General features: G+C 34.2%; 1 protein-coding gene across 4 annotated transcripts; it reads left to right on the forward strand.

Annotated features, from left to right (window-relative positions):
* The first annotated feature begins 3,995 nt into the window (after positions 1-3,995).
* Positions 3,996-36,233, forward strand: Rassf9 (Ras association domain family member 9). 4 transcript variants are annotated; one of them, XM_048358643.1, is made up of 3 exons: positions 3,997-4,287; positions 4,385-4,443; positions 34,017-36,233. In XM_048358643.1, exons 2-3 carry the CDS (start codon positions 4,397-4,399, stop codon positions 35,275-35,277), a joined length of 1,308 nt encoding a protein of 435 aa, XP_048214600.1. In that variant the 5' UTR covers positions 3,997-4,287; positions 4,385-4,396; the 3' UTR covers positions 35,278-36,233. The 4 variants fall into 4 exon arrangements, with proteins under 4 accessions (XP_048214603.1, XP_048214600.1, XP_048214597.1 ...); XM_048358646.1 differs by lacking the exon at positions 4,385-4,443 and having other exon boundaries at positions 3,996-4,287; XM_048358640.1 differs by having other exon boundaries at positions 3,997-4,443.
* The last annotated feature ends 35,856 nt before the right edge of the window (positions 36,234-72,089 follow it).

Genomic DNA, 72,089 nt, shown 5'->3' on the forward strand with positions numbered 1-72,089 from the left:
TAAGATTCTCATTTTTAGCTCTGTTCTTTTTTTTTTTTTTTTTTTTTTTCTTTTTGGCCAGTCCTGGGGCTTGGACTCAGGGCCTGAGCACTGTTCCTGGCTTCTTTTTGCTCAAAGCTAGCACTCTGCCACTTGAGCCACAGCACCACTTCTGGCCATTTTCTGTATATGTGGTGCTGGGGAATTGAACCCAGGGCCTCATTTATATGAGGCAAGCACTCTTGCCACTAGGACATGTCCCCAGCCCCTTAGCTCTGTTATTCTTTTCTCAAAATCTCAGAAGAAAATTTTGGGCCTATTAACACAGATACCAAAGATAAAATTTCCAATTCCATCACTAAGCTAATTCAATCTTTAAAGTTTGAAGAAGATATTACTAGATCCCAAACTGCAATATTCACATATAAAGATGTTTATTAAAAAAAAAACCCGACTCTCTCTGAACTTGTATTTAATGACAAATCCTTATTGCATTTTGTTTTTAAATTAGAAAACAGGTTCAAACCTGTTACCCAGCCCAAGGTCTCTTATAGGACCTTGGTGGGGCTGGGACATGATTTCTAACTCATAACTCTATGTCATATCTGCATTTACTCTTTGGTGATATTCTCCATGTTGCAATAAAAAATAAAAATAAAACCACAAGAACTTCTATAAGTAGGAGCCAAGGAGGAGCCCAGAATAGTAAGTTACAGAGTTAATTCGTCAGGTCTGACTTAAAGTATAAAATATAACTCCACCTGAGAATGTATTTGTTTTGTATTTTAAATAAATCTCATATTTAAGGTGCACAATATGATATTCATATATTATAAAATAAATATGCCAGTGGAAATTAGCAATCTATAAATCTGCCATAGATTCAAATGTGACTCTCTAAATAATAATAATAATCATGAAAACATTAAAACACAAGTGAATTCTTGAAAACACTAATATCTTCTGTATCAAAAGCATCTGGAATCTCCTCATTTAGCAAAAGTCCTGAATGCATGGAGTGCACTATTACTAACTGTAGCTCTTTCTAGGTTTTACATTGTTGCTTCGTATCACTTAAAAAGAAAATGCACAGATGTAATACAAATTGTGTAGTAGAAAATGTCTAAGGCTAAATTCATTAATGAGTAGTCCAAGACAACTGTTATTCTGAGTCAAATGCTATTGTGGAGAGATAATGAGTTGAAGACAGAATATTGAGAGAAAAATAAGTTCCAAGATGTGAGCTAGTGGCTCATGCCTGTCATTCAAGCTACTTTGAAAACTGAGATCCGAGGACTGCTATTCAAAGACAACCTGGGTGGGAAAGTCTGTGAGATCTCCAATTACCCACTGAAAATCTGCAAGTAGTGCTGTGGTTCAAGTGGTAGAATGCTAACCTTGAGCAAAATAAAACAAAACTCCACAACAATGACTAGGCTTTGAGTTCCAGCCCAAGACTGGTAAATAATAATAACAGTAATAATTTTATATAGATCAGTTGATGTTCTTCATGGCAATGAAACTAAAACTTTTTGAATTATCTTTTTTTTTTACTGGAAAATAGAATTTGTATTACTCCTTAGCAAAAATCATGGACACATTTATACATTGCTTCTTTTAAAAAGAAATTAACACTACTCTTCACAGCTTCAGCCTAATCAATAAGGAGTATAGATATATATTCTTCTGTTGAATTGTGGAAGACTATAAGACCACAAGCATTCATTTGTCTTTTGTTTCAAATTTGAAACCACTTTCTGATTTTGTGTGCCTTGTAAAAAAAATCTAGCACTTACTACAAAATCTCAAGACTTTGTATATATTATTTCGTTTATGCTTATACTACTGAAAATACATTGTTTTATAAAGCTGATCTTTGGGAAATCTTTTTTCTAAGAAAAATCTTAAAATAAAGTTCAAATAATTTGAACATAACTGCTGTAGATAGTCAAATTCATTGCTAAATAATAACATGCCACATATAATACTCATGTGAAATATTATAAATATTATAATATAAAATCCACATGAATATTATATGCAGTCTACAAGATACATTACATGGAAGGAAGTATTCTTTTTAAATTCAGATAATTTTGTTGGTTCAAAACATAATTTCTTTTAAATTAACTATTTAGAATCTGGTTAAGAGAAAATATAACTTTTTATGTGTGCATGTGTCAGTCTTGGGGCTTGAATTCAGGCTTGGACTCTGTTCCTGAGCTTTTTTTGCTCAAAGCTGGTGCTCTACCACTTAAGCCACAGCTTGATTTCTGGCTTTTTGATGGTTAATTGGAGATAAGGAACTCTAAGACTCACCTGGCCTGCCTAGCTTCTAACTGTGACCCTCAGATTTCAGCTATCTGCGTACCTAGGATTACAAGTATGAACCACTGGAGCTAGGCCCAAAAACTGACTTTTTAAAACATAGTGTTATTTTAAATTTCATTTTGCAGGTATCACTTCCTTTTTTTCTATTTAGGTATTGTTTGTGCTCATGTTTTATACTTCTTTCAGCTTTTAACTATAAGACTTTGTGCTTCCCCAAGATTTATTGATGTGTAATTGACAAATAAAAACGTGTATGCTTAATATATACAAACCTCTCTGTACTTAATTCGTGTACATCAAAGAACCTGTGATGAAAAGTATTCATAGGGTATTTTATGTGAGGAATAACAACATCCTAAACGAAACTCATTTGTGATAACTTGAAAGTCGGCATATGATTATGCTAGTAAATTTGTAATGTTTCCTCTTCTGTATTAAAAGTCTTATACTTAAAACTGTAGTACATGTACTGCGTTTGTTAAAAAGGGTGGAAGAAACAACAGGATTCACAGCGATACTTGTGAGGCTAAATTTAGTTGAACTTGACTGAAAATGCTACATTAATAAGTAAGTAGAGTTTTAGTAGACTATATTTCAAGAAACAGAATGGGTGGAGTTCAGTGATGGTATAGAAATGCATTCCCATGAGGAATTGCTGTTTTCAGCAGGTCCCAGACTGCCCCAGCCTGCAGTGAGATTTGGAGCTACAGCCTACTGACCTCCTTTCCTTCCCTCCCAGCCTTCCCCTGGGAAGCCCGGGATTGGGGATAGAGGTAGAGGAGGAGTCATATGAAAGAGTTATGACTGGTAGAAGGGCATAATATGTTGGGGCATGGCATGACGAAGGTGGGGCCAATGGCTATGCTGTTAGATTCTGGGCAAAATATTGGAAGTCAAGTCCTGGGAAATTGTCTGAGTGTTCTTGAGACTGCATTTCCCATGGAATGGTGGTCTGTGCTGTAGGTCTTCCATGTTGGGCCTCTCTCAGTTGTGTACACCAGTAGTCAGATCGATCTTAGAGGTCATGGGTTAGAACTCATCTATATCTAGGAGAAGCCAGTCCAACCCTTGGCCTCCACTGCACCTACAAAGCTCCATACAGCATTAACTTTTAGGAGTGGGAGGCAATACTTGAATTTTCCTCTGAAATGCTTAAGGCTTCCAGATACTCAGCAAATGCCAGGCAGGATTCAGGGGTGGGTGTAAACACTGACGTGGTAAGAATGAATCTTCCAGCTGAGTCCCACCAGAGGCTGCAATCTAGAGCCCTGGGGTACCTGATAATCAACTTCTGGAAGACGCACTTGAGTGTGGAGGAGTGCAGTTGAGGGAATCCTGTGATCATGAACTCAGGGCCTTTATATCCCCAGGAGATTGTGCAACCTGGCTTGAGCTAGTCTCCAGTTTCTCTCCCCATTAAATTAGTTTAAAGCACTGGCACTTGGGAGAGGGGAATTCTGTAGATAGTCAAATAGGTTTATTTATTTTCTGGCCCTCATTCCTGCCTGCCATGATCAGATTACTTTTCACAGACTAGAGCTGGCTGGGAGGTAGAAGACGGGAGGGCAGGGGCGGGGGGGAGCAGAGGGGGTGTTGTGATTTACTTTTAAACTTTTTATATGTGTTCACCTCCCATAGTTGGGTGTGGAAAGCCAGGAAAAAAAAAAAAAAAGACGGGGGAGGAGGGGGTTCCCAATGGAGTGAAATTCTCATTCCATGGGTATTACTATGCCTGTAGGGCTGGCAGCTTTAAAAGTTTAGCTAGTCTGCAAATAACTACAGAACACAATAGAGTCCCCCCCCACCCCTTCCTCTCCTCTCTCGTTTTTCTTTTCCTGCTTCCAAGCGCCTTCTTAGAGGCTGAAGCTGGGCAGATCTCCAAAGGTGCAGCAGCCACAACAATCCCGCAGTTACACAACTTGCAGCAACTCTCTCAGCCGGCTACTAATGAGCTGAAGGCCAGGAACATTGGAGGAGGTGAAGAGGAAGCTTCCAGACCTCCTCCCTTCACCCTAGAAACCCACATACCCCTTGCCCCAGATCCCTTCGGGATCCAGTCCTTGTTCTCTCACAGGATAAACACCAAATGGCTCCTTTTGGAAGAAACCTTCTAAAGACTCGGCATAAAAACAGGTAAAGCGCGAATGTGTGTGTGTGTGTGTGTGTGTGTGTGTGTGTGTGTGTGTGTGTGTGCTAAATGTGGACATTTGTGGTTTGTTTCACGAAGCGTCTGATGAAAAGCTGCTTAGCTTAGGGGGCATAAAGTCTTGGGGTGTTCAGCGTTTGGTCTAGTCTGAACACCCACCTGAAAAGGACCAGTTCCAGTACTGAAGCTGACAGGAGCCAACACAAGGATGGCAGAAAATAATGAATGATTAACTTTGATTCTCATTTTCCCTTTCGGTTAGTCTGATTCCACAACTAGTATCAACATCTCCCTCTCTGTTGCCCTGAGCGTTTAAAAAACGTGGTGGCATGTCAAGCTTCATTTAGTACCAACAGAAACGACAGAACGCTAACATATTTACAGTTTGATGAACTATGTATGGCTAGAATTCAGAGCCACCTATTGGAATGAAAAATACACAGCTACTGAAAGAATCAAGGAAACAAGGTTCTCCTGAAAGTGTAACCATTACTGTAAACTGGAACATTGGGGAAGTAGCCATTGGCAACTGGAGAGATTCTAAGGTGGGGGGGCACTTTGCAAAGAAACTTTTTATGAAATGGTTGGAACATCTTAGAGAATTTTAGGTGGCTTAGGTACTTAAAAATGGATTCAAGTAGCTGCTCTCTTTATATATTATTTACTTGTCTACTTTGATTTGATGTGCCAAGCCTGCAATGTTTAAATACATGTACTTAAAATTGCACACCACACACACACACACACACACAGATTTTCTTAGGCCCATACATGTGTTTCACTTTCATTAAATATCTTATTTACAGCTCGAGTGTTATATTTTCATGCCAAAAATGAGGATAATTTTAGAGATGGACTTTATATTTTTAATGTATTTGTTTTGGCACAGGGGCTTTTCAACTTATGTCTCTCAATTATGCCTGTTTGTGCTTGTCATAATTTGCTTAGCATAAATTTAAACAGATACAATTACATAGTAGGAAATGATATAATTATTTCCAGGTTTCTGCATGACAATATAGTGAAATAACTTAAGTAAATCTCCATACTTTATTTTATGCACAAATATCTACTTGAAATTTTCTACTTTTAGTCCATTCTAAACATAGTAATGATGTTGTGACTGTTTCTTTAAGAAACGAAAGAAGTCATACTAATAAAAGTATGATAGTCACTTGAAAATGAAAAATGATATTTATGAAAGAAGTATGTTTTTCTATGTATATTTCAATGGTTTGGATATTTTTCAAAGATGGTTGATGGTTGTCAAAAGTTGGTTTGTGTTTTAAAAGTGGCTCTGTATAATAAAATCCAGAAAAGCACCTCCACCTCTTCCTAACCTCTTTTTTTAAGAGTACTTTTATAGTACCATTATTATAACATTGGCAATTGTTAAAAGCCATGAAAATATCTAAAATTTTACCCTGGAAAAGTTTATTGTGTTGTTAAACTAAACAACTTGTGTTTTTGCTAACACAATGTAGATTTAAAGGATTATCGCTTTGTTTCTTGTATGAGTGTTATAAGCAAAGTTCCATCATTAGCAAGCCAAACAGAAGCCCCATAAAACTTTCCTTGCACCCCTGGGAGTTTTCCCAGGAAAAGTACAAATTCACTTTCATGACATCAGTTTTGCCAACACCCTCATCTTTTCTATCCATTAAAACTAGCCATCATTCAAAGTAAGAAGATATACATTTTAATAGGACATTCTCAGTGCAAGATTTGAAGAAATGGAGGAAATGGAAGTACAGAGAATTTGGTAATGTTTCAAGTTTCTTTGGGAAAATGGAATGTGTTTCTGAAGATTATGCTTTATTATGAAAATAAGATTCTTGGCCACAGTGGAAAAAAAATAAGGAAATGTGTAGGCCGCTCTCTAATAACTGATTGCTTCCCCCTGCAGATTTTTATTTTATTAATCCAAAAGAAAAAAAGCTAAATCACAGCAGTGATGAAAAACATTGAAATATCACTATTCCAAAATAATTAGTGAATGAATCATGATGTATTGAAAAGGACTTTTGGGGGTGGCATTTATTCTTCTTTATGTGAGGCTTTTATATTTTTTGTTGTTTTTCATCTTATAAAGGAAAAAAGTGAAAAGTAATCATACGATTAAATTTGTCCATTTAGCTTTTTAGGTCCCATAGTAGTTTGAATACTTCTACTTCAATTTACAAAGATGTGATGGATAAAACATTAGATAAGGAGTAGGGGGTTATATGAATATATTCATATACATTATATAAGTTAAATGTATATGACCATGCGCCATGGAACATATGCATACACTATATATAATATATATGAACATATGTACATTTTGAATATTATTTATTATAGACCACAAAAATAAGAACTTGAGTAAGGACTTTCTGTGTCTTATGACAAGTAACTTAATGAAAAGAACTATTTGAACATAATTACATCTTCATCAGCACAAAAAGGAATGTGAGGATTTGAGAAGTTTTCTGCATGCATTCACCTTTGTTCTCCCTGGAGTAAACCTGATTAGGGCGCTGTGAAATTGTCCTTATAGTAATGGACTGTGAAGAGTTCTAGAGGTAAACAGGATGCAAACAAAACTTCAAAGGGTGAAACAGAAGAGCTTTCAGAAAACATTGCTGTAAAGCTTGAAAAGGGTGGGGTAACATCTGTCTAGACAACATCATGTTTTCATGCCTTAGACAGGGCCTGCCTGGCATGTTGTGGGCCTGTAATTCAGCAGTTCATTACATTTTGTAAACTAAATTATAATTTCCATCTAAATGAGAAACACAGTAATTATTTTATTCCTTATTCATTATGTGACGTCAGCTGGTTTGTTATAAAACTCAGTATCTTTTAAGGGATTGAATGATGATATCATCCAAAACATAAGGAGATAGTCACATGATTGTATGAATTTTGCCATAAAGCTAATTCTTTTCTACCAGATAATCTATGAAACATCTGAAATAAGAGTTTAGAGAATATTCTTCAGTAATTCCCAAGTAATAAATACCTTGTGTGTCACAAAATAATTAAATTTCAGCATACCAACTTGTAGGCATTTATCTCACACTTTCTTTTAAATAAAAATATATAGAAGCAGTTCAAAGATTTTAATGTTTATACTAAGGCTAAATCCTTTTAAAGGTTCTGACTATAGTAATGTTTAACTAGAAGTATACAGTTTTCAAAGACTTTTGGTCTTAGGTAATATATTGTTTATTTTAGTTCCAAAACAATGGAATGTTCTGATTGAAACCTGAAGATTGATGCATATTGTGTTAATAAGAGTTTTAGTCAACATGAAGAATAAAAACAGTGGATGGAACAGCTGGTTTGTTCAAGAAATTATTCAAATTTCCAAGCATATGCTCCATTAGTCACTAAGCAGCTATTGCTTCTTATATAAAACTCAAGTGAATAGTAACAAAACTCTGATATGTTTTATATTCTTTTTTTGGGGGGGTGGGTGGGCTTGAACTCAGAACCTGGGCATTGTCCCTGAGCTTTTTTGTTCAAGGCTAGTGCTCTATCACTTTGAGCCACTGAATCACTTCCAGTTTTCTGATGGTTAATTGGAGATAAATGTCTCACAAGTTTCCTTGCCTGCTCTGCCTTTGAATAACGTCGCCAGATCTCAGCCTCCTGAGTAGCTAGGAACATGGATGTCAGCCACCAGTACCCAGCTGGGTTTGATAGTCTTGTGAATATTCAACAATGGAATTGACATTATTAACTTACTTAGCTATTCATACAGGTTCCATTTTTGAGTGTTATTATAAGATTTTATTTATTGCTAATAATCAGACTACAGTTCAGTGTTTCTAAATAATAATTAGAAACATGTCTCAAAGCATGGATACAGAATATTCCTATGCAGTGTTTTGGAACTCCTGGTTTTCAGACATGAGTAATATACACTTTTATGTTTTTATTTTTTTCTTATCTTTCTTCTTTCCTTCCTTCCTTCCTTCCTTCCTTCCTTCCTTCCTTCCTTCCTTCCTTCCTTCCTTCCTTCCTTCCTTCCTTCCTTCCTTCCTTCCTTCCTTCCTTCCTTCCTTCCTTCAAACTGTCTTTATGTAGGTCAAGCCAACCATGATTTCAATATCCTCCTTCCTCAGCCTGTTGAGTGGTCAGAATATAGATGAGTGCTATTTGGTTCTGATAAAACATTTAATGATTTTGATTAATGGATTTGGAAGGCAGAAAATTGTTGGAACTTTTGCCAAACTTTCCCAGAAAGCAAACTATACCATAATTAAGCCATATTCCTTGGATTTGTCAGAAAATGAATTAGAATATGTCCTTTGAAATAATTTGTAAACTAGAAACCTGATTATAAAAATATCAAATCCAGAAAAAAATCCTTTTATAACTATTTTAAGCACTATTTTAACTTCTCATAGCTTTTGTACACATTATGTCTACTCTTTCCCTCTTCTCCTAAATATATGGAAATATGTCTGTCTGTCTATATAAATAGACATATATAGCTCATATGAAGATGAGAACAATCTGTAGCAGTCATCCACAAAATATCCATCTTAAATTAAATTTTCCCCTACAATGTACTTATAATGGAATACATTTTAGTATAATGCTGTTATTTTATAATTGTTCCCACCACTTGCACTCAAATTTGCTTTTGATCAAATAGAGAATACGTATGCACTTATAAAAACAGAAGTACAGTATATTACCACCAAAAATAAGTCATGCAATGAGATTTTCCTGGATGATACCAGGAAACTTAAGTAGACAACTGACAGCCCATTAGGAACAATGATTGGAATGCCTTAGCCCTGGCAAAAAGATCTCAACAGTACTGGCAGGGGTGAAATTAAGCTCCAAGTTGAAACTTGAATTGCTACTCAAAACCACCTGAGCCAACTTAACATCTTCTGTAGAAGATGATTTGCACACATCAGTGAATTCATAATGCTTGTCAGTGTGCATAGGTAGTAAATGGATGTATTGGAAAGATGTTTCAAAAGCTTCAAAGTTAGTTAACAATTTAATGTAGAGAATGTCTTGATTAGGTGGATTGTATAACTTGGAAAGTTTTGAAGTTATTTCATTAAATTTATGTCAATTGAATGCTTGCTCTAAGTACTTCAAGGGGAAAGAAGCATGTTGCTCTTTTAAAAATAAGTTTTGTTCTAGAAGTGAAAAGAGGTTGCAGTGCAGTGTGTTTGGGTAACAGTTCTTGGCAAAAAAAAAGAAGGAAGAAAAGAAAAAGAAACATGTTTCTAGAATATTAGCATTTTGAGATGTGTGCTCATGACTAAATTATGTGTGTTTAAAAGGGAAAAGTTCAGCATACTTTGTGTATTCATGCTCTATAAATATATTTGCTTAAAGAGTTCCAAGCACAATATCAGCAAAGCACAACTGATTTCTTAAACGTTAATGATTCACTAGTTTTCATTCCTTTCCAGTGTTACCTGTGGTAACCAAATGCCTTAAAAAGAAAGTTTCTGTACTTTCTGGATACATTGCAAGCCATCATTAATTTTTAAAAAAACAACCATTTTATAATACTAATCACTGCAGTAATAGGAAAGAGTAAGATTGTCCAAAGGATTTTAAATATGGTAACTAAATTATCCTCAAAATGTATGTCTGCAGGCTGGAATGTACTTTGTTTCTGAAAGTAAAGTGACAATATTTCTATAAAAAGCTCTCCTTACATATAGGCGCTGTGAGTGTGAAGACAGGAACTTTTGTGTTGCTTGCTAAGTAACCAGTGATTACATGCTCAATAAATATTTGTTCGTGGATACAGGAATTAAACATATACTCTCAAAATACAACTGATCCTCATGCAGTACTTGACTCTGAGTACTAGACCAGTACATTTGGGTTGGATGAATGAAGCAGGAATTAAAAATGTAATGCAAAGGTACAAGGCCAACCTCATCCCCATGCATGTGACCAACTTCACCTTGCCTTCAATTAGTGACAGCCATAGCTGGCACATAGATACTGTAGTAGTCTTTGCTAGCTTTCTGATCAATCTAAGAAAAAGAAACAAAACAAAGCAAAGAAGACTTGTATTATTTCCTCTCAAGTAAAACTGATAACTTTTGAGGTATGGTAGTGGATCGCCACTATAGAGTTTATTGCTAATGGGGAAATTTTTTTTTTCCTTTTAACAAAAATGAGGGTTTGATGCTCTTTGTGTTAAGATTATTACTGTTTAGGCAACAATGGTAAGCTCCTAGAAATAGGAGGTTAGCTAAGGATTTGAGCTCTATAGTCCCAATGTTTAGGACATATCACAGCCATGTCACTGTTGGTTGTGTGCTTCAGGGCAAATATTTAAATCTTTCTAATATGATCACAGTGACAATAATATGCAATGACAAACCCAAACTTTCACTACATTGTGCATTTGGAGGAATCCCTGTGTGTGAAAGAAAATATGTATAAAATATTTTAAAACCAGTTAGTTCATTCTGGTTCTTACAAAGTGATAAAAAAATGAAGGAAGATTTCAAAGTAAATTTACCTCCATTAATAATTCTTGTAACATTCTTTGTAAGCCATGCATTGTTGCAAGTGGATTGTAAAATCAACCTATTTAAAATGCTGCAAAATAAAATGCTATGAGGAAGGTATTATTACTTTCCTTAGTCTACACATGAGGCAATAGAGAAAGAGTGCCCTAATCAATATATAGAGATAAACTCATAATTCAACCATAGATGAGGAATCTTTTTACACCAAGGGTCATTTGATATTAACAGCATCATTCACAGACCATAGGAAATCTTTACAGCAGATGGTCATGAACAGCCTACAAGAAACATAGAATAGTATGAGTCTATCCCTTCACTTCTATCCCAGATGGTACAGCCTGCATCCTGGAGATTCCCCACCTCTAGCATGGTCTATTTAGGACTTAGTTTTCTCATCTAAAAAATAATCCTAAACCATTAATCCTGAACCATTAAGTGTTTGGATTCAATCCTATTATATGTCAAAGATGTAGCATATAGTAGTTCTAGAACTTAATAAAATCTTACTAATTATTCTGTTATTGTTCATATCTGTAAGATGGAAAATGCTATAAAATATACTTATGAAAGTATTTTTATGTTGTTGTTTTTAAATTGTATCTCTTTTCTTTTTTTCTTTCTTTCTCTTTTCTTTCTTTCTTTCTTTTTTTTTGGTATATTTGCTATGTAAGTAAGCACTTTGCCAGTGAGGTATATCCTAGCCCAGGAAGTTTTCAACATTTCAGTATCAGGTGAGGTTTTGGGCCCTGTTTTTCATTCACTAGAATTTCTGCAGAACAACTGATCTCTTTTTCCAAATAACATAAAGAGATCATCAAACATTGAACACAATTAGAAAAGAGTCTACAAAAATCTTAGAATATTGATAAAACTTTTGAATTCCAACAGCTTTTCAAAAACTTACTGTTACAGCTCTTTTGAGCTAAATTACATGATTAAAATTTTTGCAAAACGTAGCACAAATTGAAACACAGGACTTTTTAAGGAATATTTCCATATGTTTTTCATAGTTCTTATATAAAGAAAGAATCAGTGAATATCAGTGAATATGTTTCTTCAGGACTTTTGAACTCTGTCTGTATTTGGTTCTATACTTGACATGCAAAGACACAACTTCATTCCTAAGTGATTAAGTTCTTAATTGGAGTAAATAGCACATTAGTTAACTAACTCATGCATGAAATTTTGTTTTAAAAAATTACTCTTTCATGGCAAAGTATCTTTGCCAGGATAGATAAAATCATAGTCTTAGCACTACAATTTAAAAAGTGAGAGTATAGTTTTTTGGAATTGCAGAAAGTTACTCCATAGAGTAGGTTCCTGGTAACTATTGATGACTGACTTAAGTAGTACATGAGAGAGGAGTAAATGGAAGTAAAGGTAAATAAAAGGAGCACCATCATAATTAAGAAGCATTTATTATACTCCCACTATGACAGGCTTGGACAAGACAAAGGAACGCAATAAGATGCACAATAGATGTAGGATGGGGCTGAATCACAGACAACTATGACTTACTCAGATATAGTAATCAAGAGGAGGATCCAGGAAACAAATAGCAACATGGTCACTTGGACAAGAATCCATTATCATAGTTGAGCTGGTAGTGGACAATTTTTCATAAAGTTATAATAAAAGAGTTTAGAAAAAAATGTGTTTATATAACAGTGAGATTTAGAGCCAACCACATTGAACTACCATTTAATCTAATAACTATATTAAATTGTACATTTTTATTATGCCATTATACTATCCTATCATTGTATGACTGTTAGTTTTATTTCTATTAATATGGATAGTTACCCAACTTTAGCAAATTCTCATATCTATTCATTATGGTGCATCATTAATAGATGCCTTGTATCTAAAGGTTATTGATATACTCTATGGCCTAAGTTAGTTTGTCTCAACCTATGACAGTATTATTTTTATGCACCTCAGGAACATTCATATACTCTAGTACTCCTGACTTACACTCATCTCTGAAGTTATAGTTCACTAAGAAAATTCAACATCCAGTAAGAGAACATTAAAGAGCATAGTCTCATAACAGAATGCAAATACACTGTTAGATCCAAAATAAATATTTCACATTTGCATGTAATCTGTGAGAGATGTCATTGAAAATCCATGGTTGTCTAAACGAAGTAGAAATATAATAAGTGCATTCACATGGAAAGGAAAGAATTGGGTATGCACAATTAGAAACACTGAAGAAGCTATAGCAGACCTTTGAGATGCATCATTATTCACAGAACAGGAAGACAAACACATTCCAGCAGTAAGCAAGAAAACATTTGTCCTCATTTTTTTCCTGTTTGTTCTCTATTATAATAGTAAACATTCAAGAAATTATATATGAATGTATTTATTTTGCTGATATCAGTGTTTGAATTGAAGGCCTCTTAATTGTGTAGCTTACTTTCTCAGCTGACCCAATCCTTAACCAGCATCTTTTTGCTATTTTGGAGAATTTTATGCTCTGATTGGCCTCAAACCATATTGCTCTGGATATCATCTCCTGAGTAGCTAGAATAACAGACATAAGCCATTTAGCATTCAGTTGTAATAAGTTACTTCTTATAAAATGTGACCATCTTTAGTATTTCTATTGCTTTTTTTTTTTTTTTTTTGGTCAATTGTAGGGCTTGAACTCAGGGCCTGAGAGTTGTCCCTGAGCTTTTCTGCTCAAGATTTAGCACTCTACAGCTGCTTTCCTGGAGGTTAATTGGAGATAAGAGTCCCACAGACTTTCCTGTCTGGGCTGACTTTGAGCCATGATCCTCAGATCTCAGCTCTGGAATACCTCAGATTATAGGAACAAGCCACCCATATCCAGCAGGTTCTGCTTTGAATTAAGAGAACTTACTCTAATCACAATTTAAAAGATTAAGTAATAAGGTCGGATATTACAAGAAATCATTCACGAGCTCTCCTAAAATTTGTGGTCTACATATATGCCTGTGTGTTTATATGCATTTGTGTGTGCATGTGTCTATTTCCCATTGTTTGTGATTCAAGATGCTGATTTGCCGGGCTAAATCTATCCTCTCCTTTGTGGAAAGACCAAGCCTTTCATCCCCTTATGTGTTCCCCTATAGCTCTCAACGCATATCCTCTGGTCAGTAGGAAGTAATGCGGGAGCGAGGGCCATGAACAGCCTTGGTCGGTGTCTGTTTGCGTGAATGCCCTTCCCCCTCCCTATACTCGCCTAGGAGGCCGGGTAAGCATGGACACCTCGGAGTCAGCTTCAAGAGCTTTCCTGTTTATTTAAGGGAGGGGCAATCAGACTTACAGCAGTAATGACGAGGTAAGGGGAGGGACTGACCAGGAGCTAGGGACAGGCTGGTGAGCATGTCCATCCAAGAGCAGCGTCCTAGGACCTCCCCCATGGGCTAATGTCACTTCACACAGAACTGCCTTCTGGGTGCCCAGCTGCGCCATTATGACACAAGTACTCTCAGAGAAGAGGTGGGGACCCAGAAGGAGGCGGGACTAGCTGGCAGCCAGCAGTGTCAGGTCTTAAAGGTATAGCCATTCCCTACACTGATTAGTGATGTTTAACAGAACTTGATGATTAGTAGATATATAACATGCATTAATAAATATCCAAAATTAAATCAGGCAATATAAAATGTCTTATTAAAATCCAACAACAAATATTTATTAACCTTGTAATATGTGCCAGAATACGTTAGATTTTAGGGGTAAACTAGGTGGAATAAATTTCTGCTCCTATTGAGCATGCAGAAGTGTTATATTGGCAGACAATACAAGAATAAAGACTGGATAAGAAATCCCAGGTGGTAATTGATGAGAGAATGAAGGCAAACAGAATGCTGAAATGAAGCATGGGAAGTGTTTTGAGAAGAGGTGACTTTTGATTTGAGACTTGAATGAGCAAATAAAATCTACATGAAAAGATCTGGAAGGAAATTTAATTTTGGCAGCTGGAACAGAAAATGTGAAGTTCCTAAGATGGAATAGAACTTGCAATTGTAGAAAAAAGAAAGAGGACTAAAGAATAAAGGGTCTTATAGCAAGAGAAGATTGTGTGGGAAATCCATAGCTGTGTTTGGGCCTTACTAATTTCAGATACCTGGTAAGTATCCAAGTGGAGATGTTTACCATGATACTAGAACCTGAAGCTAAGAAATAGAGGCACAAGTTTGGAAATAAAATGGATGGCAATGAAAATGCAGCATTTCTCTGCCAATCCCTAAAGGTAGCAGTAGAGTTGGACCCTAACTGAAATTCAAGATTTGAATGCTAACAGATGAGGAAAAGAGCATGATAGGTAAAGAAGAATAAGAGGAAATACAAAGGCTTTGACTTTGTAACACCAGGGGAGTTTGTTGAAGACATGCTAAGGACAATTGCAAATCTATGAGCAAGGAAGAAACATAAAGATTAACCATAGTGGAAGTACTGGAGAAAGAACATAGGTGCATTTATTAGAAGAGGTCAACAGATTTTTTTTGAGTTGTCTTGGGGATAGGGGCGGGAGGGCATTCTGGGCCTCACCTCTGTCCCTAGTTTCTTTTGTTCAAAGCTAGTGCTCTACCCACTTGAGCCACAATACCACTTCTGGCTTTTTTGAGTAGTTTATTGGAGATCTTACATTTTTTTTAATTCTTTTTTTTTCTTTTTTTTTAATATATTTTTTTGATTATCAAACTGAATTACAGAGAGGTTACAGTTTCATACATTAGGCATTGGATACATTTCTTGTACTGTTTGTTACCTCGTCCCTCATTCCCCCCTCCCCCCTCTTCCTTTCCCTTCCCCCCACTCCCCGCCATGAGTTTTTCAGTCATTTTCACCAAACAGTTTGTAAGTATTGTTTTTGTAGTTGTTTGTCTTTTTTTACCCTGTGTCTCTCAATTTTGGTATTCCCTTCCAATTTCCTGGTTCTAATACCAGTATATCCGGTTTCCAATATACTCAGATAAGATACAGCAATAGTGTAGGTACAAACACAGGAAGGTGATACAGGAATATCATCAATAATAGAGGCTACAGTTACATATGGCACGTTGAAAGTAGTGACAACTGTGCTATAACAATCGTATAACATGGAGTTCATTTCACTTAGCATTATCTTATGTGTTCATATTGGGCTCCTTTGATCCTCTGCTGTCACTTGCCTAAACCTGTGCTAATTATTCCCTATGTGGGAGACCATAGAGTCCGTGTTTCTTTGGGTCTGTTTCACTTCACTTAGTATAACTTTTTCCAAGTCCTTCCATTTCCTTACAAATGGGGCCATGTCATTCCTTCTGATAGAGGCATAAAATTCCATTGTGTATATGTACTACATTTTCGTGATCCATTCATCTACTGAGGGGCATCTGGGTTGGTTCCAGAGTCTAGCTATGACAAATTGTGCTGCTGTGAACATTGTTGTGCTGGTGGCTTTAGTGTGATTATGTTTGTGGTCTTTTGGATAGATACCCAAAAGTGGGGCTGCTGGGTCATAGGGGAGTTCTATTTTTAGCCTTCTGAGGAATCTCCATAGTGCTTGCCAGAGTGGCTGAACCATTTTACATTCCCACCAGCAATGAAGTAGGGTTCCCTTTTGGCTACATCCCCTCCAACAGTTGTTATTGTTAGTTTTCTTGATATATGACATTCTTACTGGGGTGAGATGGAATCTCAATGTTGTTTTGGTTTGCATTTCTTTTATGGCCAGTGATGTAGAACAATTTTTCATATGTCTCTTGGCCATTCTCATTCCCTCATCAAAGAAGTCTCTTTTTAAGTCTCTAGCCCACTTGATTAGGGGGCTATTGGTTCTTTGAGGTTTTGTTTTGGAGGAAGGTAATTTTTTTAGTTCTGCATATATTTTAGATATGAGGCCTTTGTCTGTTAAATGGCCGGTAAAGGAGGTCTTACATTTTACATCTTTCCATTTCCTTATGGATTGGGTGATGTCATTCTTTCTGATAGAATCATAGAATTCCACTGTGTATATATATACCACATTTTCTTGATCCTTTCATCTACTGAGGGGAATCTGGGTTATTTTCATATCTTAGCTCTAGTAAATAATGTTGCAATAAACATGGTTGTGATGGTTGCTTTAGTGTGGCCTTATTTGTGATCATTTAGGTAAATATCCAGAAGTGGGATTGCTGGGTCATAGGGGAGCTCTATGTTTAGCCTTCTGAGGAATCTCCATACTGCTCTGCAGAGAGAATAAATATGTTTACATTCACATTCGCAATGTAGTAGTATTCTGTTTGGGCTACTTCCACATAAACATGTGTTGTTATTAGATTCCTTGGTAATGGCCATTCTAACTGGAGTGAAGTAGACTCTCAACGTTGTTTTCACTTGTGTTTCTTTTATGGCCAGGGACGTTGAGCATTTTTTTTTTCATGTGTCTATTGGCCATTTTTTTTCCTCTTCAGAGAAGTCTCTCTTTAAGTATTTAGACTACTTACTAATGAGCAGTTATTTCTTTTGAAAATTTGTTTCAAATGGTTGTTTGAGTTCTAAGTATATTTTAGCTATGTGGCCCTTGTCTGTTGTATGGTAGTTAAGATCTTCTCCTATTCTGTAGGCTTCCAATTTATCTTTTTAGCTGCTCTGCAGAAGCTCTGCACTTGAAGTTTCATGCAATCCCATTTGTCCAACATTTTTTTGATTTTTTTTGTGTTTCTGGGCCCCGATTAAGAAAGTTTTGACCTGTGCCAAGGAGCCCTAGTGATTCTCGAATTCCTTCCTGTAGTGTTTTGGGGTGGCTTGCTTTTTACTTTGAAATCTTTGATCCATTTGGAATTGATTTGGAATTGATTCTGGTGCAGGGTGGTATCTATTTATCTAACTTTAGTTTTCTACAAGTGTTTAAAAGCCAAAGAAACATAGAGTCCATTGCTTTTATCATTGGTAATAACTAGTATAAGTCTAGGGTAGTGCTAGCAGAGCATCACAATAGCTCAAAAGTTATGTACATGTAATCATTTAAGATGATGCTAATTGAAATGAACTTCAAGATACAGAAACAGGAGGTTTTTTTATTGATGTTGTGATTTTTAATGTACTATGTGAACTCATTTATTTTTTCTTTTGTTTTTCTTTCCTATGGTTTATCCACTGTTGTCATTGTATTTGGTTTTGGTACCCTCGCTATTGTATATATGTTTATCTGAATTAGGGAAGAAAAGAGGAATACCAAAATGGTGAGACAAAGAACAAAGGGTGAAACAACGCAACAGTAATGTTCACAAGACAATATGTTGGAAATTTGCTGTTCATCTTGAGAGGATTGGAGTGAGGGAAAAATGGGAGAAAAATGAGGGAAGGGATAACAAGTTTGACCAGAAATGTACTGACTAGCTTTATGTATGTTACTGTAACCCCTCTGTATATCACCTTGAAAATTTTTTTTTTAAGACTGGGGAAGAAAAATAGTCTCATGGACTTTCCTGCCCAAGTTGTCTCCAAACCACAATCCTCAGATCTCAGCCTGTTGAGTAGCTAGGAATAAAGATGTGAGCTACCAGCTCATAGCTCAAGAGATGTTTTACATAAAAAGTGAAAAAGGGGACACATATCACTTGGAGACAGAATTTCTAAGAATTCAATGGACAGGAGCAATCATTAGGATGGGATGAAAGGAAAAGGAATCAGTGGCCCTCAGTCACTGAGGATATAGATATGTCATAAGGGGCAGAAAGACAATTTTAAGGAGGGAATAATTTCAGAGTGAACAGTAAAATACTCAAGGTGACACATATTACCAAATATTCCACCTCTGAAACACCTGGTGTTTGGACATGCTGCACCTGAGAAGGGGGCTGTGAACGCTGCCATTCATCCAGCCTACTCATCCCTGCTCAGCCATGTGAGGCCGATTGATTTGGAGCACACTGCACCTGGAGTGCAGCTTTCAAAGCAAAGCTCACTGGTTCCAGTCAGGCCCTTCAGGCTGACTAATCCTATGTTAATCCTACATGAAGTAGCTCCCTTTATAATGATGCTTTAATTATTACCTTTGGCTGAAATTGCTTTCAAATTCTACCATGACTTCCAGTAGATTGTAGGTTTCCTTTTTGTGTTTTTTTTTAACCTACTTATCTCCTAGGAAACCTTATGCAGATTGCATGTGAAAATATTGAAGTTTAAGAAATATTTATCATTAAAAATGACAGTAAATGTAGGTATAGGAACACACACTCTCCCTATAATCAGCTATTGGGAGGTGGATATAGAAAAGATGGCAGCACAAGAAAGCATGGACAAAAATTTAGTGAGACAACCATCTCAATCAATACATTGGTAGTACATGCCTTCAATCCTAGCTATGCAGGAGCCTTAGCTATGATAATTTCAGTTCCTGATATCCCAGGCAAAAACAACAGATTCTATCGGATCAAAAACTAAAGTAAAAAGGACTTATAAGTATAACTTAAGTACAATATTCGCGTAGCAATCACAAAGCCCTGAGTTCAAACCTCAGCACTGTAGACACTAAAACATCACAAATAATATTTAGCTTTTTGGTGCAATTACATTACTGAGGTTAGGAGTTGGCAAATTGTTTATGGGAAAGGTTATGCATGAAAAATATTTTATGTCTTTCTTGCCACAATGCCAGCATTTCAATGAATCTATCACTGTAATGTGAAAATAGACATAGACGATATGTAATGAAATGTGCATAGATGTGTTTCAATGAACTTCATTACAAAAAGTAGTGGCCCAGGGAGATTATAATCTCCAATCCAATAGTTATACTTCCTGACCTAGGTTTACCACTGAGAAATGTCCATTATTTTACTCCCAGCCATCCCTTTTTTGGCTTCCTACTTACTTTAAACAAGAAAAACTCAACACCTATTCATTTGGCTTTTAGTTTGCAAAGGTGAAAAATTCAGTCTAAGCCCTGAATGGAAAATTAGCAAAAAAGCAAACACGTCAGGTAAATAGAAAGTGCTGTTAAAGAGTGTACCTTGGGTCCTGTAAACATATCAAGATTGGGCTGGAATGAGGTGTGGCTTAATTGGCAGAAAGTAGCCTGAAGCCCTGGGTTCAAACCTCCAGATTGCCCATAAGGAAACCTAAAGGACATGCTCATTTCCTTCTGATATTGGGTTATTCAAAGACAATCACAATATTTTCCAAGAGAACATAATTGAAGCAGAAAAAGGCTTACATGGAAAAATGGGGAGAGAAGTGTATGAGGACAAGAAAACAGAAAAGCCAGCCAAAATTTAAGCATAGCAGTTGGAGTTCAATCCAGTCTAGGAGTTAGTCAAATTATTCTGGTGTCAGAATACTAGATTTGTCAGATATTAGCAAGAGTTTGGAAATGCATGCCTCAAGGTTCTTGTTAAAAAATGCTTGGCTATGAGTTGGAGGGATCTGCTGATGGAATGAGTCTTAGAAACAGAGAAGAGAGGAAAGGAGGAGAGGAAGATGGAGGGAGGAAGGAGAGGATGGAGGGATGGAAGACAGAAAGGAGAAGAGAAAGAGAGACTTCAAATGAAGGACTTGATAATCATTTCATGATTTTAAACATGAAAAGCACAAAAATAAATTTGAAATTTCAAACAGCAGTCTGCTAACTTTTAAAAAGTTATTTTTATATTACCAGAGTACATAACTCATACAATGGGGTCTTATTTTAATAATTTTATAGATGTGTACAAGGTACTTTGAAGGAGTTCATCTCCTCTTTCATATTTTCTTAATCTACCCCCTTCCTACCTTTCAAAAATCATTCTAGAGTTCCTTTATGATATTATATCAATATGTCATGCACACTAATCCTGTTAACCCTGGAATACTTGCTCCTCCTTGCTTACACATCCCACTGACCCAGATAGTCCTCCTTTTCCACTTATGACATCACCATCATCATCATCATCATCATCATCATCATCATCATCATCATCATCATCACCTTAGGACTACATTTTATATATGAGCAAAAGTGTGATACTTGACTCTTAGAGCTTGGTTTATTTCACTCAACATGATCTCCAGTTGTACCATTTATCTGCAAATGAAAATATTTCATGGTCTTTTGGGCATAGTAAGTCCTCAAACCTATTCAAATGGTTAAGATATAAACCACTTTTATTGATGGGAAAACTATAGAGTGGTTGGCTATGTACATAATCGCCTCTCCTGACACCACATCTAATGAAAATGTGCAAACCTCTGGAAAAATAAAGGAAAACTACACGAAAGTATCATTGTAGAAAAAGAAAGGTGTCAGAAGAGGACACAGCACAGTATACTACAAAGTGCTCAGATCACAGGAGGTATGAAAAAAGCTACTGGGTTTGGTATTTGGAGCTTGCTGACAGTGCTAAGAACAGTGAGAGTGGGTGGCAATCATTGCAGGGGTTTAGAGAGAGTGACTGCAGATGACATTTGCAACTGGTAAAGAAAGAAAGGACCAGTGAGCCATATTGCGTGGTGACATGAAGGTTCTTATGTGTTGGGTAATGAAAGAAATGGAAGAAATGAAGAGTGGAAATCTCAAATAGTTGAAGGTGTATGCATTGAGATTTTAGAATGTTGTGATTCATAAAACTGTTGGGTTCCTCTGATCAGCCATGCCTTCCTATGCCTCTATTTTCTCTGACCAGAAGGATAAGACAGGCATTCAAATACTCTCATTTCTGCAAGCTATTGATATATAATTGCCTTTAAGTAATTTATTGGTGCTTCATGTGTAAATCTGTCTTCTCTGTTTTTGTCAGTTGTGGCACTTGAACTCAGGTCCTGGGTGCTGTTCCTGAATTCTTTCACTCTAAATTTGTGCTTTATCACTTTGAGTCACAGCTCCACTTCCAGTTTTCTGGCGATGAGAGTCTCACATGGACTTGTCTGTCTGGGCTAGCTTTGAACTGTGATTCTCAGATCTCTACTGAGTAGCTAGTGTTACAGGAGTAAGCCACTAGGACCTGGCAACTTGATTATTTTCAATAAAGCTTCAAACTAGAAGCCATGTTTCTTGTTTTTCAGAGTATTTCAGAAAACTAAAGCAAAAATAAAAGAAGTCTCCTTGTGTTATCAGTCACCCTATTTCCAATCTTCCATATTTCTAGTACCACTCAGATATGCCACCAAATTTTAGAATATGTAGACAGGTTGAAAGATAGGTGACTACACCAGATGCAAACATATGGTCACCATCATTGGGAAATATGTTTCACTATGAATACAAAAGAACTTACAGTCTTAGCTATTAAAAAAACTAATTAACATAGACTTGAAAAATATTTCCTACTTCACAAGTGGTATTTGTTTATATATATGTATGTGCATATATACATATACATATGTATATGTATGTGTGTATGTGTATGTATATGTATATATATGTATGTATATGTATATGTATATGCACACACATATCTTCATAAATTTGTAACTTCTTGAATTTCTCTCACTTTAAAAAATGTACTTTTAGGGGCTGGTGATATGGCCTAGTGGCAAGAGTGCCTGCTTCATATACATGTGGCCCTGGGTTCGATTCCCCAGCACCACATATACAGAAAATGGCCAGAAGTGGCGCTGTGGCTCAAGTGGCAGGGTGCTAGCCTTGAGCAAAAAGAAGCCAGGGACAGTGCTCAGGCCCTGAGTCTAAGCCCCAGGACTGGCCAAAAATGTACTTTTATTATAAAGGTGATGTACACAGGGTTATAGTCACATAAATCAGGTAGTAAGTACAATTTTTGTTTTTAGCATTTTCACCCCTCCCTCACTTTCTCCCATTTTTCTCCTCCCTATCCCCCTGGTCCACAAGTTGTATAGTTCATTTTCAACATAGTCCCTGGTGAGTATAACTGCTGCATTTTTTCACCCTTTGTCCTACCATTTCTGTGCTCCCTGTTACCCTCCCCCAAACAGATAAACTTACATACAAGACAAAATGTACAGAAATCAGAAAGAGCTACAAAGGAGAAAAACAATGTCCAACAGCTAAATGTGCCAGCCGTGACATTTCTGAACATTTATATGCCCTGAGAAGGAGAAATCACTTCTTTGTCTCTGTCCTTTGCAAAATTCTCAGTTTATCTCCAGCTTTAGATATGTACAATGGTCAAAGCATTCTTAGTTAACATGACAAGCAATTGATATTTTAAAACTGGAATAATGCATGTAATAAAAAAAAATCTATGCACCTCCACCAAAAGAAAGGAAAAGTAAAAATAGTAAAACCTACAATTATTATTAAATACAATATTGTGGCCAGGCAACTTTCGTTGTAATAGACAGACTTTGTTGCAAAATATTTCTCTGCAAAGTAAAAATCAATAAGGAAACACCAGGCATAGAAACAGGTAAGCCTAGGCAGTAAACACTAGAATTTCCAAGGAGATTAGTGATTTTCTCAGTAGTTGACCTGGGGAAAAAACTACATGTTAAATATTTACATTTTGATTGTAATCAATTTCCGGAATCTGAACTATGAGCCTAGTTTACTTAACCCCAGTAGTCTCTCATACAAATTCTTCACACATTCCCTGTTTATGGGAATTATGTCCACAGCTACCTTGCAGGTGTGGAATGCCCAGGGCTGGCTGGTCTTTTCCTGCCAGGGATGGTTTATAGTGTCACTTCATAAGAAATTAAAGTTGCATTACTAGAGCATAAAACTAGTAAATACTTACCTAGATGCCTATAAAATTTGGGTTTCAGACAAGTTTTTTTTTTCCATTTGTCTTTATTAAATAAGACATATGTCGCTATTATTTGGAGAAGACTGTTTGGTATCACTAACTCCCCATACTTTGTCTACCAAAACAGTTACCCAAGTTTTCTCAGTGGCCTTCAAAAAGATCTAGGTTGTTTATGAGCAAGAGTATTATGTTTATCACTTACTATGACAGGAGTATTTTGACTCAAAATTTGTTACTTTAAGATTCCCCCACCTACACTGGTTTAAGTTAGTTTGTAAGCTAGAGTTTCCTAAGTGATTGCCTGATTTATTCATTTTAGTTTTGCCTAAGTGTTATTTTATGTTTCTGGATATATGTGCTGACACAAATGACATAGTCAAAACGTTTCATCACACTGGAGCTATCACTCAGTGGTACAACACATAGCAAGCATAAGTAAGCTCTTTCCAATTTTCAAAGGCTGGAAATCCTGGGTAACATAATATATTATAGAAATCACTTAAAACAAGGAAGCACTCAACGTAAGTGTCCATTAAAATGTTTATTAATATTGTTATTCTATTTATTGATGATAATATTTTATATACGTGAGAAAAGGCCATAAAGTAAAATATTTTTAGATATGAGAATGAATTCGTTTGAATTTTCTTACGGGAAATATACTATTTTGTTCCTAACTCATGTGAATAATGTGGATTTAAGAGAGAATAAGATTCCAGATATCTCTGAGTGACAAAAAAAAAAGATAATGTTATACCTGTCACAGATTTGCTACTCAAGTGTTTCTAAGGGCTATCAGATGTCCAGTCTTCCATGCCTGTCTCTCACCAGGACAAGAAGTTAACAGTATAGAATGTTTGTCCATCTTTTCCCACAGTTGTCTCCATTCATTCCATAAGTACCACCAGTATTCTTTTGGTCTAATTCTTCCCCAAGTTCTGAGTGCCTACAAGTCTTGGCTTGGCTCATTTATCCAGTGAAAGAGACTGAGGAAGAAGTGCTGACTCCCAGTTACCACCACAATTCTACATTGCAGTTGCCCAGTTCATTTCCAGCACATTACTTTACCCACAATCTTCTTTCTGTCCCACAACCTACATCCTAGGTTTTATGGGTAGATAGTCTTTCTTAATGATGCAAGGAGATTTAAAAGTTGTGAATGTAAATTTTTCTGGAACTAAAATAGTCTCTGTTCTATATGTTTGTATTTTTATAGCACAAAATAGAATTACAACGATTAGCTCTGGAATGGATAGGAAATCCATTTAGGGCAAGATTAATAATATCCAGCATAACCCTTTGGTTATGGGATTACAAAAGCTAAATAAAGTTACTTCTTATTTCATTAAGTAGAATATCATCTTTCATCAACATACATGCTACAGTATTTGACATTGTTACTCTTTTTGTTTTCATTGTAAAACTATGTAAGAAAACTGTGCTAAAGCAATGCTCTGATAATAGAATATTTTGTTTTAAATATGCAAAATTCTTAGCTGTGTCACTATTGACATTACAGTGAGGGGCTATTTTCTGCATCCATATTTATGTTACTGGTCAGTTATAACTTCTGATCTAATTGTAGAAACTAAAATCGTCCCCATAGTACCAAATATCTCTAGGGGAGGAAAAATTCCCCTAGTAGAAAACCAAAAAGAATAGTCAGCTTAAAAAGTCATTATTGTTACTAAAAGCAAATGAGTGCAACAGTAAGTCATCAAATATGCATTCAAAGTTTCACAGTTCTTTGTTCTTGAATGTGATGGAGGCCCCTATCACAGTCTCTAGATGTAGATGTCATCAGTTGCCTAGACATGAAAAATTCTAACATGATTGAAGTTTGGCTCTTTAGAGGCCCAAGTAATAAATACATTGCAATTAGAACTATTACTTTCTGTAATAGCTTGGTACAGTTTGAGTCATATTTTCAGTGTGCTGATGGCATATTTATGATCCTAACTTGAAGTAAGTCTCTTCAATTTGTCTGCCTGAGCTGGCTTCAAACTTTAAGTTCTCAGATCTCAGCTCTACATGGTAAAGTGGCAATCTTGAGCAGAAAAATTGAGTGAGACCAAGAGTTCAAACACCAAACTTACTAATTAGGTTTCAATTTTATTCATTTTTTGTGAATACTAGCTATTTAATTGATGATACAATGAATGTATTCTAAAATAATAATATAAAGATACTCTTAAATTTTAAATATGGGTAAAGAAACTGTTCAAGGATAATCAGGTATATGAACATCTTTTCATGGAGACATGTGGCATTCACATAAAATCAGAGAATCAAGAGATGATTAAGAACATTCTTGGCTCATCTGTGATATAGAATATATACAAATTAAAAATGTTCTTTATGAAGTAGAAAGTTATTTTATATTGGTAGTTGAAACTCAAAACGAGTTGAAATAATATTGTGGGATAAGTAAGAAAATATTTGTAAAATAGTACTTTGAACTATAGTATCTAGCTTAAAAAGAGAGTAAATAAAAATACACAAAAAACTAGTCTCTGTCTGCATTACAAAAATATAGTAGCGTACTTTATTAATGTTATTAATAATATATATTTATACAGCACAGTTTTATAATTGTGAAAGTTCTGTATTTTCTCTTATTTGTTATTAAAAACATTTTGAGTCATGTAATTTGAATATGCAGAATGTATCATTGCATTAAAGGATCCAAATGATTAGACAAAATTATTTATCAGAATCCAAAAATGTCAGTTAACGATAGTCATGATTAAATTTGATATTTTAATTGCTTCCTGCTATATACTTTTGTAAATATTTCTAAAACATGACATTAATATTGCAGAAAGAAAAGCAACTTTTAAAATGTTTTTAATTGTTATTATAAAGCTGATGTACAGAGGAATTACAAATTCATAAGTCAGGGAATAAGGACATTTCTTTGCAACAATGCCCCCTTTTTCATCTCTCCCAGTTTTTCTCTCCAGTCTCTGCCCCCAAGTTTTATTGTTCATTTTCAACATAGTGTCCACTGAGTACCCAAATATTCTTATTTCAATACAAATGCTCATGAACACAATCCTAAGCAATACTGTTTCATTTGAGCAAATGATCCATGTTCCTATTTGAGTTAGGGACTATCCAAACACAATCTATACAGTTCTTAATGCATATAGTATAATGTCTAGTGAGTACTACTGCTTCCTTTGTTTACCCTTAATCCTGTCATTCATGTGTTCCCTTACCCCTCCTAAAGACAAAGAATATCAAAAGAAAATTAAGCAAAAGCAACTAAACCTCCAAAACCTCTTGTTTCCATTTCCTGGAGTAAAAAGACTTTAAAAATCCCATAATGAACCATAACATTATTAATTCAAAAACTTTTCTGGGTGTATATTATTTCCATATATCTTCATCATAATTTATTTAAAATGCATTAAATAAAAGTGAGCTAAAAAACAAAGTAAAATAGTTATATGATAATCTTACATATTTAACATATCAAGTTAATGACACCTGCATAAGAAATATTATAAATATAGAGTACACAATTATAGATGCAGTTATGTTTAACATGTCTAATAAAACCTATTGAATAGTGTTGCAAATTACTTTGGTTTCAGTTTCCTTTTCTAAAATATCGTAAAAGAGTATTGTGTGAAGACTTATGTAGTAGTGAGATTCATACTTTAGAGATGAGTAAGAGTATTTCTCTTTTGTTACTAGTGATTCTGGAAGTAGACAAACTAGTTACAAACAAGTCAATACAACTGTGATTTTAATCTTTCTTTTTGTCAATAAATATAGAAATAAAAGTAAACCTTTATATTCTTTAAAATTAATTTCTTATAAGAATAAAAGAAATCCTTATATTCTGTAAAATTTATTAGTTGTAGTATGCTAATCAGAATTTAAAGGTGTGCTACTCTTTTGAACATGGTAAAAGGCAAATTATATATTTTTACTTTGTCCTTGTTTTAAAGTGCCTGCTTGAGTGGACATGTGGTAAATTACTTTTATTTTTGTGATCATAAAGATAACTGGTCCAGCTCCTTCTATATAATTTAATCAAAACACTTCATACTTATATTAGAAATGCTAAGTACTGTACTTGGAAGTAATTACCTGATTAAATTCTGTTTGGTAGATTCTCCTATCTACATACAGATTTCAGGAGAAAATTGTTACTAAATTAATCTAAAATTTCAACCTTAAAATGACATGAATTAAATATGATTTTGATGCTTTTTCTTTAAATGTATATTATTGAGCAAATGTAATTACTCTTTCATGTAATGCAGAAGGAATTCATTTTAATTTGTTCACTTATCATTATTTTTTTTAGTAGAGGTGAAATTCAGAGCCTTATATTCACTAGGCAAGAATTCCAGCACTTAAGTCACATTTACAGCACTTCAAGTGGAGAGGGGCAGAGTGGGCTGGGCTGAAAAGAAAGAAAAAAATAGCATGACACATATTGTCAGGGAGTTTATGAACAGAAGTAAAACACTAGGTTAAGAAGAGAAAATAAGGAATAGGAATATGGCCTAGTGGCAAGAGTGCTTGCCTCGTATACATGAGGCCCTGGGTTCGATTCCTCAGCACCACATATACACAAAAATGGCCAGAAATGGCACTGTGACTCAAGTGGCAGAGTGCTAGCCTTGAGCAAAAAGGAAGCCAGGGACAGTGCTCAGGCCCTGAGTCCAAGCCCCAGGACTGGCCAAAAAAAAAAAAAAAAAAAAGAGAAAATAAAAGTGAGGTTTTTATGAGTAAAAATAGAATAAAGCTAGGTGGTGTTTCTTTTTTATTTTACTATGCAGTATGGATGGTTTTATGACTAGTAAATTGTTTATCTGCTCACTCCCAGTTTTGGTTTCTGTGTACAGTGTCTCCCAAAAGGCTCTTCTATTGAAGGATTGGCTTGTGGCTGATGGACTCAATAATTGAGAGGTGATTCGATCATGAGGGTGCTAACTTTCTTTTTGGATAAATGAGTTCATAGCTTTATGAGTCACTAGGAGGGAGCTGGATAGAGGAAGGAGTTATTGGAAGGGAGTGTCTTTTAAGGTAATTTCTAGTCCCCAGTTACTTCCTATGATTTTCTACTTCCTGACTACCATGAGATAAACACCCCTGCTCTACTGCATCCTTCCACTCTGACACTTTACATTACATAAAATCAGAAACCATGAACCAACCACTCACAGATCAAAACTTATGAAACCAAGAGAAAACATAAATCATGCCTCATTTTTTCCTCAGGTATTTCATCACTAATCTAAAAAGTCTAACACATTTTTCAAAGAACATACAGAAAAACAAAGCAAAACAAATTATACTTGTAAGTATATTATCTACATTCTCGTACACTCATATACATGGCAATCACCTATTGCATTAGAATCATAAGTTGCATGTTTCAACTAGATTTGATAAGATCAATTAGATAAGATCTGTTTAAAATAGTCTATCACAAATCAGGTTATTGAGTCTTAGTTTGTATATTCAACATTTAGGAATTTATGTGTTTGTTGATGTCATTAATTCTAATAGAAAAAAATTCAAAGGTGGGGAAAGGAACATTTTTTCTTATTGTAGTTTTAATGGTATTTATTCAGATCTAATTTGTAAGTTTGCATGAGGCTGTGATCAAAAGAACTAATTATTTCTGTAAAAATATTGACTGAGATTACTACGTTGGTTTAATTTTGGTGAGTATTTTCTCCTGGTTATTTTTTTTATTTAAAACTTCTTTTAATTTATGAAATTCTGAGTCATTAGTCTACATTTGTCTGGCATCTGGTATCATTAGTACAGTAAGAAGCTAAGTACCATAACTGATGTTAAACGAAGTGTTCCACTCCCACCATATTGCATGGTTTTCTGAAATATGCCAGAGATGTTGCCTTACAAATCATGCATGTCTTTATGGAGTCACATTTCCCATGACAGTTCCAAATATAGAGCAGGTGAGCAACAGTGATTGTCAAGTACTAGAAACTCAGAGTTTTCAAACTCTTACACCTCTTATAAAATAGATTTTAGGCATATTAAGGCATCTGCTGGCTATAGAAAATGTGTTACCTAGCATCAGTAATGAATGGCCATTACTTGTAAATTTACTCAGTCAATTCCCATAAGTTTTGAAAATTACTTGGTTTGAATGATTGATGTAAATAATTCCCTGAGCCTGAGCACTGTACCTGGCTTCTTTTTGCTCAAGGCTAGCACTCTGCCACTTGAGCCACAGCGCCACTTCTGGCCGTTTTCTGTATATGTGGTGCTGGGGAATTGAACCCAGGGCCTCATGCTTATGAGGCAAGCACTCTTGCCACTAGGCCATATCCTCAGCATGTTTTGAAAATACATTTTAAAAAAAGTTTTTGAGTCAGTGTGACTTTAAGGTGCTACTTATCTTATCTACAATGTGGTATTAAAATCTTTCTTGATGAACTTCTGGCATGGCTCAAGTGGTAGATCATCAGCTTTGATAAGCTAGCCAAGCAAGAGGGTCAGACCCTGTGTCTTCAATCCCTGTTACTGGTACAAAATATAAGAAAAAATATTATTTTGATTTTATATAAGAAATAGTATAATGTACCTGTGGAAACTGAGGTTCAGAATATCTCCAGAGAAGGCTAAAAATCAATTCTTCCAAAGCAGGGAACATGTTAATCATCACAGGTTCTGAAAATATTGCAGAACCACCCAGTATGTTGTTATTGTTATTCTAACATTTGCAACCACTTTCTGCTCATTAACTTCCAGTGTCATTCACAGCTCTTACAGCACTCACAGAATGTTTAGGTCATGTGTTATCCTTAGCTTCAGGGACAGAAGATATGGTTCCCAATCAGAAAGGGGAGCAGGGACTACTGTAGGACCTTGAATATGGAAGAGTACTTTTGTTCTTGGTTTTTGTGTTTTTTTTTGGTTTTGTATATGGCTATAGGTGATGTTTAGGTTTTGTCAACTCAGGAAGAAAATTAGGTGTGTGTGTGTGTGTGTGTGTGTGTGTGTGTGTGTGTGTGTGTGTGTGCCACAGAGGAGGAGGGAGGGGGGAGAGAGAGAGCACAAGCAAGAGAGAGAGACAGAGAGAGACAGAGAGAGAGAAAGAGAGAAAGCGAGAGCGAGAAAGCTGGAGCTTGAACTCAGGTCCTGGACACTGTCCCTGAGCATTTTTGATCAAAATTAGCACTGTATCGCTTGAGTCACATCTCCATTTTGAGTTTTGGGGTGGTTAATTGGACACAAGTGTCTCGCAAACTTTCCTACCCAGGCTGGCTTTATACCAAGATCCTCAGATCTCAGCCTCCCAAATAACTAGCATTACAGGCCTGAACCACTAGCACCTGACAGAAAATTGATTTTTTTAACGAAAGGTACAGAAGGTAGTGTATTCTTTCATACTTTTCTGTATGGATATCACTGGAAAATGTTGTTCCTTTATCAGTTGAATGTTTGGATTGGAAAATTTGTGTACATTGCTACCAAAGGTTAATTTATGTAATAAAAGTTCATTTAACAAATAGGGCATTTGATTTCCAATTTGACCCACATACCTAAATTATTAAATGTATAAAATTCCCTTGAAGCATACTGGCTATAACTTCAAACTTTGGAGCCAGCTCTCTAGCTTGAATAAATCGTTAATCCACTAGTAATTAAACTGAGGTCATTCAGTTTGCCACAGTTTGTTTATCTATAGAATGGCATTAAGCCTACCACTGACCTTATGCAATTAAAACAATTAATGATGTAATACATGTCAAAGTTTAGAACAATGTGTGGGATCTATTATACATTTTATGTTTGGTAGTTGCTATCTTTGATATTATAAATTTTCAATTGGATGCAACATCGCAAGTTAATGATGCTATTACTAATGTTATCTAAAGTGAACATGGATCACACCTATTTGTTATTGTATGTAACGTTATTAACTAAAACATAATAGTGATATAAATTGTGTTTGTACATTCTGGAAATGCAAAAAAATATAAATGACTACTTTTCAAATTATCCAAGTTAAACTCTTCAATACATAGTATAAAAATGTTTGTAATAACTTCAATTGTGGTAATCATGTCAGAGTAAGAAAATATTATTGTTGGTGTGTGTGTTTGTGTGTGTATGTACGTGCTTGTTTGTTGGTACTGTGGCTTGAACACAAGGCTGAACACTGTCTTATGGCTTGATGATTTGTTTGTTTTTTTCTCAAGGCTGGAGCTCTACCACTTAAGCCACAGATCCATTTTTTGCTTTTTTTGTTGATTAATCAGTGCCGTTCTGGCACTGAGCCAGAAAGGTGAGTGAGTGTGTGTGTGTGTGTGTATGTGTGTACATTTGTGAAATTATCCATAAATTAGACAATAATTGGTATCAGTGACACCTGTATATTAGTTCTACATCAATCAACATACCAAAAATAATTTTATTGTCCTAAATTTGAACCTATCTTTGCCTCATAGAATTATCAAATTAACAGTTATGACATTGTTAAGATACTATTCACAACTAAGGAGCATTATTCAATATTGAATCATGCCATGCAAAATACTTTATAATAGAAACATCACATGTCTGTAGATTTTGAGTAATCATTTGTAAAATTTTACTTGCTAGAGTTGAATACATAAGTTATACTGTATATTCTTTGTTAGTAAATAAACCTAACATTTTATATCACTTCTTGTCGTTGACTTATTCTTGTACCTTTTCTAATTATCTTTTCATCTTAGTAGGGTCAATAAGAAAAGTGTGAAAAATATTTCACTTAAAATGAAGTCGATAGCATAGGATGAGCACTATAAATTCTGATTGCTAAGGGATTCCAGAAACCAGTGGAGAATTATTTAATGTGTGATTCATGGATTCAATATGCTTTGAAGGTAAAGAATAAGTACGTGATAAATGAGTTTGACCTAACTTACACAACAACCAGTTTCTACTTCAAAAGTCATATGTCATCATAAATCATATTGGAATATAATACATTTTAGATCATTAGTTTCTTTGCACTCTTTTAAAGAAGTTAAGAAAGACATTAAGAAAGACATAGTCAATCTAATTCATACTTACAAGGGAAAATACAATCTTAAAGTTCTTTAACATGCAAACAAGACACCATGAAGCTTTTTCCTTGTTCTTAAGAAAACTACTTTTTTACTCTCTAGATATCTGTTTCTCAGCTTCCCCCAAACCCAAATGCTCTGCTTTAAATATGTCATCTCTCCTAGAATTCACACATGTGTATACATTAATAGTATTCAGAGAGTGCAACTCTAATCTAATATGTCTGACTGTAGTCTTTAGAAATCAAGACTTGGGGAGGAGATAAGAATTGAATAGAGTGATTAGAGTGATGCTCTTGTAATAGGATTTCTTCTTCTCTATGGTATAATCCACAAACACAAGCCCCATAACATAAAAAGCATAAATTAGCTCATATTCACCTAAAATTTTTCAATAGCTTCCCATTAAAATCAGAACAAAATACAAATTCCTTATTATGTTCTGCAAGGTTTTACCTTTCTCCTTGATTTCACTGCTTACTGTGTGACCTTTTTTCCTTATATCAGCAACCCTCAATATTACTATTTTAGCCTCAAAGTACATGTGCATTCTTTTCAGTATACTCCATGATCCATATATTACCATTCTATTTTTTTAGAATCCTCAGTGTAGGTCTCAGATTACTGCATTTTTTTTTCTTGTTCAAAGGTTATCATTGTATGTGTCTCTTAAGCACTAAATAAAAGATACCTTCTCTCTTTCCAAGATACTTTCTACCCCTTTACCCCCTTATCTTCTTCAGTGAATTTATTAAATTTGATACTATATTTATTAATATATCTATGTCTGTACTCTTTTCTGTGTGTTCTCATACTGCCTTAATATATCAGTATATTCAGACATATCTGGCACCTAGTTGGCAGATGAGAAATACTGACTGAACAAAACATTTTAGCTGTTTTCAATCCTCAACAATTTTAGCTCTATGATTCCAGCATCATTTCACCATTCTTATTCTTCCCCAGTCCTTTCTCCGGTGTTAAAGTTAAAAAAAACAAAACAAAAAAAAAACAAGCATTGTTTTCTAGCTCTTCTTACTAATCCTCTCTCTGTTTATTGGAAAAATAAAGTTCTTTCAGTAGTCTTTGATGATAATTTTTCTTCTTTGAGAACCATTTTTTTTTCTGATTTCTAGGTAGGGTATAAAAAGGAAATTAAGATACTATCCACGAGTATGTTTGTATGTTTATTCCAGGAATTATATCTGATTCCTAGTGTGTCACAACCCCAAAGAGTATATCTTACTCAAAAATAGTAAAATCTAGCAAGTGGATTAATGCTAACCCAACTTTCCCAGTTGACACATAAGTGATGACAGAAATTCATTGGGCTTTGTATTTCTTTCAGATCACCAACTAAAGACATGGATTCAGAAGAGAAGGAAATTGTGGTTTGGGTTTGCCAAGAAGAGAAGATTGTCTGTGGGTTAACTAAACGCACCACCTCTGCTGATGTCATCCAGGCTCTGCTTGAGGAGCACGAGACTACTTTGGGAGAAAAACGATTTCTCCTCGGGAAGCCCAGTGATTACTGCATCATAGAGAAGTGGAGAGGCTCTGAACGCGCCCTTCCTCCGCTGACCAGAATCTTGAAGCTGTGGAAAGCGTGGGGAGATGAGCAGCCTAATATGCAATTTGTTCTGGTTAAAGCAGATGCTTTTCTTCCAGTTCCTTTGTGGAGGACTGCTGAAACCAAATTAGTCCAAAATATAGAAAAACCGTGTGAGCTCAGCCCAGCAACTTACATGAAGACATTACCACCTGACAAACAAAAAAGAATTGTTAGAAAAACTTTCCGGAAGCTGGCTAAAATTAAGCAGGACACGATTTCTCACGATCGAGAAAATATGGAGATGTTAGTTCATCTGATTATTTCTCAGGACCACACCATTCATCAGCAAGTGCAGCGGATGAAAGAGCTGGATCTGGAAATCGAAAAGTGTGAAGCAAAATTCCACCTCGATTGGGTAGAAAATGATGGGGAAAATTATGTGCAGGATGCGTATTTAATGCCCAGTTTCAGCGAAGTAGAGCAGAAACTCGACCTGCCGTCGGAGGAAAACCAGATTCTGGAGGAACTGAGTGACAGTGATGGCATTGTACAGTTGGAAGAAAGGCTGAAATATTACAGAATGCTCATTGATAAACTCTCGGTGGAAATAGAAAAAGAGGTCAAGAGTGTCTGCCTAGAAATCAATGATGATTCTGAAGGAGCAGCCTTCAGTGAACTGGAAACTTGTCATCTAGAAAATGTGAAGTGTGATTTGGAGAAAAGCATGGAAGCTGGTTTGAAAATCCACTCTCACTTGAGTGGCATCCAGAAAGAGATTAAATACAATGACTCATTGCTTCTAATGAAAGCCAAGGAATATGAACTACTGGCCCAGGAGCTCAATTCATTTCACATTAGCAACAAAGATGGGTGCCAGTCAAAAGAAAATAGAGGGAAGGAACCTGAGGTTCCCAGTAGCAGTGGAGACGTTCTTCCCTTGACCCAAAGGGTGTTGAACACGTATGTAAATGACACAGATTCAGACACTGGTATCAGCTCTAACCACAGTCAAGACTCTGAAACAACAGTGGGAGATGTGGTATTGCTGTCCACCTAATTCCAGTAGCTCCTCTCTGACCTGCTTTCAAGTTGTTTGCCTTAATGTAATATAAATAGAGAACTATGTTTCACAGCCTTATGAGTAAATGTAACTCATGATAAAGTGTGTATTAAATAAAAGCTAGTAAAATTTGTTGATTTCTTGTGTAAGATTTCCAATATGGCTTTGATTATTACAGGTCTAAGCAGTGAACTGTTTTATAGGAATGCAGCAGAACTTGCTTATCATTACCTAACACAGAACTGATTCAATAGGGATTATTTGCTCATCTTCCATAGATTCTGCTAGTAAGGAGATATATAAACTTAGGAACAATTCCAATATTATCTTCTCAAAAGTATTGAAGCTGCACATAAGAAGAATGAAAATTAAAATATATTTTTTAAAAATCAACATTGTATCATTAGAATTTTTAAGTCTACAAGGCATATGACAGCAATGATGTTGTAACTGCATTAATGCAAATCTCGGTACACTTAGTGCTTAGATTGTAAAACCTATCACATTTATCACTTCCTGACCCCATCAACCTGATTAAGCTTATGTGACAAGTGGCTGTCGGGACTTGTGTAAGCCTCAAAAATGGATCAAAGTAGGTATAGATGGGCAATATCAGTGCTTTATGCAGGCATCTTTATTAATAAAGAAGATTAAAATGACTGAAAGCTGCATATAGGATTTTACTATCTGGCAATGAAGATCTTTGGATCAAATTAACACTCGATACAGGTTCATTCTTGGTGTGAACTGCAAAGTATAGAAAAAATTTAATGTGTCATAGTTTTGTTTGTTTTCACCCTATGTACATCAGTTGAAGTGATGAAACTTATGGCTTCTTTTGCCTACCCAGTAGTGATATGCATACCCTCATCATCAATACGTTGGCTTTGGACTTAATAAGTGAAGCTCTCATTGGTAAGACACTTCTTTTGTTGTATGTAATCCAGTTGTCTTGGTACTTCACCTGAGGTACTTCAAAAAGCTTAGTGCCTTAAAATGTTCTAACACTGTCTCAAGCATGCTAGTAAAAGTTCAAGAGACTGAATTGTATTACAAAGATTCTACCTTGAGAGTCACCATGTAATAGACCACACATGCTTTTTTATTATTATTATTACAACCTTGTGCCATGCTTTTTTGCCCCTTTTGTTTCTCCCATCTGCTGGTCTGCCTTTTTCCTCCTGCTCTGATACACTGGTCCCTTCTCAGTATGGAATCTTTATCATTTTCATTTTTATTGTAGCCTTAATACTGCCGCAGTTATTCCACCCCCACCCCGCCCCTGTGACTGACGTTTTCCCTGTATGTCAGGATGGGTGTGTAGAAATGCAATATTCTATAATCATAATATATGAATATTGGTTCAGGTTCCTGGTAGTGCTTGCTTCTTCCTTTTCTGAATATTGTTATGCAGGTCTTATCCCAGTTTTCTTTCTTTTCACTTTTAAAGCATAAATTCATATATCTTTTAAAAGAACCTTATTGTTATTGCAAGTTTCTTGTTACTATTTTTAATATGCTTAATTTACTCAGGAATTCTCTTTCCGTTTTTTAAACTTTCCTTAGTAAGACATTTTTCATCTCTACTGTGCGATGTTTAGGGGGAGCATCTATCTTATCATTTCATGCATTGAGACACTTGTGGGCCCTCTTTGAAGCTGACTGGTAAGGAAAATAGGCATTTCTATTCGGTAAAAGAATTCTGGCAAACAGTACAGACATTTATTCCATCAACCAGTTGTCATCTATTATTTCTGAGTCTACAAGTGTTTTCACTGGCCCTACCTTTACTTCATTTGCATTCTACCATAGGATGTATTTACTTATGCATTCCTCTAACTCTCCTCCTCCCATGTCCTCTTACGTTGCTTTGCCATATGTCTTTTCAGCCTTACTCATTACTACTAAATTCTTTGCCTCCTTATTCAATTTTTTAAGTTAAATTTCTGTTAGAGGAATGAAACATTATTTGTGCGTTTTGAAACACAATAACTGATGCCTTTGCATTTTGAATATAAATATGCCTGTTAACAAGATTTCTATCATACATTTTGTGAAGTAGGCACTAAATCTTCATGTAACTATGCTTTTTTTTCAAAAGAGAATCATTTTATTGACAAAAATTACATATGATTATTGAGTACCATGGAAAGTTTCACACATATATATGTTTATATCTGAGTAAGACTCAACTTGTAATGGTGTTGTTAATTCACTGAGTTACTCATTTTAAAAACTTAAATATTATATCCTTAAGTCAACTTATTAGCAAAATTGTAAAATTGTTCATAGCATGTATACTTGCAAGAAAATACACCATACATTTGGAATTGAAAAAGGAACCTTGAAATGTTCTAAATACTTTTTAAAAATCTTTTTTGTTAATCATAAGATAAACATCATGTAATTAGTGTGTAGAAACTACTCTAATACATTAAATTTTATTTTTATATTTATTTAAATATCTACTGTATATGACAAAATATATTTCTGTGGCTGCATTTTATAACTTTTCAAAGTAGAGTTATTATTCTTATAACAACTTTTTTCTAATGACAAAGGAATAATTTTTTATCCTTCTAGATATTTTAAAGTATTAGGCCTTTTTGTTGATAATGGTTATATGGTTTAATAACCCTTATGTGGCAAGTGTAAAGTGTGCGTAATTTATTCTAATTGTAGGTAATCCATACTAATAAAGTAAAGCATTGTTCCATCCCAAATAATATTGTCTTTCTGAGTAATTCACTTGGTTATATTAAAAATAAATTAAGGCCTGGGAATGTGGCTTAGTAGTAGAGTGCTTGCCTAGCATGCATGAAGCCCTGGGTTCAATTCCTCTGTACCACATAAACAGAAAAAACTGGAAGTGGTGCTGTGGCCCAAGGGGTAGAGTGCTAGCCTTGAGCAAAAAGAAGCCAGGGACAGGGCTTAGGCCCTCAGTCCCAAGCTCCAGGAGTTTCAAAAAATAAAAAAAAAATTATATTATACATTATATACCAGCAAATTAATGACTTATTTTGTTATCAGTTACTATTGCATGATAGTATCAAATATAACAAATAAAATACAACCAAATTTTATAGTAGATTTCATACCTACTCGTCCCAGACTTTGTGAAAAAATGTCATGCCTTTCATTATAATTTTATGTATATGACTGTCTTTCTATAATGAAGTCAATCTAATGTCAAATATTTAAGAAATGGTGAGCCCTCTACTAGAATTTGTTTATCACTGCTTTTCTTCACATCTTTACTTCTGACCACTAAAAGTTACAAATTGGTTGAATAAAAAGAGAATTCACTATTTACTCTATAAATGATCTTGAAGTAACTTCAACAGTGCTCAGATACATAGGAAAAATATGACACTATTTTCTTTAGTCAATATGCCTTAACAAAGAAAATGCCTAGTTGTTCTTGTGTTCATCTAGATTCAATTTTGTTTCCAACAATCACTGAAGTTGAGAACGTATTATGTAAGCTCTGTAATTAATAAGTTAGCCCTACTAATAACCCAAAAAAGGGGGAATGAGGAAGGAGGTAGCAAATAGTACAAGAAATGTACCCATGGCCTTACGTATGAAACTGTAACCACTCTGTACATCACTTTGACGATAAATAAGTAATTTTAAAAAACAAGAAAAAATAATCAGTGATGATTTTTTGGTCGTAGACTGAGGCTCAAACTCAACACCTGATATTTGGCTCATTGGCTGGTGCTCCATCAACAGAGCCATGCTTCCAATGCCCTCAGTAATATCTTCATAAATATAAGCAAAACAAATATTATTCTTTTTCATGTGTATATAGGAGGCTACTAAATCTACATTACAAACATAAAATGATATACTTGAATATTGACTGGTATTTGCAGATAGGTTAAAAACAGACACAGTATAAAATTCAAAAATTATTCATAAAAAGTAAATCTCTGTTTTTACCCCTGTAGCCTAAGCATCAAAATCCTTCAGACATAATCTAACATTGATTACATTTATGAATTGTATTCTCATAAAGTATAGGTTATGTGTGCATATTATACATATATATTTGGACAATAAGTTACTCACTGTAGTTTCTACATACTGCACATTGTACTATAATCATTAGATAACACTCTTCTCACTCTGAGATGTGGATTTTGTGGAAATGACCCTACATGGTTCATATGGGGATTCCTGTTTCTGCTTGATGTCAGTCAGGAAGAATCCCACCCATTGATTATCTAATTCATTTAGCTAGTCCTCTCTTCATGGCACGGAAGTGGCTTCCAAACATTCACTGTTTTACTGTAAATACTATTATCATGCCTAAAAACTTCTATGAATCTATATAGAGAAATATTTTCTCAAATTATGACAAATGCATTTTTTAATTTTAAGAAGTATTTACATTGATGTTTCATAGTTGAATATCTGTATCTGTATCTATCTATCTATATATATATCATGATATCTTTTTTGGCATATGTTATTGTTGCTCTTGTTGTTACTGGGGCTTGATTTCAGTGCCTTGAGCTTTCAGTTGTAGCTGGTTTTCTACTTCTTTGACCATACTTCACTTCCAGCTATTCGCTGCTTATTTGCAAATTAATTTTGAGAATTTATCTGCTTGGGCTGACTTTTGATCTTGATTCTCAGATATCTGCCTTCTGAGTAACTAGGATACTAGTGTGACACACTAGCACTTGGGTTTTTGTTTATTTTTGTAATTCTTTTTTTTTTGTCAATTATGGGGTTTGAACTCAGGGCCTGGTGCCTGTCCCTTTCTTTTACTTAACATTCTTTTCCTCAGTACACCTTTAGTGGAGCTATAAGATTGTTACCCTTAAAAGATGAAACAGCTATGTATGCTAGCTAAATTTATGGCCAAGATTATTTGTGTGTCCAGAACAGAAAAAAAAATGCTAGAAATAAAGTTGGTTAGAAAACTATTTATTTTTACCTTTCTTGTGTTTAGTATATATTAGTACCTAATATTTACCAATAAATGTTATTAAAATTAGACATAGGAAGGGAGGAATAGCATAGTTCTTGGAATATAAGTTACTCTCTATATATTAAGTCTTAAGAATTAAATAAAAGTTACATTTCTATACACTGATAAAATATTGCTTTCATATATTTGAAATGGCTCCTACCTCTTTACTTTCCTGTTTCTGTAATTTACCACAAAGGCACTGTTACTTGTATGGTTATACAATAAAAGTAAATTTTTTATTTCAATTTTTAATTCAATGTGTTTTCCCATTCTAATTAGCACTTGTTATTCTTCATAAGTTTGATTAGAAATGTACTCACTACCTTACATATATAACTGTAACCCTTCTGTACATCATCTTAACAATAAAATTAAAATGAAAAAAGAGAAATCTATAGCCTACAAACTAAAATAGAATTGTCTTCCATAGCATACTCAGTCTATAGTCTTAGCTAGTCCATTTAGTCAGGTTAGAAAGTAAGTCTTGGAGAGTTCATCTGTCATGTTAGCCACTCAGGAAATATCAATAGGCCGATTGCTTTCAAGATGTTCAGAACAAAAAAAAAATTCCTATCTCAAAAATAACCAGAACCAAAAGGTCTAGAGATATGTTTTAAGTAGTAAAGTCCATTCCTAGCAGATCCAAAGTTATGAGTTCAAACTCAGTACTACCTTTAAAAAAGGAAACATTTTGACATGTTTTTTGATAACTTTTACAGATGTGATATTTGAATCAGCATTTTCTATTAAGTGCAACTCCATGGTACAGTGATAGTTTATAAATTTTTTAAATACAGATTGTTAACAAATCAGTTTTAATTATCTTTAAAAGAAAGACCCCAAAGATGGAAAGCAATGTTATTCGTCCTTTTTCAGCGATTGCCCATATCAAACTAGAGACTGCTCTCCAAAGAACTAGAAAATGCACAAATATCAGATACTGGAGGAAACAGCAATTTCACTTGGGAAAGAGACTGTAATGTTCTCTGGGATTTACCGCTAAAAAGTAGGACTGACAAGGGAAGAAAATGGCTTGGTTTGAGCATTAATTTTTAAGCCAACCACAGTCATGCTCTTTCTGAGTAATTCTCAAACCTGTCTCCACAACAGAATCACAAAGAGAGTACTTGTAACAACTAAAGATTCCTGGACTTCACCCTGGAGATTCTGACTCAGGAGGTCTGAATTGCAGCCCCAACTTAAGTCTTTCTAAATAGCAACCTAAATGATTCTGAAGCAAAGGTAATAGAATGTTCTTTATTAGTTCTAGCAAAATGGATGACTAAAGACTTTAAGGCTGAAAGGGAGGGGTATGAAGAGCAAGCATTCTCAATGTGACTAAGAGCTCATTGGCTTGAATGAAAAAAAAAAATCGCATAAAAAGTCTCTGAAGTCCTAAATTAAAGGTGATCTGTAAACAGTAACTCTACTCCAGAGACTGCAGGTGCTTAAAGACAGAAGGCTTATTGTCTGAGTTAATCTAAAGTGAAAAAGATTGAAGAAATTGGGTCATTGTAAGAACTCCTAGTGTGAAATGGGTATTAAAGGTATTTCTCATGCACTATATACTTTCATTCTCAAAATTGTCATTAAGAGGGCTTAGATATGAAGAATAATTTATAAAACCTTGTTTTTCTTGAATTAGTTAAATGAAAATTATTCCACAAAAATAGCTGTTTCTTTCAAGAATCTAAATCGACCCAGTTCAAGCATAGACTCCAGCTATCTCCATAATTTTAATCATATTACCAAATTTTAATCATATTACCAAACTGTTTGTTCAGTCCATTGTCACTTGAAGTGAGCATTTATAGTTTATTGTAAGGTTTAGTTCATGGGGAGAGCCATGTGCTAGGTTAAAGGTACCAAAACAAACAAAAAATATCACTTAATATTGCAGTGCATTATAATATTGAAGAGCACAAAGCCATCTATGAGTAAAAAGAAAACAGAAAGAGAATTGATTGAGATTAAATATAGTACAAGTGACAGTTAAATCAAGATGAATTTTAAAAATGAGTTTTGCCCTAACTCATGCAATATTCCTTGCAGCCTTCAGGGTAATTTCTTACAATTTTTCATCTTATCTGTGAATAATTACCATGGACATTGTATCAAGTTGTAATAGTGCTTCAGCTCAGTTGATCAGGATCTGAAGTAAATTGTGATTAAACTTTTTATATTTAATGAGTTATATTATGGATATTGTACAGTCAGAAAGGACAAATATCTTATATTTAAAGGAGCATTTTAGTAGCCAACATGTCAGAGATAAGTTTTAAAAATACACTTCATATCATTCCAAGAAAAAAATTAGACATATTTAGCAGAGTTTGTTTCCACAAACAAATGGATTATGGGCTGGATAGCACCCTGAACTAATAAGTGTTGAGAGAGTATATTCAACATGGGCAGTGAGTGCTTGTAGACAAAGGAACAAAATGAAATACAGAAACAGATCAACTGAACATGTGCCTTACTTGGACACACCCAAGCTCTTTGCCATTTATGAGTAGATGGAAGTCTAGCTTCTGTGATTGGCCATGTCTTGGTAACTTATTGCAAGATTATACTCTCAACTTTAGTTGCAGTTTATTTACAGATAAAGTTAGGTTACAACTTGCTGTGTGCAAAGGCAGATTTAGATCAAATTAATTTAGGTTAACTAGAATAAGACTTTAATATAGCTATTAATATCATACAAAATACAAATTAAAATGATTAAGAATAAAAAATATCTTAAATTACTATCAAAATTTGTTCATATTGAGCAAAAAATGTTTTAAGATTTATAAACTTGCACAAATAAATAAGCAACTTCCCATACACGATACACACATTAATTAAGTACCCGAAGCCTTGATGCAGTGATGTGTCATGCCAATAAACTCTATTTTGTAAAAGCTTCCATCAACATTGGAAGCTAAGACTAAAACCTGCTCTGTTAGTCTGTTCTCCAGTGCATTACGTTTAACACAATTATTAGCTAGGATCATGGGTGGTCACTGCTTTAAGCTTTTCCCTACTATCTTAAGTTCATAATTAGAGACCAAGCTTAGAATTCATCATTCCTTGTAGATAGAAATTAAATGAAGCTTGAAGAGTATATTTTCTTTATGCCTAGTAATGACATTTTGTTCCTAATGTCAGAGGATTTTTCTAGGCAGTTTGCCTAGACTTGCATGTACAAGTCTGGAAAAGAAAGAAGAAAGGGTCATAGTTTTCTCAAATAGTACTCAGTTGTCAAATATGGCAATCACTCTGACTATTGCCTTTTCCTCCTTTTGTCTGCATTGTTAGTTCACTCCTAACTGTTCTAGAATCATCAACTCATTAGCCCTGTCCTTTCACTACTAAGCTTATCAAGATTTATATTCAGGTCTCTATGGCCCAGTAAACCTTTACATCCATGTATTTTTTTCAAAATCCATTTTGCTTTAATTACAGGCTTTTTCAGTTGGATCTGGGAGAAAATTCTAAATTTATAGTCAAAACCTTGTACCTTTTGAAAGCATGAAAAGAATCATACCCAGTTGAAACTTTGTAGATATATAAAAGAATTATTATTAAATTGCAGGTCTTTGAAATCCCATTTTACTGCTCTTCTCTCCCTTTTCCCGTGCTATAACTTGGAAAGGGAATATCTTACAGATACTGCTTATTGTCCTAACTGAAACAAACACACACACACACACACACACACACACACACACACACACACTTACATACACCTATATGTGTGTATATTATATGCAGCTTCAGATTAATTATGACATTTTCCTTAATCTTACTTTCTTCTTAAAAAAAAAGTAAAAGATGAACAGACTTAATATAAAAGTGGCACATGTCCCTGGAAGATTTTGAGCCCATACTACAATCCAAGAAAAAAACAATAGATATCCTCAGACACTAGAAATATGCTAATAACTGAAAAATAGTTAATAAATACATAATGAACTCAAATTATGTCCTAAATTTGAAAACTGATTCTAGAATTAGGAGACAGATATCTTCTCACACGTCTGAATAGCATGAAATATTTGATTGTTTTTTTTTTTTAACTGTAATTTTTTTGTCTTTTCTTTTTTGGCACTGGGGATTGAGCTCAGGATGTTGCACTTGCTAGACAAGCACTTAGCCACTGAGCTACATCCCAGCCCAGCATGTAATATTTTATATAATTACAACAGGAAATTTTGACTATCTCCAAATGAGCAGAAGAGCAATGGTTTCTGAATGTTTTACAAAGAAAGCTACCTTACTGAAGCATTATTTCATACATAGAATTGGTTTAAAAATATTTCTTTATTGTCTTTTCTTTTTATCATAGTGAGAGCATTTTATAGTGAAGATCACCCATGATTTATGAGCATCTGATAGAAATGATTACCATTTGCGTATACACCTCCCTAATTAAGAGTTTGCACTGTGACATTATTTCCTAGTAACTATTATTCACCTCAAGCTCTGTGATAAGGGAGGGAGAAGAAATTTCATTTCTAGAACCAGATCTGGTATATTACCTCACTCATTCCTGCAGTCAACAAATGTTAAGTTGCTACAATCTCTCAGCTCTGTCCAGAGGGTAATGGCACTGGGGTAGTCCAGAGCTCCCATGAAGTTAGTTACCTTCTTGACAGTGAGTCACTAGGTGTAGGCAGCCTGTCCCGTTTCCCTCTGTTCTACCCTGTGTGCCACTCCCGAGGGACAACATGGAAGAGTTCATGCAAGGAAACAAATCTCCAAACAAATTTGTTTATTCAGGCTTTTCCAGTAACCTATCATCATTGGTAATTGAGAGTTGACTGTACTCTAATTACATAAAGACGTCTTCTTGGTTGAAAACTGAAAGGTAATGCATACAACTCTAGGGATGGGTGAGGAAGTTGAACTTAGATGGGCCCAAACTTCAGGTAGCTCATTCAGCAAAGACAAGCAGGAAGAAGATGAGTAGGTAATAGCTATGTACTAACTGATATGAAAACAAAAACATGACTAATAAGTAATTATGGGCATCAGTAGCAGGCTCACCATTAAGGAGCCTCCACTGCCTGTACCAGGCATTTCTTTTTCTCTCTTGTTATTCTATCGAGTGAGAGGGAAAGTAACACAATTTTACCTTCCATGATGAAGTATCCAAAGTGGGAGCTTTGGTGGCAAGCACCCAGCAGACCATGGGACAAATTTCTTATATATATATATATATATATATATACATATATATATATATATATATATATATGGGAAGCTTGCCATTTGGGTTATAGTAAAACATTATCTCATGTTGATCACAAGAGCAGATCACAAGAGAACTTTATGATAGACATAACTTGCATGTTTTTCTGGTGGCTTCTGAAACTGTTTATGAGTTTTCTGCTTCCCTCAGAATCATAAGATATCCTCTCTTTAGCAATATTACATCTAAAGTATGTGATGGAAGCCCAAATTCATTACTTTGATTTCTATACTTTTCAAAACACAAAAGAAACTGTACTTCAGTGTGACTGGAGGCTAACAAAGATTGTCTCTAGATTTAAATATTACCTTGGTAAATATACAGCAGACCATTTCCATTTAAGTCCTCTAGAAACTCTTCAAATTGATGTCCTGTGATTATGCTTGTTTGTTCTTTGTGCAAAGAGAGTAATTCTGACAGTCCTTTCTAGAAACAGAAATTGACAAAACATGGTCTATTTGTATAAAAATGATGTTCTAGCTATACTTTGCTTTGATAAAGGTAAGATTATATGAAACACTGAAAGAATAAAAACCATATCTGCAAACTATTTATATGCTCTATATAATAATAATCTGATTTCTTTTTATTTTATTTACACTGCTGAGAATTGACTAAGGGACCTTACGCATTCTAAGCCAGTCCTCTATCATTGAACCAAATTCCAGGCCTCCAATCTCACTTTAAATGTGAACTTATTTCAAGCTGTACAAAATTGCTAAAGTCTTTGTACCCATTGGTTCAACCCACCAGAACATATGGAAAATGCCGTAACAGAACTGACCTACATTTTACAGATGTTAAGCCCACCAGACTATTGTTTCCCCAGAAGTTCCAAAAGATTACAATGGAAGGCATATGAAATTTTGTTTCCCTGTCATATCTGATCTTAAATTATATATATATATATATATTTAGAATTCTTATAATCATTTTTATTTTCCTTTTCTTTTGTCTCTCTCTTCTTTTTAAATTGCTGGAGTAAAGATTGAACCCAGGTCCGTTCAGATTCGAGATAGGAACTTTACCCAGAAGCTGCATGTTTTCTTTTTAAACACTACTATCAAAAAAGGATAACATTATATATTGATTTGGGCTTAGGTATCATGAACAGAAAAAAAAATAAGGATAATAGTTTTGTGATTTTTGAGACCCAGTTAGGATGGTAAAATAAATTGTTACAATTAAGAGAAAATCCACAGTGCAATGGCCTTAAATCAACATGGCCTCTATCAACATAATGACTTTAAGTAAATTATACTACAGCATGGTGGCACATGCTTATAATGACAGCATTCGGAAGGCAGAAGAATGGGAAATTTTGAGGCTAATCTGTCCTACGTTTTAAGAGTCTGTCTACAAAAAAACAAAACAAAACAAAACAAAAAACCCTAAAATCAAAAGAAATTGTAAAGATCCCAAATATCTAAGTTAAACTCAGTTCACCTAATCAGAGTAATTTAAGATTTATCTAGTGACCAAAACTTTTCCAGTGTGTAACAAGTGTTGAGAAACACTGCCATCCATGGTGAATGAGATTTGTATATGGATGGTGTGATCAGCATTTAGTGGAGTAAGTAAATACACCCAGCAGAACAGTGAGTCAGCAAACCCAAATGAAAAGAACCCCAGCTGGGCAAACAAAACAAAACAATACAAAAAAACCTGGAGAATGTAAGATTCTAATTGTTGAAAAAGAAAGAATTCATGTAAGAGAAGATATTCAATAGTCTGACAGTTCATTTCCAATTAAGGTGAAGAATGAAAGGTTTCAGGTTTATAGATAGATAAGTTAATCTTGTCTAGAGGATAACTTTCAGAAATGAGGGAAAGATCTTATTACAATAAATTGAGAGAATGGATGTTGGAAATAGAGAATTAGTTCACACCACTAATCTTTTACAAAGATTGGTCTGGAAGCTGAGGCAGAAAGATAACCAATTAAAATAATTTCATATTTTACTTCATGGTAGGCCTAGGAATATTTTACACTGAAGGAAAAAAGAGATGTGGATAAAAGTAGAAAGACATTCAAAAGGAAAGACTACTGAACCAGAGTCTTAGTGGAATTTTCAAAAGAAAAAATGAGATGTAAAACAGTTAAAAGATATGCATATTTGTCTCCCCCCTCCCCCAAAGAGAAATTGTGGTTTTGGAAAGTGTAGTGAAGTAAGAAAACAAGACAGAAGCTGATTTCCTGAAAAGGACTGGCTATTTATTGAGGCCTATTATTTAATTAAAAGAAAGATAAAACATCTCCATTTTCTACTTATGTCCTTAGTTCTTAACCAGTCACTAGTCAGTCACCTCATAACCCAGGAAAGTGCAGGACAGAATAACGTCTTTATAATAGGGAACCAAATGACTCCTAAAGGACTCCAAAGGACTCCTAAAGTAGTGTCTGACAGGACAGATAAACCCTCTCGATGAGAAAAATGAGTAGTTACCTAAGATGATAAGGCAGTAATCATTTTGTGAAGATGAGATTGCCATCCTAAGGTAATGATAATGCTAAATTTTCCTGAAACTTGTGTTATCAGGGCTGAAGTAATGGTCAATGAAGCCCTACCTATCCAACTCTGACACAATAACACAATGTTGGACCACCCACTGCCACCTCTGGCCACTGGCCACATCTGTGACAGAGGATGTTTCATAATTATGCATACATCATATCCCTTCTTTTAGTTTTTTGTTTTTTTTAAGCTAAAACTCATGTCTTTACAAAGATGGCTAAAAATAAAATGCTATCTTCCTCTCCTGCCTTGTCAAATAATAAATCTCTACTTGCCCTTTACTATGGCTCTTTATTTGGTATACAGGGAGACATGGCTGGGGCTGACTTGTGAAATTCCCCGTGTGGGCCTGAGGACCACATTGGTTTAAGAAACAATGATTTCGAATTTTCTGAAAATTAAAAGACAAAATATTTTGTGAAAGTTTTAATATGGGGTGTACACTTTCAAACGAAAAATAGAGATAACCAAAATAAGACATATAATGCTGGCCATATTGCTTTCTCTCCCATGGGAGATATGGCCCCACTAATAAACCTCCAAAAAAAACAAAGAAAGAAAGAAAGAAAGAAAGAAAGAAAGAAAGAAAGAAAGAAAGAAAGAAAGAAAGAAAGAAAGAAAGAAAGAAAGAAAGAAAGAAAGAGAGAGAGAGAGAGAGAGAGAGAGAGAGAAGAAAGAAAGAAAGAAAGAAAGAAAGAAAGAAAGAAAGAAAGAAAGAAAGAAAGAAAAAGAAAGAAAGAAAATGCTAAGTATCACAGAAAGATTTTCAGAAGTTTTTTTAAGCAAGCATTTCTAGGAAATGTTTGTTGAAGTATTAGTCAAGTCTTCCAAATAAAATAAGCAAGAGAGCGAGACTAAAAGCCTTTATGTAATTGGTACCTTGAAGGGTCAGAAAGGATCTTGTGTTAAAGGCTCTGATCCAAATCTCTGATTCTATGGGGAGGTGGTAGAATCTTTAATGTATGAAGTCTAGTGGAAGGAAGATGGGTCATTGTGGGTGTGCTCCCAAAAGCCATAGGGGAACCACAGCTCTTCCTCTCTTTCACATCCTGGATCTTATGACCTGAAGAGGTTTCACTGCCATGCAAACTTGCCATGACAGTCTGCCTTACAGGGAGGACAAGAAATGATGTCTGGAAACTCTGAAACCATGAACCAAGACAAACGTTTCCTCCTTATAGTAAATGATCTCAAGTAGTTTGCTATACTGACTAAAATCTGCTTGAGATCCACCCTGAATGTATACAAAACGCAGGAAGACAAACATCACCTTTTACTTCACTTAAGGTAACTATATCCAAACTTATGTGGTTACTGATGACCACATTCTTGTTTTACTCCAAAAGAGATTCACTCAAACAATTCTTCATAAAGCTATTGTTGAAATATTGACATTATTTGTTCAAATATTGCCTCAGAATAATTCACAATTAGAGTATTTTGGAAATTTAGCAGTGTTCCTTGTTTATTGGATTAGGTATTTTACTCCTATCTATTTTTGTTCTTAACTTGGTAGATGAGCTTCCTGCTATTAAATTTCATTTTGCATGAGTTTTTGCATATGTTTATTTTCTATCAATAAAGAAATATATGGAATCTCAGTTTCAACAAAGAAAGTGAGAGATAATCTTTGGTTCGGAGTTTTCACTAATATGGCATGATAGTTTACTAGAGTAGTAAAAATGGGCGGGGATTAGCTCAATTGTACAGTGCTTGTTAAGCATACATGAGGCCCCATTTTTAGAAGAAGCACACTAAAAAAAGAAAGAGAGAAATAAAGAAAAAGGAGAATGTCAATACATTTATCAATGTATTGATAGATTATTTTGTCTCATTCAATCATATAAACATTTAATAGTTGTGGGGATGCCTTTTTATTTTAAATATGTATTCTAAGATTTCTATTGTCAGAACAACTAAATGAAAGTATTTTAGTCAGAGTTAGCTTTAACCACCTGGGTTCCTTAGTTGTCTGTTTAAACTCTTTAAGTTTTAATGTGCCCAAGTGTACTGTCAGTACTATAATGATCAAAGCTATATGTGAAATGATTTTTCAAATCATTTTGACCACCTTTTCCATTGATATCAAGAAGAGTTAAGTGGTGGCTGCAAAGGCTGACTTGTGTTCTTATAGGTAAGTACAATGACACAACTGAGATTCAAATGTGAACTTGCCACCACTGCACGCCCACACCAAGACAAAGAGGTCATGTGGTTTGCATTATCCATAAAACTGTGTTGTCAAAATTCTAGAGATATGCTGCAATATGGGAACATAATTGAGCTTACAAATGACAAAATTGTCTCCGAGACAGAGGTTTTCAATGAGTTTTAAAGCAAAGTGGGAAGCAAATGTTCCATTCAGTTGTTTAACAACCCAAACACAAGTTAAAGTTTCTTAAAAGAATAAACGAAAGCCAGATAACTTGCTGGGTTAAGCGATACAAAATTGCTCTTCTTAAAGCTATTTTTCAATTTTAAAAATTTGTAATTTCACCTAGCTCAGTGAATATGAAAAAAATGTGGATGCTTATCATCTACAATAGAATCTTCTGAGTAGAAGGCTAGTTCTCATGTTCAAAATAAATTAAAACAAGTGTTCTGGAATACATGAATCATTCTGCTATTTCACATTGCTTACTTTCTTACTTTGAATGATATAACAATTAGTAAGGCTTTCTATTGATAAATAATTGCAGAGAATTAAACTCCAGGTTTGGAGTTATAGGCATTATACTAGAGGTGAAAAGAATCACAGTAGTTTTCTTCCACAAATCAAACAGAATCAGGAGTTTGGTCCAGGTTACAGTAAATATTCAATTACATAGATTTTTAATGGAACTTACCTATAGCAGAAATGGTTATCATTTTCCTACTTCTTCTTCATTTGCTCAAAATATGTGTTACTTGATATTTCTTCTGCATTTACTTCTCACGAAGGTTTGAGTCAGCCATTAGGTTAAAAATGCTGACTTGTGAATCTTAAATATTATTAATGTTAGACATAGTAAACTTTTTGACCATGGTAAACACTATCATTTAAAATATTTTTTATCAAACATTTGGTTGTCTTATTTTTGCATGTGATCTATAACAGTGTTGTGTAAACAAATGTGCTAAGTTGATTTATATGAAGTATAAAGCAAACACTAACACTTGAAGATATTTGGTGCTGTTTCTTTGGAGCATATAGTCTTACTTAAATAAAATTTAAAAAAGGAAGTTTAATATATCATTGTGGGAAAATGTTTCAGTACATCAAAGGAAAACTATATTGAGTCACAAAGGAAAACAAAAAGTAGGTAAGAGATTTTGTAGACAAAGAGATGTGCCAAACCCCAAAACACATAAACTATTACAAAACTTTGGAAGAGACAAAGGAAATGGAAAGTTCCACAGAAAAAAAAACAACTGTTTTTAGAAACAATAAAACAGAATATTGGAAACTTATTATTATTATTTTTTTTTTTTTGGCCAGTCCTGGGGCTTGGACTCAGGGCCTGAGCACTGTCCCTGGCTTCTTTTTGCTCAAGGCTAGCACTCTGCCACTTGATCCACAGCGCCACTTCTGGCCATTTTCTGTATATGTGGTGCTGGGGAATCGAACCCAGGGCCTCATGTATATGAGACAGGCACTCTTGCCACTAGGCTATATCTCCAACCACTATTGGAAACTTACTGAGAATAATATACAAATTAAGGTGTGCACTTTTAACCTTGTCATATAATATGAGATGGAATAATTTTCAAAGATTTCCTTACAATATAATTATTAAAACTTTTACAGTTTTTTAATTACTCTTAGATTTAAAGGATGAGTTTTGTGAGCCTTAAGACACATATATTTTGGAATAAAATATGTTTTGCTAGCAGTATATCTCCCCACTGCCAAAGATAAACTAATAAAATAAATGTCTTTAGGAAGCCTAAGGAAAATTATCTTTTACATTTATGTAAAGATAAATTCATGCAAAATTATTCAATCTATATTAGTTATCTATTGTCATATATAGTTACTGTAAATTTGGCAGACTAAAAATAATGAAAATTTATTATTCCACAGTTTCTGTGGAACAGAAAACTGAACCAGATTAGTATCTAAGCCCTCAGTTTGAGCCCCAGAACTAGCACCAAAAAATAACATTAAAGAAAATTATTATGAATGATGCTTACAGTATATACTCAGGGAAAACATCAAAAGTTTGAAAATCAATTTTGTCTTCTGGAGTATCATATTGACAGGCTCACACTGTTCCTAACTATTGACTTACTCTCTGTAGGACATACATAGATATATAAGATACAAATAACTCCATTTTTGATTATTAGAGTTTTAATTCCTATGGTGCTTATTGTTAAATGCAGAAATACTTAGGATAAATAAAGCTACAAGCCAGTAAAAGTGATGACACTATTTAAGTGGACTACATTATCATATCTAATTTAATTCAATTCTGCCAGCATCTTTAACTATTTTTTCCTCTCTGCTTGGCACTGTCATTTCTCCATAGATATGCTTTTTCAGATTATAGAGAATACTAATGCACCCACATTCCTGTGTTTCCTGTTCTATGTGTTGAAAACAGTTTCTTTTTTTTTTTTTTTTTTTTTGGCCAGTCCTGAGCCTTGGACTCAGGGCCTGAGCACTGTCCCTGGCTTCTTCCCGCTCAAGGCTAGCACTCTGCCACTTGAGCCACAGCGCCGCTTCTGGCCATTTTCTGTATATGTGGTGCTGGGGAATCGAACCTAGGGCCTCATGTATCCGAGGCAGGCACTCTTGCCACTAGGCTATATCCCCAGCCCAAACAGTTTCTTTTTGGCATTGTAAAAATAAATCAGAAGGAGACTTATTGTTCAACTCAAACCCATACTAAATGAACAGCTAGATCAACAGAGGAGGTGATACTGGGTGTAGTGAAGCTAGGCCAACTGTTCTCACATGTGTTGGGGGAGACAAAGATAAAGGTGAGCAAGAACAAAACAATGACTACTGCAGTAGATTACTCAGAACATGGAAATTTGTGAGACAAAAGATGTGATTATAATATTATGAAATAAAGGAAAGAGGGGATAGAGGTATTTTAGACCAAGGGAATAGAATGCTCACATGCATAAAACATGCATGCACAAATATTAGCAGGAAAAGAGTTGCATAGGTTGTAGTATGGGGGGTATGGGGTGGAAGTGAGGTATAGCAAAATAAGTTCAGGAATATGAGTTGTGTCACATTTTATGGGCCCTCTTTGCTTCCAGCAGAAGTTTTGCAATTCTTAGAATTTCTTGGAAGATGAATGAGAAAGGCCACAAAGCCATCCAGGCATTGCTGGTGAGTGTTCAGACTGAGATGATGATCATGGAGAGGAGTTAATGAGGACATAAGAGTAAGTTTTCAAATATAGTCATTTGGCTTTGGGGAAAGGAGTTAAAGAGAAAGGGTAAAGAGAAAGGAAAAATTCCAAATGATCATTCACACTTAGACCAAAATGGCATTATCAGTCATGAGAGACTGATCAACGTGGTCAGTTCTTATGCTAACAGTTTTCATTTTTTCCATACTTACTTAATTCCATTTTTTTTGTCAAATAAACATTTTTGTGGTGATTGATTTAGTGAGATTCCAAATGGAAGTATTGTATCCTATGAGTTTTGTGCGCAAAGACCTTGAACAGAGAAAGGGCAATATGAAACTTGACTAAATTGTTCTATTATGGGATTGCCTATTACAGAATTGTAAGAAAGATCACCTAAATCTCTCTTAAATTGACTTATCTATAAAATGATAGCAAAAGTTAAACTTCTAAGTTCAGAACTTTTTCTGTATTTGCTTAGAGATAAAACAAGGGGTGACAGAAAACCAAAACTAGCCCAAATTTTTACAGGTTGTATATTGTAGTCACAGTTTGAATCCTGATAATCATCACTATAATTGTATTCTTTTTTTTTTTTTTTTTTGGCCAGTCCTGGGGCTTGGACTCAGGGCCTGAGCACTGTCCCTGGCTTCTTTTTGCTCAAGGCTAGCACCCTGCCACTTGAGCCACAGCGCCACTTCTGGCCATTTTCTGTATATGTGGTGCTGGGGAATTGAACCCAGGGCCTCATGTATACGAGGCAGGCACTGTTACCACTAGGCCATATCCCCAGCCCCTATAATTGTATTCTTGACAAGAGTTTAAATTGATTGTGATTTTACAGGCTTCCAAACACGTCCAGTGACTTTGATGGTATATTTCAAGTTTTACTTTGGGTGATGCAGCTAATGTTACTTACCTGCAGCATTTATTTTTGAGTGGCTCTTAACCAGGAAGAAAGATAGATTTGAATATATTCTTGTAAGGAATTGACTGTTACATCATAAACTTTCTACTTTAGTTTTTCTGTATATATCTCCATTTAAAGCAGTGGTAGATGGTTATGCTTGAATAAAGATTTACTATTTGAACCGTGGAAATGATTTCTAGAAATGAGTACACTGAGTTATATCATTCAAAGTATGGATTGACAATGAAATATTTACAATATGAAACAGTTACTCTTCTTGCATTTCTCCATCATTTCAGAGAAACATTAATATTTCCTGTTAGCATAACAGAGCTATTCTCTGGTGTGGGTATTATATTATTGTCTAAATAAATACTTAATACTTTACTTTAAAAGTTAGTTTAACCAGAGAAACAGTTGTCTTATACGCACTGTATGCATAGATACGTGATAGGAAATCTTTCAGTGTTGGCCAGTATACAGAGAAAAGGAGAGGGAGAGATGAGAGAGAGAGAGAGAGAGAGAGAGAGAGAGAGAAGAGAGAGACAGGGACAGAGACAGAGACAGAGACAGAGAGAGACAGAGAGACAGAGAGTTCTAAATTTCTATAAGAATCATATCTCCACTCCTATATCTTCCTTCATTTATGTCCTCAAAGTGAAATTATCTTTCTACTCTTATTCTTCTGCTTCAAATTGGGTTTCTACTCAGTGACTATTAACTGAGTAATAGGTGGACTTAATATCCCCTGTTAAAATTCAGTTATCTATTAACATCATTCCTTAAAAGTTCTGGTGATATTTAAAAGTTTGTTATTAAAAGGGAAGCTGTTTTATATGTATATACAAATGAAAGTGGCAGAACTAGATATATGCTCAGAAAGATTTAATATAAAAATAGGGTAGAATCAAACTAAGATGATTAGTTATTTATTACACACCAATGGATTATTTTTACTATCATTGTCTATTTGAACTACATTTTAAATGTGATATATTTTAAATTTTGTATTATTTTTAAGCTATTTTGATTTCAGTCAATTCAGTTGAAGATGCTTAGTAAAAATCACCTTGTTATTTTCAAAGGGATAGTTACTTTGTCATTTACCATCTCTGGCATGTTCATCTTCCAAAATGTTTGTAGTTAAGAAGTCTATCACACAGTGTGTCATATTTATTTGGATTGGCTAATAAAATATAAATCTGATCCAAAGTTCATGTGTTGTGCAATTTATCAATAACACATAGGACTATTATCTTTGGAGTGCTAATTTAGTAGATTGTCTAATCTTGCAATATGCAATTTGTTTTCAGAATCCTAAAGAACTCTCACCGATAAAAGCAGCTACAAACATATTTCTTCACTGTGAACATGTTGTGTTGACTTAAGGAGAGCTGACTCTATACAGCAGTTAAAGGCATCTTGCAAAATAGCTTGTGTGGAGGCTGATAAACAATGAAGCTTTTCTTTGTAGAATTTTATAGGGCATCACTCTGTAGGATTCTTTGAGACTTGACTCAGTGCTGCCATGTACTTTGTTGTAAGCAAATCAGTATTTGCTATTGTGATGATCTCAATCCATTATCTAAATTCTACAGAATATATTACAGTATTTGTATGACACACTTTGGTCATGCAAATAATGGTCATTTTTCTTCTCTTCTTTCTCTTTCCCTCACAAACAATTCAACTGATAAGTTGGAGAATAATGAGAAAAAAAACAACAACACATTTTGTATACTCAAATATCACCACAAAAACATGCTTTTACATTTTCATTCCATTTTTTTTAAGAAAAAACATCAGTTCAGATCTTCAAAATCCAATTTGTGTTTTTTTCTCTTTGTTGTTAAATTTTAAATCAAATTGAAGCAAGGTCTATTTAGAATTTTAGTGATTTTTACCAGACCTTAGTGATTTCACCATTCCTTTTCTTCTCTCTCTTCCCACTTCCCTTACTTACTCCCTCTTTCTCTCTGTCTTTGTTTCTCTTTTTCTCTCTCTTCCTTTTTGGTGCTTTTATCATATTGATATTTGACAATTACAGTGTGCAAAGGCCAATAAAGGAACATTAGAAAACTTTTGGATGGATTACAGTGACTGGCTCAGTTTCCTCTACAAGACCCTATCTTTCTAGGCTGGTTTCCTAATTTGTAACAATAAGAATGAGAACTAACTTTAGTGCTTTATTTATTTTTAGCCTTTTCTCATCTAAAAGGTTATGTTTTCTTGATACTCCCTTTTATGCTAAGCATGAAACTCCCAATTGCTAACTCGTCCCCTATCAACAAAATGACACATAACAAGACAGCAAGTGAAAGGCTAGTAAAACAAACACAAGGACTAACATAAAATTGGTTGCATTTCCTGATTCCTGTGGTATAAAATATATTTAACATGGTCAATGCCTAAATATCAACCTGATGTCACTGAACATGGAGTTGTTATGTGTACACTTGCTCTAGCTGGCCAACTTGCTGCAATATGTTACTGAATGTGGCTCATGAGGAAAGGAATTCTTAGTGTCTTGTAACCACTCAGAAGTCTACTTCTTTATGGCAAACCACTTGTATGCAACAGGACATGTAAAAAGCAATTTTCAAGAAGCAGTAACAATATCAAAGGGAAAAGACTTAGAGAAAAAGAATTTTTGCCCATCAGAAACACTGCCAGTCTTCAAATACAATCTGAAGTAATTGAAATATACCACAAGTAATAAGTTTTATATTTCCAAAAGCATAAACATTAACATAACTTCAGGCTCATTGAGCATGAAAACATTATTACTGAAGTCCACTTAATGATCATTGTATCTTTTAGGATTAGCAAGGTTGGTAATGTGGCCAAAAAGTTTCATGTATAAAACTAGAAAAGGCAAAACGTTAGGAAAAGTTATAGTATAAAATTTCATGAAGTTGAAGGAAAACTTCAAATAAATTTGAATTCCACTCATTCAATTAAAAAGGATCTTCAAAGAAATCTAGCAGAATCTCTTAGAATTTGTCAATGAATGGTTCATTAGTCACCCTTACCAGAATTACCTGTTACAAACATTTAAGGCTCAAATTTCTGTCCTGTTTTATTCCGCTACTGAATGACATGCTTTCCATTTGTAGACTAGAAAGGTTGCTTGGTAACATTATACTTGAATCATATGTGCATTTGGATTTCTCTACAACTCTACAACTGTAATGTGTTAGAAATGTATTTTCTGTAGAAAAACAAAACGACTGCAAATGTATCTTGTGGGTGGACAGAGAATGGACAGTCTAGTTCTCTTCTAAGACAGGCCTTCCATCCTTTACATCTTATTCTGAGAAGGCAGTTATGAGTCATGGGAAGCATACATTCTGCCATTAGAGTAAAACAGCTTTCAGAAAAAAACAATTGTCTTGAAAACTTCTTTGGTACGGTATGAGGCAATTGAAATTTAGCCTTTTACCAAAAGCTTATCTGCCTTCCCTCCTTATCTTTCACTCTTTGTATGTGGTAAACTTTTGTGGAGTAAATTTCATTGTTGTCAGAAGACAGCATCTGCTCCCGAGCCACACCCAAAATAAGATTATCTTTGTTGCACCACCTTCAATGGATTTCTCAAGGAAAAAGAGAAGAAAAAGGAAGAAGGAGAAAATTTCAGCAGAAAGTCCTGGAAAGGGGCATCATTTTATAAGACAAGAATCCTTAATGTTATCCTCAGAGAGGACTTTTTGCTTGACCTTCACATTTTTCTGGGAAGGAATGCTCCTGGAGTTGTTACTTTGCCTTTCACTTCTGTAAGTAGAGAAAAAGTTAAAACTCTGATTAGAGAATTTGAAAAAAGCAGAAACTGAGACTTTATACCAATCACATGTTTTTGAGGGGTCAGTGTGCTGTCCTTCTCTGAGGCCTATAGTAGGTATGAGGAATCTTGTGGCTGAGCAAGGCTGACTTCTCACCTTCATTATAGTAGACATTTTACCATACACAGGAAAAATACTAAAGATAAATAGAAATTTTATATAGTGCTGTTGCTGAGTCAATAATTTGCTTTTCTTATTAACTGAGTCCTTACAAGAACCTCAATTTCTCTAGTAATAATTTAAATTCTATTTTTTTAAGCTCATTGTGCTCTGAGTCTCCTATGACTATTTGAAGCGTTTTCTGTAAAGGAAGTTCTTTACTTGAATTCTCATAGGTAGGCCTTCAGTAATTGTTTTAGTACAAATGGGATGTTTTTAGTGATCTATCAGAATTTCTGTGAATTGCTTCTTCCATTTTCTCAGATAGAAACAGAGATTCAGCCTCTGCTTAGAAAAATAGTTTCTGAACAACTACCTTGTCTTTTGTTCATAAATTAAGCTTCTTTATAACCAAAGTTTATGTGAAATAATTTGTCAAAAAATACACAGTTATAGTTGACCTCCTGAGTCATTTTCTCTCCTCCTATTACCTACATACCATCCCTTCCTCCCTCTTCCTTTCTTCCCTTTCTTTCTCTCTTCCTCCCTTCCTACCTTCTTTCATTCCTTTTCATCCTTTCACTCATACCTTCCTTTCCTTTTGCCTCCCCTCCCTCCCGCCCACTTTCTTTCCCTTCATCCTCTCCCACTTCCCTTCACTTATTCCCTTTCTTTTATCCACTTCTTTTCTTCCAAATATCTCCAGTGAAATTCATCCTATCTAAATAATTTCCAACATAAAGCATTACAAAGTCTCCTTTACCACTCCTCTCTTCTTTCTGCCATAATTATATTTACTAAAGAGTAAAAATTGTTGCCCCTATAAAACTATTATTTTCCCCTGTGTTTCCCTCAACTCTTTACCTTTGTGCCCTCCTGAAACTCTAAAGATAAGATATTTAATTTGAACTATAATCCCTAATCAATCCTGAGAAATCATTCTTCCTTTAACCCTAAAGCCACATTCTTTCTCAGGATCTTACTAAATAGGAAATAAAGTGAAAACTCAATCTTCATTTTATTAATGCATAAGCATATTTCAACTGAAGGAAACTGAAGTAGATTTAACCACCAAATACCAACATGGGACCTAGATTTGCATTCGTAAGAAATAAAAGAAGTTATTCAATTCCTTAAAGATCTACTTTGTGAAACAATATAAAAAATATAAAATATATTTAAGGCATATAAAGAATATTCATAAGCATGAATGGAAAACAAAATATGGCGGAAAAAAAATATCTATATGGTATTTTTGTCTTTAACTAGCTTAACAAAAGAGATCTTTCTCCCTGTATGTTTCATTACAAACACTATAGCATATTTTACAAAGACAAAGTACAAGAAGTCATGGATGTGTTTCTCCATAGCATGATCAGCATCAAACACAGACACTGACACGGAATAGAAATGTATATCATAAATAGATAGATAAGTTAAAAAATATTTTTTAAAAACTCTTCCTCTTTATTTGCATGTATTTAATTAATAATTAAATGCATCCCATCAGCTTCACCATTCAAGTCCACGATTTTAAAATCAGAAACATGATTCAAAGCCCAGCATGGTGGCACACATCTGACATTATAACATCAAAGACGCAGAGGCAGGAGGATGGAGAGTTCAAGGTTAGCTTGCATTATGGACACAGATAGCCAAACAACAGAAAGACAGAAAGGAAGGAAAGAAGGAAGGAAGGAAAGTAGGAAGGAAGGAAGGAAGGAAGGTAGGAAGGGAAGGGAAGGGAAAAAAGAAAAGAAAAGAAAAAAGAAAAGAACAGAAAAGAAAAGAAAGACACATCAGGCTGGGCTGTTGTGGCTCATATACATAACCACCCAGGACGCTAAGGTCGCATTTCCAAACCAGCCCAGGTAGGAAATTCCATGAGATTCTCCAAGTAACTACCAAAACTCTGAACTTGGAGCTGTGCCCAAGTGACAGAGCACTAAACTTGAGCACAACATCTCAAGACAGAGCCCAAGACCTGAGTTCAGACACTAGGATTGGCATATACCTAGAAGGAAGGAAGAGAGGAAAGGAGGGAGGGGGGGAGGGAGGGACGGAGTGAAAGAGAAATAAAAAGTCCCATAAAAATTTATCGTATATTTCAATGTAAAAAAATGACATGTTAAAAGTACTTCATGATACAGAAAAAATAACAATTTTAATAATCATCTCCTAATTAAAATATTTTCAAAAGCAAAGGATTAAAAGAGTGCATTTTTCCCTCATTTGTAATGAGATATAATCATAGACTCATTATTAGAAATAATTACCTGTTGAAAGATAATAAAATTATCAAATGTAAGAAAGTGTCTGAGTAAAAGTAGGCATTTACAAATATCATTTTCTGAGATGACATGTAAAACTTTCATATTTTAATTTTTCAAATAATTTAAGCACTAGTTTAATTTACTCAGACATTTTGGACAGAACTCTTATCATAATACATGGAACAATGATGAACAATTGTTCTTTTGCAATCTGAGTAATGAGACAGTGATTCTTTCCATTACAAAAGCAATTGATGTAATTTACCAATTTAAAATTTTAAGTGCCCTTGAAAATAAACAATTGAATGAAATGAATTACATCTATTGCAAGATAAATGCATTTTAGTAATTTGATAAATGCAAAAAAATTTTAATAAGATACTTCCTCATGCAATTTTCTTTCATAAATTAGCATTTTATGAATGCTGGAGAAAGAAGTCTCATGAGTAAATGTATTAATATCATTTTCTGTAAATATACTTTAAAAAGCTGAGACATGGAACACATAGATAGCTTCCTTGTCTAAAATTTAATATTCATAAATATTAAAGTGCCTTATAAATATCAAATAAATATTGCAAGTTGATCATGTATTTGTTACAACATAATTTTAATATTATACTTTTCCCATACATTTTGGGGATATATAGGTGTATATTGTTGACTCATGATCCATCTAACACCATAAAAGGGAAAAGAGAGACTTTTGTTTTCACATCTTCAATTATACTAATATACTTCTTCCATAAGACTATGGTTTTGCTGTGAAGAGAAATATTTGCTTCTCCCATACCTGACCTTCACCTTTCTTTCCTTTACTCTTCCCTATACATAGGTACTCATCCATTAAAAGGCAACATTAAAAGTTTCAAAAGGATGTATTTCAGGTTGGGGTGTGGGTTAGCAATAGAGCACTTACCTAGCAAGCATGAGGCCCTAAATACAAAGCAGAACACTAGAAAAAAATCTCTTCCCAACAGCTCTTTATGCTAGCATCTCAGTGCTGAAGGAAAGGAAAAGGGGTGCAGCACCGTGGTCCACAATGGTGGTGTGTCTATGTGAGTATCTCACACCACAGCTCACAGAAATGATGTGGCCCAAAGCTGGATTATCACCTCACAAATATGGTGTAATCACTCTACCTTTTCTTGTTGGTTCCAGTGTTCCATGTTTCATAAACAAAAATAAAGCCTAAATAGATAAGGGATGACAAGTGTTAGTTGCCTCTTGATCATAATGAAAGAGGAATGCAACTTTGAAGAGAGGTTTTCCTCTACAACAAAGAAAGAACAAACATTTTAGAAATATGCTTTTTCTGTCAGCCACAGATGCAAGGCTAAAGGAAGCTATATTTATGACGGAAAGGGAAAAGTTTCAATACAGTATTAGAAATACATACTGGAGGTGTATAGAGATATTGAGGAACAAATTATAAACTCATTTTGGGGAGAACAATAAAGGCTTTATGGAAGAAGTAGTCTTTAAAGAGGAACTAGAGTGAGGGAGGAGGTAACAAACAGTACAAGAAATGAACCCAATGCCTAATGTATGAAACTGTAAACTCTCTGTACATCAGTTTGACAGTAAAAATTTTAAAAAAAGAACTAGAGAAGATATGAAGAAGTAAGGAGAAAAGAAGATGATATGTCAAAACAGGAATAATTTGGGATAAAAGCATACAGATTCATGAACTCAATTAGGTATCATTCATGTATCTCTACAAATGTTGGGTAGGGAACCATGACAAAAATCACTGGAAAATCCTTTTATGTGAGACTTTGGAGTTTTATAGACGTTCTTAAAGCTTATTTTAAAATTGCATTTACTTTGTTGAGTATTTACGCAGTTATGCAATGAAGTGGTACAGAAGGCTTGACATCTATAACTGCATACATATTTTATTATTAATTAGACTGATATTTGCTTTTCAGATCTAAGTAACTATTTGTATATACAGATGTAAAAATAGAAGAAAAATTTGCTTAGGAAAATTTTTAAGTTGCCATTTTTAAGTTGAGGAAACAGAATATGTTTTAGATGGTACCTTAAATAAAAATTTAAAAATTCCACTTAAAACTTTAATTTTTTAAATAAATTTAGTTTAAAAATTAAGTTAAAAAAATCCTTCCAAGAAGAATTTTTTAATTGAGAAGACAGTGACTCATATCAAGTTTACAGTTTTTAAGTTAATGAATATCTATGTATTATAATTAATTGAAATCCAGTTTTACTTTTACCTCCTATATTTTTATCTATGATCACTTTCTGTTCCAAATTTCATTCAGAAAATCACATGACATTAAGTGGCAATGCTTCCTGTTGGTTGTGGCAATGTCTACTCTCTTTTTTTTTTTTTTTTTATGTTCTTCAGAGCACTGAGGGATGCCCATCAAACATTTTGTAGACCATCCTTCAACCAAGATTCTCTACTCTTTTGTTCATGAAGATCCTGAAGCTATGTGTTCTCTAGAAAAAGAACACAGAGATTCCATGGCTTTTTCATCAGAGCATTTCAAGAATTCTTAGTGTGAAAAATGAATGTTCACGTCGACGAGTGATAAAAATTAAGCTGGTTGACATAGTATTTGTTACGTCTGTCAACTTTCTCTACTATAAAATTCCTTTATTTCCCACTGTGCTCTATGGAAGTCATTTTCTGTAGCTAAACATAGAATAAGGAATTATGGCCCAAGTCCTTCAGATCAAAATATCACTAAATTAGAACCTTTTTCTACTCTCTTCTAATTGATTATTTGTTCAGCACTTCTTTGTGTGAGCATAGAATTATGGGAATTTATTATATATTTTAGGATATGACCTAATTCTGTTTTCTCCTGTTGTTGCTGTTATGCCTCTCCTCTCAGAGACCAAGAAAATTGACATGGTGTAATTCTATTTCTCTGGCTGATAGTCTTTGTTCTATCATGTGATATGTGTCATTACACTCCCAGAATTATGTAAAAACCAAGAAGCTGAATTAAAGAAATTATTAACTTTACCATTGGTTTATCTTAGTAGTTTGGCTCAATGTATCTCTAATGAACTTTCTGTGGCTATATTCTCCAGACAGATCATAGAGAAATTATAAATCAAAAGAGAAATTGAGGTGTAATTGTATATATGTATTGCAGGGAAAGGTAGCAGTAAATCTATGAGAAATAATTACAGTAAACCCATTAGAATAATTATAAATATAACAAATTTGGGCTATATTTGATCTACAAAAGTCGTTGACAGGACCAATAGAATTGTTAAATACTTTGTTATTTTTAATTTTCTGAGTGAGTTATAAGCTTGCAGATGCATTTCATACTAACTCACAATTGAGCAATCCACAGACCTCTTTAGTGAATTAAACAAAAAACTGAAGTCCTTTCTTATATACTTGTCTGACAATAGCTTTCCAAATAGTTTCTGAAGGGAAATAAATTCATCTTATTTGTTGCATTCTATTCTGTGGTAGGAATTTTTAAGATGTACTCATTGTATTTAATCCTTACAAGTGATCAAAGTTATTACTATTCATCAAATGCTGGTTTATAGTGTCTGAATCACATTGCATATGCAGGCATAGCACACATACCCTAGAAAGAAAGACTTTCATAGTTTTCTCATTCCAGTAGAAGTCAAAGGTTTTATGACAGCTACTTTTTAGTTCTGCTAGTGAAGACTTCAAAGGGAAGCAGCCAGGAAGCTGACTTCAGGAAATGTCTGTATGATGCTGTGTGTTACAAATAAGATCCTCCTGTGACCCTCTACTGATTCAATAATCTTCCACACTCCATACACAGGATATCCTATGGCAAGGAAATAAGGCTTCCTGGCAATATAAGCAACAGCTAGAAAAATAAAAAATAAAAAATAGATTAAGGTGGTGGTCTAGCTATAGGAAATGACTTAGTACAAACATGAAAGGAAAACAAATAGACAAGTATGTGTAAAGGGTAAAAGAGATTCAGTAACAAATATAACAGGTCCTAGAGAGCTTATTCAACCTGAAGGTGCATAAAAAAGGAAGAGGTCAAAATGGATAATCCAAGAGTAAGTGGTATTTCCAGTACCAGGTGAACAGATATTATACTTCTTGGTTTTTTGGTTTTGTTTTGTTTTTTGCCAGTCCTTGGGCTTGAACTCAGGGCTTGGGCACTGTCCCTGAGTTTTTGCTAAGGATAGCATTCTACCACTTGAGCCATAGAGCCACTTCTGCCTTTTTCTTCTTATGAGGTACTGAGGAATCGAACCCAGGGCTTCATTCATGCTAGGCGAGCACTCTACCACTAAGCCACATTCCCAGCCCCAGATATTACATTTCAAAAGTCTTCTGCAACTTACTTAAGACAAGTACTAATTACAAACCATAGTGAGATAAACATATACCCTTCACTGGTTAATGAACTACATAGAATCAGAAAGACTAAGGGAATTCATTCCAATTATATGTATACAATCACTTCTGATATAATCATTTGTCTTATATTATTAAAAACTATTTTTAGAAAAAATACTTTTATACAAGAATGATTTTCAATAAAGGTAGATAAAACTGTCTTTAATACAACTGTATTAGGGTGAATTTCCCTGAACCCTACTTAAGGATCATAACAAGGAGGGGAGAAAGTACATTCTGCATGCAGAAGGGAACAAAAGTTCTAGTATGGACATGCAAATATAAATGGGAACACATTGTGTCTTCCACGTACTTTCCAATCTTGTTCCTCTCAATTTCTCCTCATCTTTTAGTCATGACAGTAAATGCTTAGCCATTCTATTTGATGGAGATGCATTATAAATCAAAATTAATCAAGTTTTAGTGTTTAAAGCTCTCTTGAAAAGTAACTCACTGTACTACACTGATGGCCCTTGATTAGTTTAATTACACACTGTACAACTTTCATACAGCCTTTGTAAAACTATAATCTTAGTTCAGCCACAAAGTAAAAATTTCTTTAGATGCAGAGAAAAATATGTACGAGAAATAGTTAAAGAATATTGACAATAGCATACTACAAAATACTCTGTGAAAAATCCTATAAATATTCATAGATATTTGTGTGGTCAAGTAGGAAATTAATCTAAAATAACGTCTTACTGTATTTTTTATATATTTGTAGAAGATAAAAACAGCAGCTTATAGACCTGAAAAAGAGGATAAGTCATAGGCATATAATGAACTACAGATTTAAGTATAATGAATGAAAGTAAAAATAGGGTTTGTCTTTTATTTTTTCTTCAAATATATGTATTTTTAAAATATAGTTAAGCAATTAGATATTTCTCCCATCCAAGTACTAACCAGGCCTGACCCTGCTTAGCTTCTGAGATCAGATGAGATTCAAGGTGGTATGGCCGTAGACAATTAGATATTTCTCTAGAATGTCAATAATTACAAGTCATGCCTCTTCTGTAATTCAAAGAATATTTTAAATTAAAGAAATAAAAAATATAATGGGCAAGTAGCACTATTCACTTTTGTTGCTTTCTGGTTTCTGTATTCTTTATCTTGTATATACATTTATCTTATTTTGCAAGTCAATGGGGAAGCACAGAAATGGTGAGACTAGGGGTGAACAAATTCAACAATGATCCCCAACAGACAATATTTTTGGAAATGAACTATACAACTCAGAGATGAAGGGGATTGGGACAGGAAAAACTGGGAGAAAATAAGGGAGAGAAGTGATATTGTTCAAACAGAAACTTACTTCTTACCTGACTTATTTAACTGTAACTCCCTTGCAAATCACCTTTACAATAAAATCACAATGGGATATAAAAATATTGAACAAAATTATTTTCTTTGTTGGTGCAATTTATTAAAGAGTTAATAACTGAATAGCTTCTGATTTCATTATTTTGATAATAACCTGACAAATTTTAAATGTAACTTTATTTTAGCTATAACTTTGTACTGCTGATTACTATTTTATGACTCTCTTTGAGACACAGTCTAACTGTAACCTAGTGTGGCCTGAAACTAACAGTCTGCTTACTCAACCTCCCATGTACAGTTTGTAATTAATGACAGAAGCTATGACATTTAACTGTTCACTTTTAAAGATGAGAAAGTAGTAACTTCATATCTCTACAATTCTCCTTAAACTTTGTTTAGTTTGTTATATTTTACATTTTCCTGATGTATTTTTTATGACTTTAAGTCCTATACTTACACCCATATTTTATGATTAGTCTACTGTGGTTAGTATGTTTACTCCCTACTATAAAATACTATGAAATTGCTTTATTTGTTCAAATCATTTGACTCTCCTTTTAATATTCCACAAATTATTAAGAGTTTTATGATTAGTTATTAAGATGTGTAGCACCAACAGTCAATTCTGAATCTCTTGATATTAAGGAGATTGAACAATTCAGTTCAGTTGCAACATTATCTAGAAATGGTGAAGCCCATGTAACTTAAGTCCTTTGCCCACTTTTGAGAAAGCTAGATTCAATTCTAAGACTTCTGCTAGTCTCGTTAAGTTAGAATCTCCTAGTTTGGCTAAGTTAGAATCTCCCCAATTCCCCTGTACTATTTAGTAGTTTGATAGAATGGCCCATAGAGCTCAATAAGACATAGTAATTACAATTATTATAAAGAATACAGATTAATATAGAGAATACAGATGAACAACTAAATGATGAGCCACCTCAACTGAGGACTAAAAGTGTCTTGAGAAATTAGAATATGCCAACCTCGTGATAGGTGGATTTGTCCAGAAGTTCATAAACTTTGTTGTTTAAGAATTTTTAATAGACCTTAATATCCAGTCTTTTATTCTTCTCCAAGCTCTGATTTTGGGGCCAACATTTCCAACTCTAATCACCTGATCTTTCTTATACGTTGTTCTATCCTGATATTACCCAGAGATCTCACACTAAGTCACCTTGTCAGTGTAAACTGTTGAAACCACATGAAGCTCCTTGTTAATAATGAAAGATACTATTATCTTTCAGGTAATTTCAGTTATTAATAGGTCAGCTATAGGAATCAACAATAAAGCCCTAGTTCATTACACCATGCCTTTTCACAATTATATCTTTTAAAAAACTTTTATCACTTGACCATATTAAAGTATTCAGGTATTCAGTCCCACAAACAACATTCAGAATTCATTTCTATAAAGGAGTTTGTAGTAAAGCTGAAAGTGTGATTAAAAATTGAATAAAGGAAATGTAATTTTAAGTCACTGGAGTTTTCTTCAGTACTAAGATTCTCCCAAGTGGCAAGGTCTACTGGAACTTCTTTGTCTTTTTGGTGAAGAGGATAGAATCTAGGGCCTTACACATTCTAAGCATGCACTCTGCCACTGAGCTATACATCAAACCTTTAAAAAATACACCTTAAATTTTATTTCCTACCATTATGTTGTAATTAAGTGCTAATTCTTATGTCTAGCGATCTACTTTCTTGATTTTTTTTCAGTTGGTTATTATGGTTTGAGGCATTTTATACTGTATGGTTTCATAATACAACTATTTTTTGCATTTCAAAATATACTTAATTTTCTTTACATTTTATGAAGAATTTGCCTATGTATAAATTCTAGAACCACTATTTTATGATTTCAGAGATTTTTAACATTCCACTCAATTATATATGAATATCAGGTTATTGCTATTTAATCTAAAATTAATCTGATTCTTATTCTTGTTCATTGTCTTTGTTAACATCTTTTTTTTTTTTTTTTTTTTGGCCAGTCCTGGGACGTGAACTCAGGGACTGTGCACTGTCCCTGAGCTTCTTTTGTTCAAGGCTATCACTGTACTACAATAGCATGACTTCCAGCTTTCTGTTCTTTGTTTGTTTATACGGTACTGAGGAATTGAATCCAAGACTTCATGCATACTACACAAGCACTCTACCACTAAGCCACTTTCCCATCCCGTGAAGATTCTTTATGTGTTATTATTATTCTAATAAGGAAACACCAGTAGTGAAACTCTTAAATCAAAATTCTACTTAGAATATTTTATTTACTCTCTAGGTAACCATAATAACAATAATGCAATTTTCATTTCAAAAAGGTAAAAATTACTTTACTTAAAAGAAATGATAAAATATCAAAAAAATTAAAAATACAGCTTCCTGAGTCCTTTGAAGACAATAGAAGAATAAATGTAGGCAAAAACATGAACATAAATACTTCATAAATAGTCTTTAACAGATCCATATAGTTTGCCAATGAGGACTATTGACAGAAGAGGAGCTATTTTATTTTACCATCTACAGCTCATAAACATCTGTTGTCTAATATTTCCCTTTATGATATTTGTTCCTATTAAGCTTAAAGACCATTTAAAATTTCATTGGTAAATCTCCTTTCTTTACTAAGTCATGTGATTCTTATGGTCTGAATTAAGAATTTATCCTATTCCGTTAGCCAACATTTCAGACTTTTTAAAATTTTTTGTTTTGTTGTGTATTCTCTGATAATGAAATTATCTCATAGTTTTTGAGTGTGTTTTTCTTTTTATTCTTCTATAATTAATAGTTTACTTTTTTAGCCTTTATAAACATATACGATGTTTCCATTTGATCAATAATTCTTTACCCTAGAAGGGAAAGAAAAAATTTGAAATACAAAAAAACTTAAGCAAATTTCTCCAAAACAATCATTCATATTTTCCTCTTCCCTTTCAAGCAATTTATGTAAAATATACTCTTACAAATGTAACCTATATTGATAAATAGAATACTGAAGTTATGTATTTGAATAACTATATTTAAAACTCTCACCATCCTATTCCATCACCCATCCCCCACAAAAAGAAAGACAGATGTACAGAAGGAAGGAAGAAGGGAAGGAAGGAGGGAAGGAAGGAAGGAAGGAAGGAAGGAAGGAAGGAAGGAAGGAAGGAAGGAAGGAAGGAAGGAAGGAAGGAAGGAAGGAAAGGAAGGAAGGAAAGAAGGAAGGAAGGAAGGAAGGAAGGAAGGAAGGAAGGAAGGAAGGAAGGAAGGAAGGAAGGAAGGAAAATAAAGAAAAATTCTTCTGTAAGAATTATTAGAACTGATAAGCACTAAAAATTCATTGCTAAGGTAGAAGTTACTAAGGTAAAGCAGTTTTGTGGGTTTTTTTCTTGGACAGTAATGATAATGGTCCAGTTATGTCCTCTTTTCCTCACAGCCTTACATGCATTCTTAATTATACAGTATATTTTTAATAGTTTTTATTAAGTTGTACAAAAAGATTTTACCATGTCAGTTTATGAGTACAATCCATCTTCATCAGCGCCATCCATAAATACATCTTTTAAAGAGATGTTTTTTCTAGATACCCTGATCTCTGAAATCTTATGATATTTTTCATTTTGGAAAATCTTCATGAGAATAGAACTTCTAAAAAGTCTATGAAAAGTCTATCCTCAGCCCAATGATATCAACCACACTCTGATCTAATTTTACTGAAATCTCTTATATTCTAATTTTACTGAAATCTCTTATATCCTGAAATCATGGATGTGATATAAAATTCAATAACCAGGAAGTAAGCTCTCTTTCTTTTGTTATATCATATTATTGTGTCATAAAAGAAGAAGTTAAATGCATCTTTTCTACATCTGTCTTGGGATATCCATGTTCAAACATTTCACTTTAAGGAAAATTCATGTTTATTTTGATTTGATTTTAATACGATAGCAATTCAAATGGTCTGTCAACCTGTGTGTTCTCCTGATTATTTCTACTAGCAGCCTTTCAATTTGCTATGCTCATTCAAAAAATGTAATGTATTTTTCATTCATTTCACTGTTAATGTACACTCCTTGGTCCTCACCTTGAAGTCATAAGAAAGCCTTATTTTTAAATCAAAGAAGCCTTTGACAGATAAAATAACTTAAATCTTTACTGAATTGTACATAAAAGAACTGAAAACATTCCTAGAATTTATGATAAGTTGTATTTTCTTTTTATAAGGAAAAAACATATCTAATCAATCTGGGAGCAGAAAAAGGGAAGTCCTGGTGTTATATTCAAAATCTAGATGACAGTAGCTTGCTATACAAAATGGCAATTCAAAACAAAAACTATTGTGTAGATTTAAGAGTTTTCTTCTTCCCTCATTTCCACCCTCAGTTGTCATCACTAGCAATTTTTGTAAGTACTTACACTCACTTTCAGCAGAAACTACCTATAAAAGAATGAAGACTCTATAATATTCTGTTGCAGATCTGATTCACTACACTTACTAGAAATGCTGAGCTATCATTACACCAAGGCTAAGCTCAGCTTTCTCAGTAACAGAAATGAATGCAAAAGTTCTAAACAAGAATAAAATATAAAGTGTAATACAAGATATAAAAGTTACAAAATGTTTATTATCAATGATAATTAACATTACACTTAGATTATGAAGCATGGTTCTTTAAAATTGATTTGGGGAACAATTATTTTTATGTCATTAATACTGGATATATTACTGCTTCACACTGGTTCTGAACATTTTTTTTTTCAGAGAGACCTTGACAAAAAAAATCTAGGATATTTAAAGCCAAGAGAACTTGAACAGAAAATAAAATCTGCTTTCTTAGTCAAGTGCTAACCCTCCTTTAAGGGTTGTTAGTATGCCAAGCACACCATCTGTTCTCAATTACTCGTTATTTTGTAATGTCAACATCTGCTTATAAGAAAATATATGCTGGTGTATATTAAAGATTTGCTTTTTGTACAAGAGTCTGAAAGTTTATGTAATCTGTTCTCCATCCTTTGTTCTTTTATGAGTACTGAAAATTAAAGTTCTGAAAATCAGAAAACAGATATAAAGCTATAGCACACAACAAAAGTTTTGTAATCCTGATACAATTCATTGTAAATAGACTAAAATGTGTGTATCTTGAAATGCCAGTCATAGTCGCAACTCAGTTATACCCATAACTCATTTATTTATTTAAATTTATTTATTTAAATGCAATAGATCAAATCATACAATATAATTTTCACTGTAAACAATTTGCTATTTCTATCAAGTAACATCTGAATCTTATCATAGAGGCAATACCAGATATCACCTCAACTAGAAGTGATATCCCAATTTTATTCACCAGTAGTAACTCTTAAAACACTATGTAGTTACAGTTTGTAATCATTTTATTGCAATTATTTTAAGTCAATATAAATATACAAACTAATGAATCAAAACTAAAATATATACAGTGGAAACTTGGAATATAGACTTTGGTCCTTGACTGGCTTGCACCTTCTTTCTAAAGAGAACTAGTTTTAAACATTTCATTCATTTTTGTATATTTTAAATGAATGATTTTAAAATATTGTAAAAAATAAAATTATAATCTTAGAATCCAATTTTGTAATATATTTTAAAATAATTAAAATATTATCTCTTAGCTATCATTTCTGATGTAGCTGATAGTTTGAGCATCTTATTTTAAGCACTTCTCACTATCTATAACTCTCTAAGTTATATCATTGTATGAATTAAGTAAATAGATTACTCATTTTATTTTGCTCTAATATAAGCATAGTTTTCCATACAAAATTATACTATAATTATATTGTGCTTCCATAAAATGGTTTATTCTAGCATTAATAATTATGTTATTGCCTGGTTTTTCTATGTTTTTATTGTATATTTCTCTTCTAAATATAAC

This window comes from Perognathus longimembris, chromosome 1 (assembly GCF_023159225.1).
Source record: "Perognathus longimembris pacificus isolate PPM17 chromosome 1, ASM2315922v1, whole genome shotgun sequence".
In the NCBI taxonomy this organism is placed as follows: domain Eukaryota; kingdom Metazoa; phylum Chordata; class Mammalia; order Rodentia; family Heteromyidae; genus Perognathus; species Perognathus longimembris.

Bases quoted from the DNA above. Each gene is read 5' to 3' on its own strand.
- Rassf9 (XM_048358640.1), top strand. From the start codon at position 4,397: ATGGCTCCTTTTGGAAGAAACCTTCTAAAGACTCGGCATAAAAACAG. The intron at 4,444-34,016 runs GTAAAGCGCGAA...TATTTCTTTCAG, and splicing joins AAGACTCGGCATAAAAACAG to ATCACCAACTAAAGACATGG.